Source organism: Camelina sativa, chromosome 8, assembly GCF_030686135.1.
Source record: "Camelina sativa cultivar CO46 ecotype springtype chromosome 8, ASM3068613v1".
NCBI lineage: Eukaryota > Viridiplantae > Streptophyta > Magnoliopsida > Brassicales > Brassicaceae > Camelina > Camelina sativa.
This window is the reverse complement of record NC_141887.1, coordinates 11999757-12053661: the sequence shown is the minus strand read 5'-3', so window position 1 is coordinate 12053661 and position 53905 is coordinate 11999757. Positions and strand designations below refer to the sequence as shown.

The 53905-nt window shown below is 38.2% G+C and overlaps 5 protein-coding genes and 3 non-coding genes across 8 annotated transcripts; 4 read left to right on the top strand and 4 right to left on the bottom strand.

Moving 5' to 3' along the window:
- Nucleotides 1-3715: 3715 nt before the first annotated feature.
- LOC104707106 (acetyl transferase 1) lies at nucleotides 3716-5967 on the bottom strand. Its single transcript, XM_010423386.3, has 2 exons — nucleotides 5238-5967; nucleotides 3716-4693 (listed from the first exon to the last, which is right to left on the bottom strand). Exons 1-2 carry the CDS (start codon nucleotides 5661-5663, stop codon nucleotides 3824-3826), a joined length of 1296 nt encoding a protein of 431 aa, XP_010421688.1. The 5' UTR covers nucleotides 5664-5967; the 3' UTR covers nucleotides 3716-3823.
- Nucleotides 5968-13399: 7432 nt separating this feature from the next.
- Nucleotides 13400-13852, bottom strand: LOC147939981 (uncharacterized). The gene has a single exon (XM_087461101.1). It carries the CDS (start codon nucleotides 13850-13852, stop codon nucleotides 13400-13402), a length of 453 nt encoding a protein of 150 aa, XP_087317227.1.
- A 1244-nt stretch (nucleotides 13853-15096) lies between these two features.
- Nucleotides 15097-16287, bottom strand: LOC147939980 (uncharacterized). Its single transcript, XM_087461100.1, has one exon. The coding sequence runs from the start codon at nucleotides 16285-16287 to the stop codon at nucleotides 15097-15099; it is 1191 nt and encodes a 396-aa protein (XP_087317226.1).
- A 1082-nt stretch (nucleotides 16288-17369) lies between these two features.
- LOC147939979 (small nucleolar RNA R71) lies at nucleotides 17370-17476 on the top strand. Its single transcript, XR_015564951.1, has one exon. It is a non-coding gene; the product is annotated as a small nucleolar RNA R71 (small nucleolar RNA).
- Nucleotides 17477-23538: 6062 nt separating this feature from the next.
- LOC147939978 (small nucleolar RNA R71) lies at nucleotides 23539-23645 on the top strand. Its single transcript, XR_015564898.1, has one exon. It is a non-coding gene; the product is annotated as a small nucleolar RNA R71 (small nucleolar RNA).
- Nucleotides 23646-30389: 6744 nt separating this feature from the next.
- On the bottom strand, nucleotides 30390-30496 carry LOC147939977 (small nucleolar RNA R71). Its single transcript, XR_015564807.1, has one exon. It is a non-coding gene; the product is annotated as a small nucleolar RNA R71 (small nucleolar RNA).
- Nucleotides 30497-33657: 3161 nt separating this feature from the next.
- Nucleotides 33658-35470, top strand: LOC147939976 (uncharacterized). Its single transcript, XM_087461099.1, has 3 exons — nucleotides 33658-34096; nucleotides 34217-34393; nucleotides 34824-35470. The coding sequence occupies exons 1-3, from the start codon at nucleotides 33658-33660 to the stop codon at nucleotides 35468-35470; spliced, it is 1263 nt and encodes a 420-aa protein (XP_087317225.1).
- A 14644-nt stretch (nucleotides 35471-50114) lies between these two features.
- On the top strand, nucleotides 50115-52785 carry LOC104771280 (trihelix transcription factor GTL2). Its single transcript, XM_010495787.3, has 2 exons — nucleotides 50115-50737; nucleotides 51212-52785. The coding sequence occupies exons 1-2, from the start codon at nucleotides 50361-50363 to the stop codon at nucleotides 52653-52655; spliced, it is 1821 nt and encodes a 606-aa protein (XP_010494089.2). The 5' UTR covers nucleotides 50115-50360; the 3' UTR covers nucleotides 52656-52785.
- Nucleotides 52786-53905: the final 1120 nt, after the last annotated feature.

Sequence of the window (53905 nt, the reverse complement as noted above, 5' to 3'; positions counted from 1 at the left end):
TTATTCTCAATCTTAGATTGGTTTTACAATTGTCTAGTGTTCCTTCTTTATTTGAGAGTAAGCCACCCAAAAACACATTTACAAACCCACTTTAAAAATCCTTTCTTCCTAAACCAATTGAGCTTAATTTGTTTTCCATTTGTAAGATCACACCAAACACTTTAATGAATGTGAAAGAGATGTTCAATGGGATTGCAAGTCTTCACCAATAGATAGAAAGTGAACTAGAGTGGTGCATTGTGTTAAGCAATAGAAAAAATATTTGTAAGCACTTTGATTGATCTTAGCACCATTGCATTACATTTAAGGACTGTGGTTTGAATCCTTTGTTGATACTTTTTGGTTTTGAATATTTTTTTTCAAACCTCTCTCTCTCACTTTTTGTTTGGTTCTTGCTTGAGGACTAGCAAGAGATAAGTTTGGGGGAGTTGATATCTTGTGTTTTTGTTGGGTTTTAAGCCTTGTTTTTGCATAGTTTTGTTGCATAATCTTGTCATTCTAAGTTGTTTTAGGAGCATATGCATCTAGTGTGTTATCTCTCAGGATCTTGGAGTAATCCCATCACATTTGGAACATTCGGACTTGTTTTGGTGCAAAGAAGCAAAGAAGAGTGAAGTGGAGAAATGGCACAAGATCAGGGAGCATCATCGGCCTAGCCCATCGGTCAAAGCCTCCCCGTTTAACCCCATCAGCCACCTCCCATCGGCCAAACCCTGCCCGATGCCACTCCTCGACGTCAAGATCAGGAGCCACACGCGACCACCTCTAGCGGCCAAACCTTGCCCGCTTGAAGCCATCGGCCACCTCCTGCGGCCAAACCTTGCCCGCGTGAAGCCATCGACCACCCTCAATCTGTCAAAGCCTGGCCGATTGAACCCACTTAGGCGACGATCAGGAGCCACACGCGGCAAATCCAATCGGCCAAGTGGTGGCCGATGGAGCCACGCGACCTCACCAATCGACCAAGACCACCCCGTAGCCCCCTAAGTCCACACTTGTTTTAGTTTTGACCCGGGTTCGGCCCGATTTGTTTTGGGTTGACCCGGGTTCCCTTCTATTTTCCTATAAATACTCTAACCCTATTAAGGGGAGAATTGTCTTTGGTTTACCTTTTGTTTAGCAGCTTTTTAGGGTTCTTAAACTTGTTTACTCTTGGTTTGTTGAATGATTGAGTAATTTTAAGTTCTTAATAGCAATTTCTTCTTCAAATCTCTTAATCTATAATCTCTTATTATGATTTCACAAAGATCAAACTCTTTCCTTTGTGTGATCATGATGATGAGTGAGTAGATCATTAGAACTTTGGGCTAGGTATATTAGGGAGATAGATGATTGATCTTTGATGTCTAAGGCTTTATTTATGTGTTTCCTATCTTGATGAGTGTCAATAATAGTAGATAGTCTTGATCAAGCTTGAATCTAGACAATATGATTTCCATGCCCATAAGGTGTTTGATGAAATTCCTGAACCAAATTATTCAAGAGCTTTGCATTCCTAGCCAATGGAAATTGATGATTAGGGTGCTTAGTGGTATTTAGACTTGTTTATAATGAATGCTTACCTTGTGATTGCCTTTGGAAATTGTTGATTATCACTTGATTAGCATAGGATCTTTATCATGAAAATGGATTGATTTGCATAAGTGTTCTTAGTCATAGGATTGTTATTGATTGTTGCTTAGACATCTAGGATTGGTTAGCTATCTCCCAAGTAAATTACCTTGCCCAAGGTTCTGAAACATGTTATTTATGGTTGTTGGTGATGATGAATGAATGAAGATAGAGATGATGAATGAACAGGTGGATGCAAGGTGTTTCAATTACCCTTATGTTGTTGTAGCATAAAGGATGTCAATCCATAATGAGTGTGATGCAAGCAATCAGGATATGAATATTTATCTAAGTCAAGCCAAATATAATGAATGTTTTAAACTAACAACCTTATGATAATGATAAAATGCAGAATGTAAAGCTACTAATACAAGATACTAAATGCAATATAAACAGTGAAAACAAAGCAGTAATGATACTAAACAAGAACAAGAACTAAACTAATGCAAGACAAGTAATGAAACAAGATCAAACAGAGACGAAATGAATGCAACAGGAAATGAAACAGGTAGTGAAACAAGTAGATGCAGAACATAAAAAAGAACACTGGATTATGCTCGAGCAAGCACTCGATCGGATGCTCGATTGAGTGGGAGGTCGAGTGACTTAGTACGAAGAACAGAGACAGAACAACAATTAGAACAGAGCAAAACGAAAGTAAATCAAACAGAAAGCGAATAGCAATACTCAAACAAGGAAATTAATAAACAATGAAAGGTCCTAAGGATAGATTCATGGGCTGGGCTAAAGCTATGATTATCTAAACTGATCAACAAACCTCAATCAACAATGAGCTATCTCTAGACAATGATCTTCTAATACTTGTTAATTCATTCTCATGCCAATAACAATCAAGCTGTGATACTCTTAGACCTAGTTCTCACTAGTTATTACATATAAAAGAAGGCATTAAACAACCAGATCATCAATGTCAAAAATCACTTTAAACATCTAATCTCTTAGCATGCTTCACGATAATCTCTAGCATTAGCCTTATCTAACAACTTAGACATTGGTGTGATGCTAAGAAGCTTAAGATCTATCCTTACCCTCTCAGTATAAGAATATCATAGAGCATATCTAATCTAGAAGAGATGTATAACAATAAAGCTTGATCAATCTAAACACCCAAAACCTTTACCCAGCCTAATCCATCCTTAAGATCTCTACACACTACTCACAATCACTAAACATGATGAACAAAATCATAAACCCAGAAATCAATGAAACTTGCATGATTAGACAAATAAGACAAAGATCTAAAATATTGAAGAAGAAATCAAACTCAAATTCTCAATACTTAGAAAGTTATGGAACCAACAAGTATCAAAGATTTCTTGAGATAATACAAAAGTGGCTAATGATCTAAGAAAAAGAAAGACAAAAAGTAGATAATTACCAAAAGGGTAAATACTAGGTCTAGATATTATTTCTCTAAAAGTGCTCTCTCTACGGCCATGAGGTACAAGAGGTTTATATAGGAGAGAGGGGAAGCCCTAAAATGGCTAGAAGACAAAATAGGCAGGCGGCTCGGTCAATTCGAGAAGGTGTTCGGTCGATTGCTTGGTCGAGTGACCTCTTCTTCTGCTTCTTCCAGTCGGTCGAGTCCTTCTCCGCACACGGTCGAGTGTCTGGTCGAGTGTGGTGGTCGAGTGGACATCCGGATCTTGATTCTTCTTCTCTAGCTCCCTTGTCTTCTTCACTTGATAGCTCCAATCCTCCTCAGCATCCTTCCATGCTCCTTTGGATCCAAAACCACCTGCTTAGGCTAAAAACTATGCAAATGCAATGCAATTCTACTCTAATGCATAAACAATCCTAAAGCTACTCAATAATGTCCAAACTAGATAGTAAATCATGCAAAAGATGTGAATATACCAAGGTAAAACAAGGTGAAATATATGAACATTAGGTTCACTTGTTTAATCTCCATTTAAAGTTTGTTTCTAGTTATGTCATGTTTCTTTGAGTTTGCATTGTTTGAATTGTCTTGTTTTCTTTCTTTAAATCAGTTTGTTAGTTAAGATTGTTACAAAAGAACCTACATCTGTTTAAGTTTAGATTAAGCATCTTTGTGCATTCTTAGTGAATTGATTAATGCAAATTGTGAATTGATAATTTAATTGAAGTAAAAGTACTACATCACATTTGATAAGAACAATATTCTGATATACGTAATATATTTCCTTTTTTCAAAGAGCCTTCTTATAAATTACTTCACACCACTTAGAATAATCTTGGGCTCAAATCGAAGGATTTCTTGATCCACAAGTAACTTCGACATCTCCTCCTCCGGTAAAGTAACCGATACCACCCTCCCAAACCCTTTCTCCGGGGACGGCATCACCATAATCACCCCTTCTCCACCAACGTTTCCGATCCGGTAACTCACATGCACAGGCCTAACACCGTCCTCAAACACAGCGTCGTACATCATCGGGTCTCCTTCAACGATCATATGCTCCATATTCACAATCGTTAAATCTCCACCGTATACAAGCCCTTGTTCCCCAACCCGGTTAAGATCGGACCGGATTTTCTCCACGGTTAGGTTCGTCACGTGGTCGTTTATCAAACGTGCAACATGTCCAATCCCTTGATCAGCAACGTTAGTCATCTCTAGAGACGAAAAGTTTAACGCGTTTCCGAAGAAACCATAAGGAAGTGGATTAGGCAAAAGCCTCCTGAAGTCCACACACAGACACACTCGATCATGGCTCTTGCGCTTGACTAGAGCGACACGTGTCCAGAAAAGAGCGGCAAACACATCGAACGGTGAGGCTTTGGGGAATATACCCTCTTCTTCGATATATTTCTTGAAGGCGGAGCTAGAGAAACGAAACGTTGCGGTGGCTGTTTTTGTTGAAATGGGCTTAGAAATGGGGGCACTGTTGGGTTTAACGGCGTCAGTATCATCAGTTAAGATGGAGGGTAGTGGTGAGAAGGATGGAGGATGGACGATACATCGACGGCGTTGGGCTTCTGTCCATGATTTTAGCAGAACAGTAAGTGTTGTTGCGTCTGCTTGCCTGTGTGGGCAGCTTAGGCCTATTGCTACTCCTCCCCCTTCAAATTCGTTTATCTGCCAAAATCGTTACAAAAAAATATCAAGGCTTGGAAATCAATACTATTCGGTTGTTGGTTCGATATACCTAAACAGAGATTCCGAAGCTATTGTTCAAAAATAAGCCGTAACTTTATATATATATATACATTTCTTTGATTGTACATAAATCTCTGTTGCAAAACCAGACCATACTTACAACATCTTATCATTTTGTCAGCACAAATAACTTTTAAGATTTAAACTTACCAAATTCATGATATACAGTACAATTTACCAACAAAAACTTTGGCTCCCAAGATCCAAAAATTACTTTGAATTTAGTCAATTTACCTAAAATACTTTAAAACTGAAATTTGACCTAAAACCCAAAACAAATTTATAGTTTTATAATAATTACTATTAATTTATCACCCTAAACCAAAATGAAACCAGACAGAACCTAGATTATGTTTGGTGAAAACTGACAGAACTTTCTCAATCCAATTTTTAGAAGCTCCAAACCGAAACAAACTGATGAACTAAGAAAAACAAACTTATACTATATTATGTGTAAAGGAACCTGTAGACGAAACGGTGCCCAAGTACTCGGATCTTCTGGCATATCTTCCCAAGCCGTTAAATCACTTTCATCATGTCCATCGGCTGATCTTAGCCATTCATCAATACCAACACAGACTTTGGCTTTCAAGGTTCGAAGTCCGGCGTCGTTACGCTTCACCTCCAAGATCCCGTCCGGGGTTTTAGCGACCCGACCAACAACGGGCGGGTACATAGAGAGGAGCTCAGACAACGAGATCCGGACGGAGTCGAGGTCAAAGGACCCGAATGGACTACGAGGGTAGTAAACGATGACGTGGAGAGTGTGTCGACTCATGGCGTTGTCTAAAGTGGTAAACGGGTGTACCCGAGCAGATCTAGATGGCTTGCTGGATACCGCAGTTAGCATTGACTTGACTTCGACCCGGTTCTCTCGGACGATACCCATTTTTATTTAGAAAAAGTTAGACAAAACTAAAAGAGACTGAGTAATTGGTCTGAGTGTGTCTATGAGAAATTTAGAAACACATCTTATATATAAAGAAAACAAAAGATGAACATTTCAGTTTACTAGAAAATAAAAATCTGTACGTGATAAAGGGAAGAGAATAATGTGTAAAGTTTGTTGAGGTGCATTGATCATTGATGGAGAGGATGATAATGCTGGTGCCTGCTAGTAGTTGTACTTGTACCTTGTTATCCAATAAAAACTCGCCTCACCATTAATGTATATACAAAAAGTCAAAAACTATGAAAAATGAAAAAGTCACCGATCGACTTAATGGGTTCTCATAACGCAGTGGGCCTCACAAATATAGGTGGTGGAACATAGGACCGGTTCTATTCATGACGACTGACGAGGACGTGTTAATGGGTTCTCATAACGCAGTGGGCCTCACAAATATAGTCATCTCCAGCGCTAGAAATGGGGAGCGTTACTCAAAAACACAAAAATAATAATATTTTAATTGTATAGTTATATTTTTTATTTTTTATTAGAGATGGACCAATCACAGAAGCTAATGTATTTGCAACAGGGAGAGAAACGATTCTCCCGAAGGACTTTGAGCACCACTGTATTTTCTCTCTCTTAGCTTTTTAATATTTTTATTTTGTTTATTTAGAGTAACTGTGGTTAAGTAACCTCCACGTGCCCCATGATATTATGACTTTGAAAAGTTATTACTTGAAATCCAATGCTTGTCCTGGGCAATCCTATAGCTCCTTTCCTCGGGATAAAGAAAACTTGAAATTATACTTGACATTTGTATATGTCATTCTAAAGCATCTCCAACCCTAACACAATTTTAATGTTGAAATAATATTATATTTGGTGTAGTTTTAAATTTTAACTCTAGAACATTTTTCTTCTCCAACTACAACACCAATTATTAGACTGAAAATAATATTTTTTAGTATTATAGTATTCCCTCCGAAATATAAAATATTTTAATTAAAAACACGCAGATTAAAAAATATTTACTTTTAACAAGTTCAATCACTCAAAAAAAATACTGCATAATAGAAAATATTAAATTAATCTAAAAGTTGCATAAAAACTTTAAAAAATCCTATATTAGGAAACAAAATATCTTCTCTAAAACATCTTATATTATGAAACAGAGGAAGTATTAAACTAAAAAAATTCATTATTATTTAATAGTTTTTAATTTATTAGTTGATATTGTTAAGTCATATTTCTAATGGTTTTTAAAGTCTATTTATATTTGAATCTTGAGTTTTTTCATTGAGAATTTGTGTTTTTGATACTTTTAAGTATTTGGAGATTGATGAACACGATTGATGAAAAGATAGTATTTTGGAGAAAAACGGTGTTTTGCTGTAACTGGTCGGTACCATGATGCCATATTCTGATTGGTATGTGTGGCTGTGGGATCCCATACTCGATGTTGTGATTGGTTGAGAAAGGAATAGATATTTAGAAGTAACAAACAATTGAAATACTATAAATCAAGGACAACCTAGAAAAATATCATGAATTTTCTAAAGAAATTATGTTGTATTAAGCTTTTCCGAGTGTGATCGAATATCGTTTTTTGGAATACAATGCGTAGTATTTATACTATAACAAGCAATTAATTTAGACATTAAATATAATTAGATCTCCATAAATGCGCTTGTATTGATTCAACAATTACTTTGTAATGCTCGGATTTAAATCGACTTGATTTCCTCCGGATCATCTCCTTCAAGACCCATTTCCGAGCACTCTATCTCTTCTTCATCGGTTTCTCCCAGCTCCCTAAGAGTTTGATAATTTCCTGAGCACCTCGGTCCTTATAAGCTCAGCCATCCCCTTTTCAAGTTGTCTTCTTGACACCTCAGGTGACACTTTTTACTCTCCTTCTGGTAAAAGGCTTTGATAAAGGATCCGAGCCTGCTAGCCGAGGATCCGGGTCCAACCTTTGCCCCCATATCTTCGCAAGCTGTCTAGCTCGGAAAACTTAAATCATTAAATGCGGACGCACACTTTTAATTCATATTCCTTAAATTATTTAAGTCATATCATCACATCTCTTCAACTTCAAGGCTTATAACCCTTTTACACTTCTAAAATGTGTCAGCATTTATTTATGATTAGATTGAGTAAGTTCAAAATTGCTAGATTATATCTTTGATAGACTAAAAGTTTGTGTTATATGGTTGTTTTGATCGCATCTTATCTTTGGGTGAAAAAGAGTTCTTCTTTCAGTGGAAAGGATGTCTTCCTTAAAACAGTAGCAATGGCTCGAGTATATGCCATGACTTAATTTAAACTGCTAAAAACCACTTGTTCAAAAGTAATAAATTTCGTGTTTAATTTTTGGCGGAACTCTTTTGAACACTAAAAGAAGAATTATTGGTTAAGTTGGAATAAATACGTTTAACAAATGATAAAGGACGATTAAGTTTGAAAAAGGGGTTTAACCAGGATTTATATATAAAACAAGCATGAAGAATTATTCACTCTCGCCTGCAACGCCCCCAATTTTTTAGTTTTATTTACAAACCTTGAAAAAAAAAGAGAAGTCGCAATTTGTTTCCTTAAGTCATCTTTTTCAGTGTCTATATTAGTTGTTGTACTAGTTCATCTTGCATTTAAAAAAAATATTAATACTATTTCGTTTTCAGATTTTGTTTCATTGCTTTTATTGGCTAATACTGCTTGTCAATCATAATAATTCAAAAAACAAAAACAAAAAAAAAGTTTCTTTTTATTTCTTTGGGATTTCCTTTTGATTTTTTGTGGTACGTTGATCCTTTGTTGTTTGTGTCGAAGCACAAATCCGTTCTAGACACTCACTATGGGAGAAAACACAGAAATACCCCAAGACGCCATGATGCAAATGATGAGAACCCTCTCAGAGCAGTTGAGAGGGCTTGGTGATAGGATAGGCCATTTGGAGCAACCTCAGCCGAGGGTTGATGTTAGTCCAGTCCTGGAACGAAGGAATGTCCGCAACGAGGAGGAAGAATCCCTTGACATGGATGACGATGATGATCCACCACCAGGTCCATTAAGGTGTCAACATCAGCGGAGAGAAGATCCTTTGATGCGGAGCCGCGCTCAAGAGATAGAACCAAGAGAACAAAACTGAGATGTCAAACTGTTACCTCCTACTTTTGCAGGAAAGTCTAATCCGGAGGTTTACATGGACTGGGAGAGACGTATGGAATACATATTCCAATGTTATGGCTATAGAGAAGCTCAGAAAGTAGCCCTAGCATCGACGCTGCTCACTGACAATGCCTTGTCTTGGTGGGATAGGACAGTGGTCGATAAATAGGAACAGTGATTTGCTACCATCAACAGTTAGGGAGATATGAAGTACCTCTTGAGGTTGAGGTATTTCCGTGATCATTATCAATGAGACTTACAAAAACGTTTTAGAAAATTATCTCAGGGAACAAGGATTGGGGATGAGTATTTTGAGGAGTTTGAGAAGCTCATGAACTCCTTGGAGCTGGAAGAGTTGAGCAAGTCCTTAATGGCTCAATTCGTTGATGGCTTGAAAGAGCGTATAGCCCAAAAAGTGGAGACATCTAACTACATCAGTCTACATGAACTACTTCACAAGGCTGTACAAGTGGAGCATCAAATCTAGCGTAAGATGTCTATAAGAAACTGTACTATAAACAACACGCCTTGGAATGCAAGCAATAGCCGGAGCATGGACAAAGGCAAAGCCGTAGACAATAACTCTAGATTTAAGAACAAGTCTAATGAGACACCTAAAACCTCTAAATCCGAACTAGGTAGGTTCCCTAACACTAGTCAATCTCTACCTGTGACATTACTTGTTTTAAATGTCAAGGCAGGGAAAGAGAATCTCTGAACCAAAGGGTGATGATTTTCATACCTAGTGGAGACTATGAGTCTCAAGACGAGCAAGATGAGTACCATACCGATCCAGAGAATGACGTGGAGTATCCTGACATAGGAGAACTCCTTTTGATCTGATGTATGATGAGTGTACTTATCAACCCCATGGAGAAAGTTCAAGGAAAAATATGCACAATTAAGAACAAGGTATGTAATTTGATTATTGATGGAGGTCCTTGTACTAATGTTGCTAGCAAGTATATGGTGGACTGGTTAGGTCTTCAGAAACAAAGCACCTGAGGCCATACAAACATAGGTGGCTTAACGATGACACCAAGATGAAAACTTCTGAACAAGTTATTGTATCATTCAGCATCGAGAAATACCAGGATCAAGTCATTTGTGATGTAGTTCCAATGAGAGCCAGACATCTTCTTCTTGGAAGACAATTGCAGTTTGATCGAGCTAGAACTCACAACGGTCGAACAAACCATTACACTTTCACGCCTAATGAGCGTAAGTTCAACCTTGCCCCTCTAAGTCCCTCCAAATTTGATGAGTTGCAAAAAAACATGAACAAAGAGGTCGAGGTAAGGACTTCTAACCTTTATTTGAGATCCAATGAAATTTGTAATACCATGAGTACCCAGGGCATCGTGCTACTAATGTTGTTCAAAGAATGTTTAAGAACAGGTTCAAGTGAGCTTGAGCTACCCGCTGAAGTACAAGCTGTACTAGATCAATACAAAGACATGTTTCCAGAGGAAATACCCCTAGGATTACCCCTATTCGTGGCATTGAACATCAGATCAATCTTGTACCAGGTTCTGCTATACTAATAAACCAGCTTACATAATAAATTCAGAGGAGACTAAGGAGTTAGAGAAGCAAGTGCGTGATCTCATGGATAAAGGGTACATCAGAAAGAGACTCAACTCGTGCGCTGTACCAGTTCTCTTAGTACCAAAGAAGGATGGTACATGGAGGATTTGTGTGGACTGCCGAGCAATCAACAACATCACCATCAAGTATCGACATCCTATTCCGTGACTAGATGACATGTTAGACGAGTTAAGTGGTGCAATTGTCTTCTCCTAAATTTACTTGAGGAGCGGCTATCACCATGTTTGAATGAGGGAAGGAGACGAGTGGAAAACCGTGTTTTAAACCAATCAAGGTCTTTATAAGTGGCTTGTCATGCCATTCGGGTTAACAAACAACCCAAGCACCTTCATGCGACTAATGAACCAGGTTCTAAGGTCATTCATTGGTAAATTTTTTTTATTTTATTTTGATGACAAACTTATTTACAGTAAGTGCTATTCTGATCACATTAAACATCTAGGGTTAATTTTGAAAACGCTTCGGAAGGAATGCCTTTATGCTAACCTAAAGAAGTGCTCCTTTTTTACTGATAAGTATGTGTTATTAGGTTTTGTAGTGTGTAAACAGGACCCACAGGTGGATGAGGAGAAGATTAAGGCAATAAGAGAATGCCCTACTCCAACTTCGATTGGACACGTTCGCAGCTTTCATGGTCTCCCAAGCTTCTATAGGAGGTTTGTCAGGGATTTTAGTACAGTGGCTGCACCAATAACTGTCGTGATCAAGAAAAACTTGCCTTTCTCATGGGGATAAGCTCAAGAACAGTCCTTCAACACATTGAAAGAGAGGCTCACACAAGCACCATTCTTAGCCCTCCCAGATTTTATGTTCGAAGTAGAGTGTGATGCATCAGGCTTGGGAATTGGAGCTGTACTAATCAGAGAAAAAGACCCATGGCTTTCTTCAGTGAGAAGTTGAGTGGAGCTACATTGAACTATCTAACCTACGACAAGGAGTTTTATGCCTTAGTTTGAGCACTGGAAACGTGGCAACACTACTTGTTATCCAAGGAATTCAACATTTACACCGATCATGAAACCCTCAAGCATCTCAAGGGCCAGACTTCACTTAAGAGGAGACATGCAAAGTGGTTGGAGTTCATTAAGACGTTCCCATACGTGATAAAGTATAAGAAAGGAAAAGAAAACGTGATTGCTGATGCTTTGTCAAGGAGAGATGCTCTTATAGCTACTATGGAGGTTAAAGTAATGGGTTTTGAGCATATCAAGGAGTTGTTCAAAGATGATCCAGAATTAGGATAGTGCTATAAGAAGTATGGAAAAGTAGCATACCAAGCATTCTACATGTAAGATGAGTTTCTATTTATAGACAAGCGGTTGTGTATTCTTCAAGGTTCCATGTGAGTATTGATACTCCCCGAAGCACATGGTGGAGGTTTGATGGGTCACTTTGGTGTTGACAAAATATTGGCCATGGTAATGGAACACTTCTTTTAGCCCCATCTCAAGAAAGATGTTGAGAAATTTTGTGCTTGATGCATTGTTTATCACAAAGCGAAATCCATGTTGCATCGTCATGGTCTTTACTTACCATTAACTATTCCTAATTCCCCTTGGGTAGATATTTCTATGGACATTTTCTTAGGATTTTCAAAGGTTAAACACAAGTATTCAATCTTTGTTGTTGTGGATCAGTTTTCCAAGATGTCACACTTCATCCTGTGTGACAAGACCAATGATGCGACTCAAACCACAAAATTTGTTCTTCAAGGATGTGGTGCGCCTCCATGGAATTCCAAGGACAATAGTCTCCGATGGTGACACCAAGTTCTTGAGTCACTTTTGAACATACTTTAGAGAAAGTTAGGTACAAAGCTTCTATTCTCTACGACTTGTCATCCCCAAACGGATGGACAAACTGAAGTGGTAAACCGAACTCTCTCTACTTTACTTAGTGCCACTCTTGGTAAAACCATGGAAACATGGGTTAATTGCATTCCTTTCATCGAGTTTGCTTATAATCGCGTTGTTCACTCGGCTTCAAAACTATCTCTTTTTCTCCATTAGATTTAGCACCTTTGGCTCAGATAGAACAGGTTTGCCAAGGTGGACTAAGATGAGGAGAAATCATCAAGAAGTTGCATGACAAGGCCAAAGAAAATTTAGAAAAAAAGAATGCTGACAACAAACGCAAGGCTAATCGAGGGAGAAACGAGATTTTTTTCAAACCAGGAGATTAGGACTGGTTGCATATGAGGCCTAAGATATTTCCAACACAAAGAGCCTCTAAGTTATCACCAAGAGGCGACGGTCGATTTTAAGTCCTTGAAATGATCAATGACAACGCATACCGTTTAGAGCTACCAAAGGAGGTAAAATTTCTCACACTTTTAATGTAGCTGACTTGTCTGCTTATGATCCAGGAGATTCAGTTTTGAGGACAAAACCTTCTGAAGAGGGAGGGAATGATGCGGACATCGATCCTACCATCCAAACCGTTGAACAAGATCCTATACCACATCATGTACCAGAAGTACGAGAAGGTCTTATGACACAATCAAAGGCTAAACAACTCAGAAAGAGGTTTAACCTAGCTGTTCAAGACATCGTAAGCTCCCTAGAGCTGAAGGACGTCAACTGGTATGTACCACCATTATGCCGCCACAACGGATATGATCACATTGCCGAGGAAGAGCTTGCTGAAACCTTCACCAAAATGAGCCTTGATCATACCAGCTCCCCAGGTATGAAACCTCTTTTAGCAGGTCAAGGAACCCCAAGACGCCAAGAGAAGACAATGGACCTGCAAGAGATGTGTGATATAAGCTTCACCTCTGAGAGCGATCAAGATAGTGAAGATCAAGACCAAGACATAATGAACATGGACGAACACCAAAAGATTGATAACAGAACTTTCACCCTGGGTATCAATTCTCTATGCAATTGCAGTACAAAGGATTATCAATCTAAATGGTTGGTAAGCTAGCAGATAAAATGCAATCAGAGATAAGTAAATCAAGCCAAGTGATAATCAACCTCTAAAATAGGAGTTTGTGGCATTTCATTCCTCCTGCTGATGTTTCCTCTTCTTTGACATGAATCACACTTAGAGATAATCTCTTGAGTGTCCTTGAACATAGTAGGCCACCACAAACCAGCTTGAAGAATCTTTGTGACTGTCTTGAATGTAGCAAAATGACCACCATATGCTGCTTCATGACAAAGTTCTACTAACCCTTCTATCTCTTCTTTAGTAACACATCTTCTATAAATCTTGTCCTTACAAAGAGTGTAGAGGTAAGGTGCATCCCAATAGTAGTTGTTGATGTCCTTGAAGAAATTTTTCCTAGCATAGCCAACTAAATTTGGTGGCTCAAGACCACAAGCAAGATAGTTAATATAATCAGCATACCAAGGACCATTCTCTTCCAACCTCATGACTTCTCCAAGCTTTTTTTCAAGTCTCATGGCTCTTGTCAAGGAGTTGAATTGCCATTATCTACTCTTCAGGAAGTGCATCACTGATTGGAATCTCATTGTCAATCCTTAACCTTGATAGATGATCAACTACTCCATTCTCAATACCCTTCTTGTCTTGAAGTAGCAATATCCATCTCAACAGTTTTGGTTTAGCATCTTTCTTTGCTAAAAGATGTCTCAATGCTGCATGATCTGTATGAACAATAGCTTTTGAACCCACCAAGTATGACCTGAACTTTTCAAATGCAAAGACAATATGTAGGAGCTCTTTCTCTGTTGTGGCATACTTGAGCTTCATCCAGGGTCCTACTTGCATAGTATATAACATGAAGCCTCTTATCTTTTCTTTGACCAAGCACTGCTCCAACTGCATAGTCACTAGCATCACACATGATTTCAAATGGTAAATTCCAATCTGGAGCTTGAACTATTGGAGCACTAACCAACTCTTCCTTTATCATTTTGAAAGCTTAAAAACACTCCTCATCAAACTCAAACTCAACTTCTTTACACAAAAATCTTGTAAGAGGTCTAGCAATCTTTGAGAAGTCTTTAATGAACCTTCTATAGAATCCAGCATGGCCCAAAAAGCTTCTTATCCCCTTGACTGAATTTGGTGGTGCTAGATTGGTCATCACATCAATCTTAGCTCTATCAACTTCAATGTCTTTTTCTGAAATCTTATGCCCTAACACAATTTCTTCTTTCACCATGAAGTGACACTTCTCCCAATTTAAAACCAAATTTGTTTCCTCACATCTCTTTAAAACCCTGCATAAATTAGAAAGACAACCAGAAAAAGAATCTGCATAGACAGAGAAGTAATCCATGAAAACCTCCACAACATCCTCAATTAGGTCAGAAAAAATTGACATCATGCATCTTTGGAAAGTAGCTGGAGCATTACATAATCCAAATGGCATCCTTATATAAGCAAAAGTACCATAGGGACATATGAAAGTTGTCATTTCCTGATCATTGGGATGTATGGGGATTTGAAAGAAAGCAGAATAACCATCAAGAAAGCAATAATGAGTGTGACTAGCAAGCCTCTCTAACATTTGATCAATAAATAGTAAAGGGAAGTGATCTTTTCTAGATGCAACATTAAGTCTCCTATAATCAATACACATGCGATGTCCAGTTATAGTTCTAGTTGGAATTAACTCATCTTTATCATTCTTAACAACAATAACTCCTCCTTTCTTTGGCACCACATGTACAGGTGAAACTCATGTACTATCTGATATAGGATATATGATACCAGCATCAAGGAGCTTAAGAATCTCTTTCCTCACCACATCTCTTAAGTTAGGGTTTAACCTTCTTTGTGGTTCAATGGAAGTCATTGATTCATCATCTAAATGAATTCTATGCATGCAAATAGTTTCAGAAATTCCTTTAATATCATCAAGTGAATAACCAATAGCTCTCCTATACTTTTTTAATTCACTTAGAAGAGTAACAGTTTCTTGTTCACTAAGTTCTTCATTGATAATGACAGGATAAGTAGAGTTTGTACCAAGAAAAGCATACCGTAGCCCCCTAGGGAGTGGTTTAAGTTCAATCTTGGGTGCTTTAAGCTCACTCCAATCTTCATTTGAGTCTACTTCAACTGAACACACCAATTGCTCTATTAACTCAAGGAAGCTTCCATCATCACTAGAAGGCTTGTGAGAGTTCAAAATCTTTTCATACCCTTCACTATCTTCCTTTAGTAAACCAAACTCTCCTTGTTTAACTGTCAAAGTGCTTTGGAGCTCATCTTCTACTGCTAATTCCTCCAAAAGCTCATCAGATAAAGCATCCATTCTCTCAATGTAGAAAACTTGACCATCAATTGTAGGTTTCCTCATCACTTTGTTAATGTCAAAATTCAAGGCTTCCTTTCCCAAATTCAATTGAATCTTCCCACTCTTCACATCAATCATTGTTCCTGCAGTTCTTAAAAATGGTCTCCCCAAGATGAGTGGATCCTTTGGTTCTTCATCCATTTCAAGCACAACAAAATCGGTTGGGATCTCAAAATGGCCAATCATCACTGGTAAGTCTTCAAGCACTCCTACTGGTGTTCTAACTGACATATCTACAAGAACAAGGGTGATCATACAGTTCTTGAAGTGAGTGAAGCCTAGTCTTTTGGAAACTAAGAGAGGCATCAAGCTCACACTAGACCCCAGATCACACAAACAGTGGCTAAAAGAGAAAGGTCCCAATGTGCAAGGGAGAGTGTAGCTACCAGGATCTTCAAGCTTCTTTGCTACTACCTTGTTTTGAATGATAGCACTACACTCATGAGTTAAGATAACCATTCCTTGTAGAGCTTTCTTCTTTTCCATAACTGCATCCTTGAGGAACTTGTTGTATGATGGGTTCACCAAGAATGCATCAATGATAGGCATTGCAATAGCAACATCCTTCATTTATGAATCAAACATAGCTCTATACTTTCCCTTCATCCTTCTTGAAAACTTCATCAATGGACTTATCTTGCTTTGGTTCCTCAACCACTTTACTATTCCCTTTGTCAACCACAACCTCTTCAGCTTCTTTGTCTTTACCCAAATCTTTCAATATCAATTCATCCTCATCTTCAATCTCAACCACTACCTCCCCTCCTTTAGGCTCAATGTCCCTATTGAGCTCAGTAGTAGGTAGCTGCTTACCACTTCTCAGCATTATGGCATTGATGAACTCCTTTGTGTTTGGTTCAGGTTTTCCTGGTAATGAACCCATTTGTCTTGTTGAAGAGGAAGAAGCTTGTCCCTGGACCTGTGTTTGCAACCTCTCAATCTTAGCATTTAACTCACCATAGACATTCTAAACCTTGTTGTGAATGGCTTTCATTTGTGTGGCAAGTTCAATGGCACCTCTTCCTTGTCCCTCTAGAAGTTTTCTAAGTAGAGCATTTTTGTCATCTACTTGACCTTGAGAGTGGGGTGCATTCATTTGTTGCTGAAGGTGGGAATAGGTTTGAGGCTTGACTTGGTATTTCCCTTGAGGTTTTGGCTGATAATTGGGTTGGGAAGGAAAACCAGGTGGATTTTGTGTTGGATAAGTCTGATCTTGTGGGTTCTCCACATTGGTGCTGCGGTAAGAGAGGTTAGGGTGGTTGCGGTAATTAGGATTGAACTTGTTATACCCTTGGCCACCTACATAGTTGACTTCCTCTTGACCCTCAACACAAGCTTCCATACCTTCTTGATAAAGTTCACAGACATTGACAAAGTGAACTTGCTTTTGATTTGCCATAATCATCTTATCCATCTTGTCATTCAAAGCTTTAATCTCTTTGCGGTGCTGCTCATTCATATCAGTATAGTTCCTTGGAGTTCTATCATAATCCTCTCCATAGTTACCATCACTTTGAGCAAGATTCTCAACCAACAACATTCCTTGTTCTGCATTTTGGCCCAAGAAGTTTCCATTGCTTGTTCTATCAAGAAGTATTCTATACTAAGGCAAGACTCCTCTATAGAGTGTACTCAACTATGACTCATTGGAGAAACCATGATGTGGACATTGAGAGATATACTCCTTGAATCTTTCCCATGCTTCACAAAAACTCTCATTTCCCTTTTGAGCAAAGATTGATATCTCATTCCTAAGTCTTGTTGCTCTTGTAGTAGAGAAGAATTTGGATAGGAAAGCCATCTTACATTGATCCCAGGAGGTAACGGTGTTGTGAGGCAGATTCTTTTCCCAAATGTGAGCCTTGTCACCAAGAGAGAATGGGAAGAGGCGTAGCTTGAAGGCATCTTCAGAGATAACATTTATCTTAACAGTCCCACAAAACCTATCAAATTGATCCAAGTGATAAAGGGGGTCTTCCATTGCCAAACCATGAAATTTTGATCCATGCACCATGTTGATAAGGCTGGCTTTGATCTCAAAGTGATTGTTCTCAATTGGTGGAGCTCTAATACCAGTGCGGTGTCCATTGACATTAGGTGCATCATAAGCTCCAATGAGAGGGGCTTGTCTTGGTACATGGTGGGGAGCTCTATCATCATTGGGCTGGTCATTTCCATTATGACCAGCAGGAGGTGGAGGGTTGTGTTCCATAGCTTGTCTGGCTAACCGGCGATTCTCTCGCTCAAAACGGTAGATGTCGTCAACACGCTCAATCAAGTCTGCTTGGCCTTGACTTCTCAAGTTCATACACCCTGCAAAAAAGAATTCAAAACACCAAAGCAAAACAAGCAAGTAACAATGTAAACTAAATTAATAGGCTCAAGCAAAGTTGAAATCCTAATGGTCAAATTGAATGCAAATGGGCAACGACGCCAAATTGATGTAGTACTTTGACTTCAATTAAATTATCAATCTACAATTTGCAATAATCAACTCACTAAGAATGCATAAAGATGCTTAATCTAAACTTAAACAGATGTAGGTTCTTTTGTAACAATCTTAACTAACAAACTGATTAAAAGAAAGAATACAAGACAATTCAAACAAGACACAACTAGAAACAGACTTTAAATCAAGATTAAACAAGTGGACCTTGGGAAAGGTAATTGACTTGGGAGATAGCTAACCAATCATAGATGTATAAGCAACAATCAAGAACAATCCTATGGCTAAGAACACTTATGCAAATCAATCCATTTCCATGATAAAGATCCTATGCTAATCAAGTGGTAATCAACAATTTCCAAAGGCAATCACAAGGTAAGAATGCATTATACAAAAGTCTAAATACCACTAAGCACCCTAATCATCAATTTCCATTGGCTAGGAATGCAAAGCTCTTGAATAATTTGGTTCAGGAATTTCATCAAACACCTTCTTGGCATGGAAATCCTATTGTCTAGATTAAAGCTTGATCAAGGTTATCTAGCATTATTAACACTAATCAAGATAGGAAACACATAAATAAGCCTTAGATAGATCAATCATCTATCTCCCTAATCTACCTAGCCCAAAGTTCTAATTATCTATTCACTCATCATCATGATCACACAAAGGAAAGAGTTTGTCTTTGTGAAATCATAATAAGAGATTATAGATTAAGAGATTTGAAGAAGAAATTGCTATTAAAAACTTAAAAGTACTTGATATGCTCAAATATACCCTAGAGCTACTCTCTCAAATTAAGAGATCAATTGTAGTACTTAAGGGCGAATTCCACAAGGACTCTAGATCACACAATAGATTTAATAATCTTTTAATTATGCTAAACAGAAATATTAATTTAAAAGCAATACAAAAACAGAATTCAAAAGTGTTGTAAATTCAGGAATTAAAAACGCTAGGCCTAGGAAATTTCTCAGGAATTTATGAAATATTAAATCAATCAATAAATTAGGATTCAAGCAATTAATATCATATCTAGAACTCTAAACTCTTTGTAAAATAAATCAGTTCTCACTGCAAATATTATCTAAGTTTAAAACCAGAAAATCCAAATCTCTTTGCAAAATTCTAGGTAATAAATCAGCTTTAAAAACAAGTTTAGATTGTTCACAAAATCACTAAATCAAATCTCTTTGCAGAAAGTAATTTTGCTCATCAAAAGGTTTTATCAGCAAAATCAATTATATTCTCATATCAGTTTATTTTCCTAGGTATTAATTCTAGGTGATCAATCAAGAATTAATATGAAGAACAACCTAAGATGAAGATCTAGAAAGATAAAGAATCCTAAAAATAACATATCTAATAACTCATAAAAACCCTATGAAAAACCCTGAACCTAACAAGAGATCTACTCAGACATAATTGCAAGAACACAAATCATGAATAAAATAGATAACAATAAGAGATTAAAAGAAGTAGAAAAGGAGTTCTGAATCTTCTCTAGAAGGAGTCTTGATTCTTCTCTCCAAAAACTCTCTAAATCTCTCAGGGATTTCTCTCTCGAAAGGTTGCAGGAAAAATAAAGCTTGAAAATAACTTATGTCTAAACAATGACCCAAAAATCCTATTTATATTCCTAAAAACGTATAGGGACTAATGATGCAAATATGGGCAACTTTGGGGCAACTTTGTAAAGCTTCAAAACTTGTGAGAAAACTTCTGATTCTTCTGCTGGATGATGCATCGATCGACACCATCACTTGCATCGACCGATGCAAGTCTCTGAACTTGTCTCCCAACTTCAGAGCTTAGCCTCAATGCTTGAATGTGCTCCAAATCCTCCTATTTAGCTCCATTATGCTCCCATCCATGCTAAATCCTATAAAAACTCAAAAGACTCTAAAAATACCAAAAAGACTCTATAGATAAGACTTATATCATGGCTAAAAACACCTAAAAACCATGATATATCAACTCCTCCAGACTTAGCCTTTGCTTACCCTCAAGCAAAACATAAACTTAGACCTGTGAAAGAGGTTTGAAAATGCAGGAACTCATTTTCTTTTTAAAGTAATGTCATGATCATCCAAACCATAATCCATATGCTTAGCAGATAATCCAAATCGAACCACCATGTACTTCTCCGTTGACTTTCATAGCATCCCAAATTCAAACAAAATTCCACTACTTCCTCCATTAAGCCTTCATTGGTGGGCCTCATCAATTTGATCAATGTCAGGAACCTTCTAGACTCATTCCCGTACAATACCATAACAAGGAAGACATATCTTTTACCACATGTGGTACTCGTTCTCTTCCCTAAACTTATTCTATTTTATCTTCCTTAGAGCTTTGCTTTGTTTTTTTTTTACTATTCTTTTTTTTCTCAAAGTTGTAGGCGAATAATGGGGTCATCGGTAATTTACCTACCCCTCGCTTCCAAGCTTTGTGTGATCATTTGACTCAAGAGTAGAATAATTAGGTCACAGGTAATTTACCTACCTCTCTAAACTGATCAAAATCATTTCATCTTTTATTCTCTCTTTTTTTTTTAAACAAAGCTCTCACGAAAAATCTTTTAAACTTAAATAAGGGAGAGGAGTACCAATTTTTTAAAAAATCTTACTTGTCAGGTATGAACAAGGAGTCAAACTCTATGAACATCAATCTCCTTGATGAGGTAAAAAGAAAAGTGCAGAAATTACCTCAGGCGTTTGTGGATTCTGTTGGAAATTCGGATGTCACTGGTTCACTGGTCAGCCTTTGGATTTTTCATTAGTCGGATTATGGATTCAATCTGCAGCATTAATCAACCAAGGCAGTACACTAAAAAGAAAAATCATAGTTCCCAACAAAAATTTTGACTCAATAAAACAATTTTTTTTTTTTTTTTTCAAAAACAAAAATGTAGTTAGTAACTGCCTCCCCCAGACTTAAACAACATTGTCCCCAGTGTTATCAAGTAAGATATTGGCGAAGAAAAATAAACAAAAACGAATAAGTATTGAAATTGTGAACAAAGTCGTGTTACCAAACTGGACGTTCTGTGTCGACCGATGCTGATGGTGTGTCGGTCGATGCACTCTGCAGATGCAGAGAGTTCAAACATTACTCCTGAGTTAGCTGCGATTAATTTGTGTTTCTCTCATTCCTTGGATGTTAGCACTGCTAAGAATCACTCAAACACAAGATTAAACGTAACATGATAGATAGAAGTTCATAATTCAATACAAATTCAAACTGACTCAAAGCAAAAGTAATAATGACTCAAAGTGGAAAAGAAAAACCTATGAGTGGGTTGCCTCCCACTAAGCGCTTGTTTTCAGTCATTAGCTTGACTGTGTCGGATCTCAGGCATACCTTTGAAATTCTTATTGATGATAGGAGAAGATTTAGGTGATGCATACCTTGGACTTACCTGTGGCTTCTGGACTGTGGAATGATGAGATTTCAGCTTAACAACTGGTCTAGGACTTTCAGCTAAGGAATCAACTAGAGTATCTTCGGTTTTTGACAAGTCCGGACGTTCTCTTGAAGGTGTGTCGATCGATGCAACAGCTGCATCGATCGATTTTGTGTCTGCAACTCGTGTCTCTTCGACGATTCTGTAACTTTCCTCAGCCATTTTCTCAACAGTCTCCATCTCTTTGACATACCCAGCAATAATGTCTTCATGAAGCTCTATGATTGGATCAAAAACAACCTCCACAGAAAATGTCTGACTATCAATAGTAGGAATCCTTCTCAGCTTGTCCATCTCAAAGTTCATGACCAAACTATCCACATTCAGAGATATGTGTCCCTTCTTCACATCTATGATGGCACCATCTGTAGCCAAGAAAGAGCGTCCTAAGATGAGAGGATCACTAGGCTCTTTGTCATACTTCAACACCACAAAGTCAGTGGGAATCATGCAATCTCCAATCTTGATTGGAATATCCTCTAAGACACCTTCAGGAATCCTTCTGGAACGATCAGCTAAGATAAGAGATATCATAGTTGGCTTGAAATCTGTCATCCCAAGTCTCACAACAACAGAATGTGGCATCAGGTTAATACTAGAACCGAGATCACAAAGTGAATGAGCAAACCGTTCTGCAGAGATAGAGCAATCAAGTACGAAACTTCTAGGATCTGGTAACTTCTCAGCAGTCCTGCACTGAATTACTGCAACACTTCCTTAGAAACAACCACTTCTTGTTTCATCTCCTTCTTCCTCTTTGGAGTCTGATTCAACAGAATTGAGCTGACATCCTTGGTTAGCAAAGCTCCTTCCTCAGGACTCAAACCATTGGTGACCATTCTCTTCACATACCAGGAGAAAACTTGACAACATCAATCAAAGGCATCTCTATCATCACCTTATCCATCATAGCTTTGCATCTAGCTTCTTCAATCTCCTGCTTAGACCTCCTAGGCTTAGGAAAAGGGACCTTAGACTTGTAAGCTTTTTCAGAATCGATTGGTGGAACTGGAACAGAAACCGAAGCTGTTTGCAGGAGGTGTTGATCGATGCTGATGTTGTGTCGATCGACGCTGGATGGTGGTTGCATCGATCGATGCTGCTGTGTATCGGTCGATGCAACATCAGCTACCGGATAGTTGTCTTCTTCCTTCACTGAAATTGCATTACAAACATGTTTGGGGTTCGACTCAGTTCTTCCAGGGAGAAAACCTTCTTGCCTTTTAACAGACCCAACAGTCTGAATAACTTAATTCTCTAGCTTCTTGACATGAATGTTTAATGCATCGATCTTCCCGTTCAGCTCATTGTAGAAATTGTCAACCTTCCCATTGAATGTTACTGTCAACTGCTCTTGACCTTGAAGAATCTGCTCAAACATAGCCTCCATTCTACTCTCAGAAGTCTGTGGGGGTGGAGACTTATTAGAAGAATTACCATAGGTCATTGTAAAGTTTTTGTTCTGCTGTTGCTTCTGGTAATCCGGCTTAGGAGTATAGCCTGAAGAGTTCCCACTGTAAGGTTTGTTGCTCTGCTGATTTCTAAACTTCAGACCCTGATATCGAGCTCCATACACATAGTTGACATCTTCTTCTGTAGTCTCTGGCTGTGGCTCAAAAATCTCAACATTTTCAGCAAAATGGACAGACTTCTTTCCCACAAGAAGATTGTGAACTGAATCTAGCTAGCATTAACTGAAGCTAGCTGATTTGAATCATGGCCTTCATGTGCCCTTTTCCGCTCTAGGTCTGCATTCTTGGTATTGTTGCTTGATGCTAGCCTCTCTATCAACTTTTCAGCCTCATCTGGGTACCTTGTCTTGAAGTTCCCATCACTAGCAGCATCCAAAGCCATCTGATACCTCCAATCAATCTCGTTGAAGAAAATATTTATCAGTTGCACCTCTGAGAACCCATGATGCGGACAATCTCTCTGGTATGCTTTGAACCTTACCCAAGCAGCTTTGTACGATTCAGCTGGTCCTTGTCTAAAGGTGGAGAGCTTAATCCTCAGCTCATCAGACATCGCATCATCATAGAAGTAGTTCAAGAATGCCACCTTGATGTCATGCCAGGTTGTCAAAGATCCCGGTTTGAGTTGCCTTAGCCAATGAGAAGCTTCCCCAACAAGAGAGTAGGGGAAAAGTTTGCAATAGAGATAGTCCTCTGTGACTCCATTAGCCTTGATGCTTGTAACTATATCCACGAAGTGCTCAATGTGGTCTAGAGGTTTCTCATGAGGCAAATTCTGGAATGGTCTTTGCAAGAGCAAAGTAGGCAGGCTTCAGCTCAAAATCATTCCTTGGGAATGGAGGAGGGACAATTGCGGAATGGTTCTCATAGAATAAGTCTGGCCTGTTGAAGTCCGCAAGAGTCTTGACAAGCTCTCCATTGTTGTCCCGTCTAGGCTGAAGGTTCTGCTGGTTGTTACCATCCAAATCCGCACCATTCGCACCGTTTCTGGCATTGCATCGATCGACGCCAAGGTTGCGTCGGTCGATGCCTTCCTGGTTGTGTCGATCGATGCCATCGTTGCTTCGCTCGATGCCATGTGCATCATCCTCAACCAAGACGAATTCTTCCTGAATAACTCGTCCTTCAACATCAAGTCTCCAGCCTCATCAGGTCTCAATATGAGTGTTTTGACCATCTTCGCTGACTTGGCTGCTTTTGTGTTATCACGCTCTAGTTGTCCTAACTCTTGGTTTGTAAGCTTAACAACCGGACCAGTAGGATTTTTCCTGGTGCTAGGCTTAGGCATGTCCTGAAACACACAAGAGAAAAGAAACAAAAGCGTGTGAGTTAAATAGAAAAATAAAAATCTAGACAAAATCAAAGACTTTAATCTAATGGTGAATCAAAAGAGTCCCCGGCAACGGCGCCAAAATTTGATATGCTAAAATTTACCCTAGAGCTACTCTCTCAAATTAAGAGATCAATTGTAGTACTTAGGGGTCGAATTCCACAAGGACTCTAGATCACACAATAGATTTAATAATCTTTTAATTATGCTAAACAGAAATATTAATTTAAAAGCAATGCAAAAACAGAATTCAAAAGTGTTGTAAATTCAGGAATTAAAAACGCTAAGCCTAGGGAATTTCTCAGGAATTTATGAAATATTAAATCAATCAATAAATTAGGATTCAAGCATTTAAGATTAGATCTAGAACTCTAAACTCTTTGTAAAATAAATCAGTTCTCACTGCAAATATTATCTAAGTTTAAAACCAGAAAATCCAAATCTCTTTGCAAAATTCTAGGTAATAAATCAGCTTTAAAAACAAGTTTAGATTGTTCACAAAATCACTAAATCAAATCTCTTTGCAGAAAGTAATTTTGCTCATCAAAAGGTTTTATCAGCAAAATCAATTATATTCTCATATCAATTTATTTTCCTAGATATTAATTCTAGGTGATCAATCAAGAATTAATATGAAGAACAACCTAAGATGAAGATCTAGAAAGATAAAGAATCTTAAAAATAACAGATCTAATAACTCATAAAAACCCTACGAAAAACCCTGAACCTAACAAGAGATCTACTCAGACATAATTGCAAGAACACAAATCATGAATAAAATAGATAACATTAAGAGATTAAAAGAAGTAGAAAAGGAGTTTTGACTCTTCTCTGGAAGAAGTCTTGATTCTTCTCTCCAAAAACTCTCTAAATCTCTCAGGGATTTCTCTCTCAAAAGGTTGCAAGAAAAATAAAGCTTGAAAATAACTTAGGTCTAAACAATGACCCAAAAATCATATTTATATTCCTAAAAACGTCCAGGGACTAATGATGCAAATATGGAAAACTTTGGGGCAACTTTATAAAGCTTCAAAACTTGTGGGAAAACTTCCGATTCTTCTGCTGGATGATGCATCGATCGACACCATCACTTGCATCGACCGATGCAAGTCTCTAAACTTGTCTCCCAACTTCACAGCTTAGCCTCAATGTTTGAATGTGCTCCAAATCCTCCTATTTTAGTTCCATTATGCTCTCATCCATGCTAAATCCTATAAAGACTCAAAAGACTCTAAAATACCAAAAAGACTCTATAGATAAGACTTATATCATGGCTAAAAACACCTAAAAACCATGATATATCAGTACTCAATCATTCAACAAACCAAGAGTAGATAAGCTTAAGAACCCTAAATGTCTGCTAAACAAAAGATAAAACAAAGAGATAAGTCTCCCCTTAATAGGGTTAGAGTATTTATAGTAAAATAGAAGAGAAACAAGGTCAACCCAAAACAAACTGGGTCAAACCCGGTTCAGAACTAAAACAAGTGTGGTGTCCGGCGGCTACGGGGTCGGTTTGGCCATTGGTGAAGTCGCGTGGCTCCATCGGCCATGACTTGGCCGCTTGAGCTGGCCGCTGATACCTCATGATCTTCATCTGACTGAGCTCCATCGGCCATCTCTTGACCGATGGGGCTGTACCACTTGCTTCACTCAGCCACCATTTAACCGATCGCCATGGCCGCATGTGGTCCCTGACCTTGACGTCCAGGAGTGGCATCAGTTATCACCTGGTCGATTGGGAGTGACCGATTGGGACAACCGGGGAGCTCTTGACCGATTGGGATGGCCGTGTATGCTTCCTGATCCTTTGTCACTTCTTCAGCTTCACTTTCCGGTCCAGTGATCTGAGGATAGGCCACATTGAGTATTAGGTAGATTAGATTAAGCAATTTGTTCTATAAATCGTAACATTTGTCACTAAATTTGTACATTTGTCACTAAATTAGTTTGGCCATTAAAGACTGGAATGGTTAAGTGATTTGACCCAACCCGCCGGTTCAACCACTGATTAGCGGATTTTTAGTGGGTTTTCTCGGTTTGATCCGGGTTTTAATCTATCTGGTTTTTAAAGGTAAACTGGACCTGAATATCAACTAGTTCGCGGGTTAAACCGGTCCAACCGGCTGGTCCGGTCTGGGTTTCAAAACATTGGTTGAGGGTAATCCCGAGATTTGGAGCTCAGGCTAGGAAGCGAGTGACCAATCCTTCTCGAGTTCAATTGAGAACCACATCCTATTATGTGGCGTGTAGAGAAAATGGACACCGAGTCTCCTGTTGCTGGAAGGCAAACCTGTGCACTCCATGACCGGGAGATGTTGTGGTATGTTGGGAGTGTCATGCATTTGAGCACCAAGGACACAATTGCCCGAACCGGATTGTGAGTCCGGATGAGAGTGAACCAAGCAACGGTGAAGCTCTAGTGCATGCGGCCTCAACCTCTTTGATCCCACCCGCTGAACCAAGTACCAACCAGCCACCTGAACAGTGTGAGTGTAACTGTAGGATGTGTAAGTTCCTAAGAGAACCCTAGGCACCTGTTAGCCGTGTTTGTATGGTTATGTGTAAACCTTTTGGGGGAAAGGTTGGAACTTAATTTTTTTTGGTATGTAATATTTCTATCTAGGTCTTGAGGGGAGTGGTACTAAGTCTTTAGCCTTGTTGTGGTTGTGTGTTGTGTGATTGCTTGTTAACCCTTTGTGTGAATGATTGCTTTTTTTTTGTGGGGATTGCTTGCATGATGGTGTAGATTGCATATAGGTTGCACAACTAACCATATGTTTGAGCTTGTGTTGAATTGGCATGATTGATTGAGGATTCACCTAAACGCCGTTAGAGTGCGATCTGACAAACTAGAAATAGCACGAGAGTGATCGAGGAGGACACTCGAATCGACTGGGACAAGATAAGGGAGAATGGTGATAAAAAAAAAAAAAAGGGAAGGTCGAAATAATTGAACCGGGGGGACAATCAGATTGGAAAGAGAGAATGCTACTGTAATGACCTGTATCAAGAAGTAAGTACCGGACCAAGAAAACGTGTCCGAAGGACGTGGACATACCTCAGAAAGATAGAGAAAAGAAAATCTCAAGGAACGACCCAAGTGACTTGTGAAAGAAGTTACCAAGTCGCGGGATGGTCCAAGACCGAAGACTGGATGAGAGCCGTCAGGACATCGGGACTGGACAAGGAATGATCGAGAACGTTGGTGAAGAGATCAAAGAAAGGGTAAAGAAAATAATGGCCATGGAGGAAATGGTGAAAAAGACGTAAAACAGTCCATAAAAATATAACGGCCATGTACCAGCTGACCGGCCAATGTACCGCGGGACCGTGGAAGGGACGGACACGGTACATGTCAAGTACGTGTGGGACGTACAAGCTGAATGGAGAAAAGCGGAAGGGACCCAAACGAGGACACCGTACGTGAGGTACGAGTGGGTCGAAAACGGGACAAGGAACAATGCACAAGCGGACAAGTACGGGATGTACTTGGGATGCAAGAGAGACGCGGGAAAGGAGAAGGAAATGGAAGAGTCTCTGCATGGGAGCTCAACGCCATGTGTCACAATCTCAGCCCTCCTCCGCCAGCGAGTGAGAAGCACGCGCGCGGAGATCTCTTCTCCCGCTGCCACTTGTCGCCTGCATGCAAGAAAGAAGACATTTGTGCAGTAGATGGACTCGAGAAATGAAGAAGCCACTCGACCATAGCACTCTACCGTGCATGGTCGAGCACTTCAAGCCACCTTTGTATTTTGTATGTTAGCTAATTTAGGGATTCCCTCTTATCCTATAAATATCTCTTGTATCCCATGGCTGCCCAGAAGTGAGAATAGGTCAGAAAAAATATTTGTAGCCACCAAAAACCTAGTTTTTACCCCTTTTGGGTTTTTAGCATTTGTTTACATCATTTGCCACTTTTGTTCTTGCTTTTTCCCAGATTTTCATACTTTGTAAGCTTCATAACTTTCTGAGTATTGAGAATCTGAGTTTGCTTATCTGTATTAAGTTAAAGATCTCTTTTTTATCTTTCTCATCATGTTAGTTTCATTAATTTATGGGTTTGAGTTTTTCATCATCATAATCTGTTCATCTGAGTAGTGAGCTAGGGTTCTAGAGATGGATTAGGTTGGTTTAGGGTTATGGGTGTTTAGATTGGCCAAGCTTGTTTGTTCATAGATCTCTTCCAGATTAGGTGTTCTCTAAGTTGTTCTTATATCTGAGAGGGTAACAACAGATCTTAAGCTTCCTTGCATCATACCAATGTTTAGGTTGTTAGATAAAGCTAATGCTAGAGATTACTATGCCTAGTCTAAGAGATTAGTTTTCTAGGGTGGTTTTTGACAAATAATGATCTGGATCTTTAATGCCTGTTTCTTCATCTCTTAGCTAATGAGAATTAGGTCTAAGAGTGTCTAAACTTGATTATTTTTGTCATGAGAGTGGATTAGTAAGTCATTAAGATCATTGTCTAGGGATAGCTCATGTTGATTGAGGTTTGTTGATCAGTTTAGATAGTCATAGCCTAAGTCCAGCCCATGAATCCATCTCTAGGAGCCTACTTTGTTTATTGATTGTCTGTTATTGCATCTAGTCTTGTTTCATTGCATTTTAATCTGTTTAATGTTTTCAAAATAGCTTCTGTTCTTTGTATTTCACCACTCGACCACACAAACGGTCGAGTGCTTGATCGAGCACCATCTAGGTTGCTTAGTTTACATTTTGTTTCATTCTTGTTTCACTTAGCTTACTTTCTGTTTATGTTCTGCATCTTTATAGCCTTGTTTCATTGCTTATATCTAGTTATTGCCACTGTTTAATTTAGTTTCAGCATTGTTTATCTTTGTTTATCTTGCACTTAGTTTCTGTTCTAAGTACTTTACATTCTGCATTTCATAATTGTCATTAGGTTGTTAGTTCAAAACCCATATCATATCTGGCTTAACTTGAACTAGAGTTCACATCTTAAGTGCTTGCATAATCACCCTTTATGGATTGACATCCTTTATGCTACAACTACATAAGGGTATTGAAATACCTTGCATCCCATTTGATAATCTTAGCCTAAGTCTGTTTGTTTGTCATCATCCAGTCATTCATAGGTTCACACTTACACACAGTATAAATCATGTTTCAATTGGCGTCGTTGCCATTAGGGTGTTGATTTGTTTCATTTAAGATTTCAAAAGGTTCAAGATTAAGTTATGTTACTAACTGCTCACCACTGTCTAGTTTCTTGTTTTGGTTGGTTGTTTTGAGTTTCAGGTATTTACTCGAACCAGCACTCGATCGTGTGCCCTTCAAGCAAGTGATCGAGCACCAACCCAGAAAGAAACAAGCCAGTTTCCTCGTTTCAGTCAGAGGACCAGCTGCTCGAGCCAGTGTTCGACCGTGTGTTAGGTCGAGTGTGTGATCGAGTCGGTTGATGCAAACAAGATCCAAAGGAAACCAAAACCTGCAGAAGTATATTGATTATATAAACCGCTTACCAAAAGACCTAAGGCAGCAGAAAACAAGAATCCTCCAAGAATAGGAAGATCAGTTGCTGATGGATCCACCAAACATCCAGATTCAAAGACCAAGGAATATTGGAGTTGGGGATGCTCCAAATACACACAACCAGAGAGCAGGCCAAATAAAAAGTGGACTCCTCCCTATGTTGTAGCCAACAACAATTTCGAAATCAAAAGTGGACTCATCACTATGATCCAGGCAAATAAATTCCATGGTTTGCCAATGGAGGATCCTTTAGATCATTTGGATGAATTTGACATACTTTGTGGTCTAACCAAGATCAATGGTGTTAGTGAAGATGGCTTCAAGCTAAGGTTGTTTCTATTCTCACTTGGAGACAAGGCTCAACTATGGGAGAAGACACTATCAACTGGTGCTATTACTACATGGGATAGTTGTAAGAAGGCTTTCTTAGCCAAATTCTTCTCAAATGCCAGAACAACAAGATTGAGGAATGAGATCTCAGGTTTTGCACAGAAGAACAATGAGACCTTTTGTGAGGCTTGGGAGAGGTTCAAGGGCTATCAAACTCAATGTCCACACCATGGGTTCAGCAATGAGTCACTACTTAGCACTCTCTACAGAGGAGTATTGCCCAAGATCAGAATGTTGTTAGATACAACTTCCAATGGAAACTTCCTCAACAAACATGTAGATGAGGGCTGGGAACTAGTGGAGAACTTGGCTCAGTCTGATAGGAACTATACTGAAGACTATGATAGGACTGTGAGGTTTGTTGATTCTGGTCAAGATGAGAAGTATAAGATGGATTTAAAGGTTGTTCATGAGAAGTTGGATAGGATACTGCTAAGCCAAGAAAAGAATATACATTTTCTTGGTGAAGAAGACACTCCAGTTCAAGATGGAGAGAATGAAATTAATGAGCTTTGTTATGTACAGAACCAAGGTTGTTTCAAAGGCTACAATCAGTTTAAGCCAAACAACCTATCCTACAGAAGCACCAATGTAGCCAACCCTCAAGATCAGGTCTACCCTCCTCAACCACCACAGTAGCACCACAATTATATCCCAAAGCAGCAACAACAAGGTTTCCAAGGCCAATGTGTCCCCCACGAGGTTTTCAGACCAACCAAGCCCAGGAACCTGACTTAAGAACTTTAATGCAACAGCTGCTGCTAAGGAAAGCAAGTGGTCAGATGGAGACAGCAAAAAAATTTGCTGATATCAACCAGAGGCTGGATTCTACTTATAATGATATGAAGATCAAGTTTGACACTCTACACTCCAAGATCATGAATATAGAGAGCAAAGTAAAAGGCAAAGCTATTGTCCAAACTACTGAGTTTGCTAGTGATATCACTCTTCTCAGTGGGAGAGCTTTACCAGAGAGAGTAGGTGCTTTGCCAGTCACTGAGGGCAGTGAAGATCAAGATGGGGAGGATTTTCAGCAAGAAGAGGCTCAGAATAAGGATCAGATAGAACACGGCCATCCACTCGAACAGGCACACAATTGAGAGCCTGATCGAGCAGACGATAGAACACCTCCCAGGAGAAGATCAAGCCAGTTGCAACCAAAGAAAAAGAAGTTTGGTTCATTCCCCCTCCTTACAAGCCTCTATTACCCTTCCCAGGAAGATTTAAGAAATATATGATTGAGAAGTACAAGGCATTGTTTGACAATCAAGTTAGAGAGATTGAGCTTAAGATACTTTTGCTTTGATTCCTCCCTACCAGAAGTTCCTGAAAGATGCTGTAATTGAAAGGATCAAAGAAGTTCAGGGGATGGTAGTTCTCAGCAATGAGTGTAGTGCTATAATTCAGAAGCAAGTGAACCCACAGAAGTTAAGAGATCTTGGTTCCTTTACTCTACCCTGCTCCATTGGACCCTTGCCTTTCAACAGATGCCTATGTGATTTGGGAGCTTCAGTCAGCCTTATGCCTTTATCAGTTGCTAAGCGCTTAGGGTTCACGAGAGACAAGTCATGCAATATGTCTCTGATCTTGGCTGATAGATCAGTAAGATTGCCACATGGTGTCTTGGAGGACTTACCAGTTAGAGTTGGAACAGTGGAAGTCCCAACAGATTTTGTAGTATTGGAAATGGATGAAGAACCAAAAGATCTTTTGATCTGGGGCAGACCTTTTCTAGGTACAGCAGGAGCTATAATAGATGTGAGAAAGGGTAAAATTGATCTCAACTTGGGAGAAGACTTCAAAATGACATTTGACATTGTGGAGGCTATGAAGAAACCAACAATTGGGGGACAAGTCTTCTGGGTTGAAGAAATGGACAAACTAGTAGGAGAGTTGATGGAAGAGCTATCAAAACAAGATCACCTTAAGACTACTTTAACCAAAGGTGGAGAAGAAGGGTTCCTCCATGAAGAGACCAAGGTTTATGAGGAGATATTGGATTCCCATAGAGGGTGTGACATTCCAGAGGCATTTGAGAGATTAACAATATCAAGAGAAGAAGTCTGGGATTGCAGAAGCAGAGTGCTCGAATGAGCACTCGACCGAGCACCTATACCACCAGACCGTTTGCCCCTCTCAAACACTCACAGATGACTGGTCTGAGCTGAAAGCACCAAAGGTAGAGCTAAAACCTCTCCCATCTGGGCTAAGGTACGTGTTTCTGGGAATTAACTCTACTTATCCAGTAAGAGTGAATGCTAATTTGAGTTATGAAGAGCTTGACTTGCTAGTTATTGAACTTAGGAAGTTCAGAAAGGCTATTGGCTATTCTTTAGATGATATAAAGGAATTTCACCTAGTCTTTGCATGCATAGGATTCACCTTGAAAATGAATCTTACTCCAGCATAGAACCTCAGAGAAGGCTTAACCTTAACCTTAAAGAGGTGGTAAAGAAAGAGAGTCTTAAGTTACTTAGTGCTGGAGTGATCTACCCTATTTCTGATAGTACTTGGGTCTCACCAGTACATTGTGTACCTAAGAAGGGTAGAATTTACTGTAGTTAAGAATGATCAAGATGAATTAATCCCCACTAGAACCATAGCATGGCATAGGATGTGCATTGATTATAGAAAGCTTAATTCTGCATCTAGAAAATATCACTTTCCTTTTCCATTTATTGATCAGATGTTAGAAAGGCTAGCTAATCATACTCATTACTGTTTCTTGGATGGATACTCTGGATTTTTTCAAATTCCAATCCATCCTAATGATCAAGAAAAGATAACATTCACATGTCCATATGGTACCTTTGCTTATCGAAGAATGCCATTTGGACTATGTAATGCACCAGCTACATTTTAAAGATGTATGATGTCTATCTTCTCTGATCTTATATTGAGGATGTTGTTGAAGTTTTTATGGATGACTTCTCCGTATATGGAGACTCTTTTTCATCTTGTCTTACTAATCTATGAAGAGACAAATCTGGTTTTGAACTGAGAGAAGTGTCATTTCATGGTTCAAGAAGGGATAGTCCTTTGTCACAAGATTTCAGAGAAGGATATTGAGGTTGACAAGGCAAAAATTGAAGTCATGGTCCAACTTCAGCCACCAAAGACAGTTAAAGATATAAGAAGCTTTCTAGTCCATGTTGGGTTCTATAGGAGGTTCATCAAGGATTTTTCAAAGATTGCTAGGCCATTGACAAGATTGTTATGCAAGGAGGCTGAGTTCAACTTTGATGAAGAGTGTTTGAAAGCTTTCAAAGAAATCAAGGCTGTTTCGATATCAACACCAATAGTCCAAGCTCCAAACTGGGATCTTCCATTTGAGATCATGTGTGATGCCTCTGATTTTGCTGTAGGAGCAGTTCTGGGACAGAAAAAAGACAAGAAGCTGCATGTTATATATTATGCAAGTAGAACCTTGGATGAGACTCAAGGAAGGTATTCAACCACAAAAAATGAGCTTTTGGCAGTAGTGTTTGCATTTGAGAAGTTCAAAAGCTACCTAGTGGGTTCCAAGGTAATTGTATACACTGATCATGCTGCTTTGAGGCACATCTACTCAAAGAAAGACACCAAGCCTATGTTGTTAAGGTGGATTCTGCTTCTACAAGAATTTGACATGGAGATAGTGGATAAGAAGGGTATAGAGAATGGAGTAGCTGATCATTTATCCAGAATGAGGATAAAAGAGGCAATACCAATTAATGATTCAATGCCAGAAGAGAAGCTAATGCAGCTGGAGGCCACTCGATCTACCACTCGAGCAGGCACTCGATCGAGTGTGTTTGGGCACTCGATCGAGCAGGACCAGATGGAGGAGTGGATGGCAGTTGACAGTGAAGATTTTCCATGGTATGCTGATATATTGAATTACAAGGTCTGTGAAGAATTTCCAGAAGGCATGGATCCATATAAAAACAAGAAACTGCTCAAGGATGTCAACAGTTACTATTGGGATGAGCCTTATCTATACAAGAAAGGATCAGATGGTTTGTTTAGGAGATGTATAGCAGAAAGTGAAGTAGAAGGAGTTCTAGGGCACTGTCATGGTTCAGCTTACGGAGGTCATTTTGCAACCTTCAAAACTGCCTAGAAAGTTCTACAAGCTGGATTATGGTGGTCAACTCTGTTCAAAGACACTCACAAGTTCATTACAAGTTGTGATGGTTGCCAAAGGATGGGAAACATTACAAGAAGGAATGAAATGCCCCAAAACCCAATTCTGGAGATTAAGATATTTGATATGTGGGGAATAGATTCCATGGGTCCTTTTAACCCCCCCCCCCCTCTTCAAATGGCAATGTTTACATATTGGTAGCTGTGGACTATGTCTCCAAATGGGTGGAGGCTATTGCAAGCCCCACAAATGATCACAAGGTGGTTCTCAAGCTTTTCAAGACCATAATCTTTCCAAAATATGGAGTTCCAAGGGCTGTGATCAGTGATGGAGGGACACATTTCATCAACAAGGTCTTTGAGGGAATGTTAAAGAAGTATGGAAGGTGTCTACTGCCTATCATCCTCAAACAAGTGGGCAAGTAGAAGTTTCAAACAAGCAGATCAAAGCCATTTTATCAAGGATACTGGGGGCAACAAGAAAAGATTGGTCTAGCAAGCTTGATGAAACACTTTGGGCTTATAGAACAGATTTCAAGACTCCAATAGGAAGAACCCCATTTCAACTTGTTTACGGGAAATCGTGCCATCTCCTTGTTGAGGTTGAGTATAAAGCTCTATGGACAATCAAACTCTTGAATCTGGGCTTAGAAACAACCCAAGCCAAGAGAAGTCTTGATCAGCATGAACTTGAAGAGATCATATTAGAAGCTTATGAGAGCTCCAAGATCTATAAAGAGAGGACAAAGGCCTTCCATGACAAGAAGATCCTAGTTAAAGACCTTAAGGCTGGATATCAAGCTTTACTCTTCAATTCAAAGCTTAAGTTGTTCCCAGGAAAGTTAAAGAGCAGATGGGGAGGCCCTTTTGAAGTGAAAGAGGTTTTACCATTTGGAGCAGTGACACTTCTCAACAAGGATGGTAGTGAATTCATAGTCAGTGGGCAGAGAGTCAAGAAGTACTGGGCAGAAGAAGAGAAACATGAAAAGTTTACAATGTTTCTCAATGATTCTCCTCAAGCTTGAGAGGTTCAAAAGAGTCAAGCTAGGTGACTTTAAACAAGCTCACTAGGGAGGAAGTCCCTAAGGTATCCTTGTAAATATTAGTCTAAATTCTTGGTATTTTGGTATTATTTTAGTGTTTTTGTGGCCAGGGAAAGAGGATAAATTAATCATAGGAAAAGAGGAAAGTCCGGATGCATGCTCGACCAGGCCTCTCGAACAGGCACTCGACCGAGCGCCAGTCCGGGTGCATAGTCGAGCTACCTCCCTCTCCACCAGAAGTTCAAATGGACCCTCAAAACATTGGATACTCTTATGACAACATGAATGATGTTGTAGATGACTTCTTCCATAACCCATGAGGTACCAACACCACCTATCTCATTGTTTATACCATTTCATTTCATGTTTTGTTTGTTTTGGTTCTTAAATTCTCTTTTAAATTTTTATTATACAAGGGACTATGTAATTTAAGTTTGGGGGAGGGTTTACGACAGCAGTTGACATTGTTTTCTATTTTCTTATTTCAAATTTTTAGCATTATTATGTTAGTACTTGCATTTCATTTAACGCATAGAAAAACCCTAAAAAATTGAAATTTTTTTCACAAAAATCTTTAAAAAAACAGAGTGTTCATGTAGTTTGCATTGCATATTAGGATTTTGTTATCATGTTTCATAATTTGCGTTAGGGATCTATGATGAGTTTAGCCTTGTTAACTTGTTTAAATTCACTAAACTAGGATCAATACCCAAGTTAATAGTAATTTGATGCTAGTTGAGTGGCTAGAAACATAAGATTGAACCAAGTCTAGAATTCCTATATTGTATTCTGGTTTAAATTGAAGCATGTTGTGATTTGACATCATTTCCTACTTATAAGAACCTAATATTGACTTTTAATTATCAGTTTGTGCATTGCTTTAAACTCATGGATACTATATACATATTTGGATCATCTTTCCCCGTTTCACCACTCTTGTTGATCCAAGTAACTGATTTCATCTTTAAATCAGTTTCCCCTACCCTTAACCAACCCTTCTTTCAAGCCATGTTTATTCTTGAGTGTGTGAAGCCTATTTTGGGATTGAGTTTGGTATAAAATGTTAGGTTTGAGCTGACAAGAATAAAGTCTTGTGTAGTTCTAGTTTGCATTTTTCAAACTAGATAGGACTATGTGGTTTAATTTATGGGTTTTGGACTTGGTTTGTTTAAAAAATAAAAGAAAAGAGGGAAAATAGATAGAAAAGGGTGAAGTCTTTAGGAGAGAAGTATGTTCAAGTAAATTTAAGCTCTAGTGAAAGAATGGAGTAGTATGGAGTTTATAAATAAGGTTCTGGTCAAAGAAAAGAAAGAAAGAAAAGAAGAGTCTAGTAAAAAGCATTATGACTTTGGAAACAAGTAAGAAAGAGAACCTTAGTTTTGAGTCAGAAACCTCCGTTCCACTAGAGAAACCAAGTAAGAAACCTCTCCTAAGACTTAAAACAAAAGAGAAAAAAACGGTAAAAGACAAGAGATGAAGTTAAAGAATAGAAGTAGGACCATTTGGGATTAGAATGTTAGGAACAAACACTTTGGATGTCTTTTGTAGACAAGGTTTTGTTCTTGTATGTGTCTAAGTGTTTTTACCTTTAGCCTTCTTCTAAAGCTCAATCCACTTTTTGTGAGAGAAACCTTGCTATTGATAAGCCCCACTCTAAAGAGAGACCATTTTTGTCTCTAAACCTTTATTACCGAGCCAAATGAGTTTAAACATTGCATAATCTGATTCATGTTCTTGTTTAATAAATGTTAATGGAAATGATTGATCTAAATGCATGTGGATGTCTAAGGCTTGAATCAGTTAAGGTTGTGAAAGGCTTGTCTAAAATTTTTAAGTATAGCTCATTCAACTTGCATCATAGTATTAGTAACTTGGACATTGATTCTAGCTAGTCTATTAACAGGTTTTAGGTTCTGAGATCCCACTTTCAAACCTCTCTACCTACTTATGTCTTGTTTATTTGCTTGAGGGCAAGCAAAGACTAAGTTTGGGGAGTTGATATGCATATATTTTACCATGTTTCACCATAGTTTATTTACACCTTTTGCATGGTTTACTAGCTAGTTTTACCTTTATTTTGTAGTTTAAGGTCTCTGTGCATTATAGTAGGATTTGCATTGCATTTGCATTGTTTCTTGTTTAAACAGGTGATTTGGACCCCAAGGGGCATGGAAATGAGCTGAAGAGTAATAGAGTGCAACCAGTGAAGCAGACAAAGGCTGGAATAGAAGAAAACCAAGGTTCAGAGGCCACTCGACCACCACACTCGACCAGACACTTGATGGTGTGCAGTAGATGGACTCATCTTTCTCATCATGTTAGTTTCATTAATTTATGGGTTTGAGTTTTTCATCATCATAATCTGTTCATCTGAGTAGTGAGCTAGGGTTCTAAAGATGGATTAAGCTGGTTTAGGGTTATGGGTATTTAGACTGGTCAAGCTTGTTTGTTCATAGATCTCTTCCAGATTAGGTGTTCTCTAAGTTGTTCTTATATCTGAGAGGGTAAGAACAGATCCTAAGCTTCCTTGCATCATACCAATGTTTAGGTTGTTAGATAAAGCTAATACTGGAGATTACTGTGTCTAGCCTAAGAGATTAGTTTTCTAGGGTGGTTTTTGACAAATAATGATCTGGATCTTTAATGTCTGTTTGTTCATCTCTTAGCTAATGAGAATTAGGTCTAAGAGTGTCTAAACTTGATTACTTTTGTCATGAGAGTGGATTAGTAAGTCATTAAGATCATTGTCTAGAGATAGCTCATGTTGATTGAGGTTTGTTGATCAGTTTAGATAGCCATAGCCTAAGTCGAGCCCATGAATCCATCTCTAGGAGCCTACTTTGTTTATTGATTGTCTGTTATTGCATCTAGTCTTGTTTCATTGCATTTTAATATGTTTAATGTTGTCAAAATAGCTTCTGTTCTTCGTATTTCACCACTCGACCTAGCCACTCGAGCACACACACGGTCGAGTGCTTGATCGAGCACCATCTAGGTTGCTTAGTTTACATTCTGTTTCATTCCTATTTCACTTAGCTTACTTTCTGTTTATGTTCTGCATCTTTATAGCCTTGTTTCATTGCTTATATCTAGTTATTGCCACTGTTTAATTTAGTTTCTGCATTGTTTATCTTTGTTTATCTTGCATTTAGTTTCTGTTCTAAGTACTTTACATTCTACATTTCATAATTGTCATTAGGTTGTTAGTTCAAAACCCATATCATATCTGGCTTAACTTTAACTAGAGTTCACATCTTAAGTGCTTGCATAATCACCCTTTATGGATTAACATCCTTTATGCTACAACTACATAAGAGTATTGAAACACATTGCATCCCATTTAATCATCTTAGCCTAAGTCTGTTTGTTTGTCATCATCCATTCATTCATAGGTTCACACATACACACAATAGAAAGCATGTTTCACGTATCCATTACGAGTGGAACGTACAAACCGAATGGAGAAGAGTTCATTAGTCACGGACAAGGACATTGTACATTGTGCATGTTAATTTATTTTTGCATGCATAATTTTTGAGGAGGTTAAACCCTCGTAGACTTGATGGAAGATCAGTCTACGGGACGTGTTATTTTTGAGGTCATGCGAGAATTTCCGGGATGGAAAGAGGAGCATGTGAGCCGAAATTGTGGAAAATAACCTCAATTGACTTGATGCAAGATCAGTCTATTGGAGGGTAATTTTTTTTAACTCATGCGAGAATTACTAGGAAGGATGAGCCGCATGCATGTGTAAAAATGTGGAGAAAAATGTTTACATGTTGAGATAAATATGGTTAGAATTTTTCATGCATTTTAGTGCATAAAATTTGAGTTAAGGGCCATGCATGCATAAAATAAAATATCCAGAATTATCCTAAGTTATTTCGTGAGAAATTGATTTGGGATTTAAATGGCATGGGTTGGGACATATTTAGAGCTTGCATGCATGAGTAGGAATTCTTAAGTTGCATGATTGCATTCTTGCTTCTTGAGATTTGTGTGATTTTCTTGCTGGATATACTCGCATGTGTTGCTTGTTTATCATGCTTGATTTTTGTGGGTGTGTTGAGGTACTTAATTCTTGGTATCGTTAGACTTAGAGTTAAGTGTTTGTCCTAGCTAGTCCGCGAGTTAAAGATCTCGGTTTGTACCTAGAGGTCGATCTTTGTTCCTGATGTGAGTGAGTATGTCCAGTGAGCTAATCCAGAGGGATCTCACAGAAGGGACAATTCAGTGTCTAGCTAGCTACTAGCCCGATTGCTGCATGACGATGCGGCCATGAATGCCTGGTTATTTGCTTGTTGCTTTGCGGTAGTTGGATGGGGGAGATTGCATATTAGAGGGTTACCCAACTCACTGAGTAATCTTAGATTACTCATTCCTTTCCACAAATGTTTTTGTATTCAGGGAAGATTAAGTGGGTAGAGTTGGGCAGCTAAGAAACCGGATAGGGTGTTTTTGTGCTGTGTTGCAAAATTCTATGTTTTCCTTAACATGCTTTTCTTTGAAATGGATCCAACTGTTTTACTTAGGTATTTTTGTTTGAATTATAAACATTTTATTTAAGTAATAAAATGGATATTTTCATATATTTTCGGACAAGTGGAAACGGTACATGGTCTAGTCCAGGCCAGCACAACGCCGCGTGCGTACCAAGGGTTGAAAATCCTAAGGGACGTACGTAGCGGGTAGGCGGCGGCCAGTGAACTGGCTAAGGAACCTAATTCGTTGGTGGAACCTCGGCTGGATCGCAGGCAGTTGTCCTCTTAGTACCCGGCCAGCCCGCGGTTGGTCTGGCCGTAGGGACGGTTCGGGGGCGTTACAAACGTGGTTCATTCCCCCACCCCTCTTATAGCTGCTCGCTGACAGGTGGGACCATTACCTTGCTCAAGAAAGTGAATCTCATCATTAATACGATCTAATCATGGGATTTCGAAGAGATTTGGGATATATTTAGTTTCCCGATACGAGCGGAGGCATATCAAAAGTCCCCCAAAGTGATAAGCTCAAGAGACTTGGGGGCAATTGTTGGTACCATGGTCGGTGACTCCGCTCAAAGGACCTTTCCGAGGCCGAACAGTCAGGGTCGTGTTGGGCAGATAGATTAGCCCATTAAGATAAAAGGGCCCAACTTAACAAATTGAGCAGGAGGCCAGCCAAACCAAGAGGAGCAAAGGGATTTGTTCGGAGTTCGGGTATGTTAAGATAAGAAGAGCAGAAGATTCCTCAAGCTGTCAACAATAAATCAAACGCGAGATTTACAGAGTGAAATAAGTTTTCTCATCAAAAGCGAATAGCAATATAAATTGTACAAAAAAAAATTGCAAACAGGATCCTTATTTTAGCAATAAGACTTTACCTATTCATTTTCTAAGAGTAATTTAAGTAAATCAAGTTCGCAGTTCGAAACTAGAACGGTGACCGCCACCTTCGTCCATTAAATCACTCTGATTTGAGAAATACGCTTCTTGATCTCACACTTTTGTTTGGTCACAGGAGTGTGAGGAGGGTTTCGCAACCCTGAAGGAGATGCTGACTACTACACCATTGTTGTCATTACTAGAGCAGGGAGAACCCTATGTGGTTTACACTGATGCATCTAGAGTTGGTTTGGGGTGTGTGTTGATGCAGCATGGAAAAACGTGATTGCCTACGCTTCGCGGCAGTTGCGTAAGCATGAGGACAATTATCCTTCTCATGATTAGAGATGGTTGTTGTATTTTTTGCCTTGAAGATTTGGAGATTTTATCTTTATGGTGCAAAAGTGCAGGTGTTTACAGATCATAAGAGCCTGAAATATATATTCACTCTACCTGAACTGAATTTGAGGCAGAGGCGGTGGATGGAGCTGGTGGCAGATTATGATATGGAGATTGCTTATCACACTGGTAAGGCTAACCTGGTTGTAGATGCTCTGAGTCAGAAGCGGGAGGTTTCGGCTCACGAGCAGGACATGGAGACTTTGGTAGGGGAGATTTTGGCTCATGTGAGCATGTTTTCTATTCATCTAGGAGCAACCAAGATGTACTGTGACCTCAACAGGTACTATCATTGGGCCAGGATGAAGAAGGATGTAGCTAGTTAGATCGCGAGGTGCGATGTCTGCTTGCTAATGAAGGCTGAGCATCAGGTTCCAAGCGGCTTGTTGAAGAGTTTTTCCATTCCAGAGTAGAGGTGGGATATGATCACGATGGATTTCGTTGTAGGTTTGCCATTGTCTCATACCTTTAATACAATTTGGGTCATTGTGGATCAGTTGACTAAGTGAGCACATTTTCTGGCCATTAAAAAGACTGATGGACCAGCGGTCTTGGATAAGAAGTATGTGAAAGAGATAGTCAGGTTGCATGGGGTGCCAGCGAATATTGTGTCCGAAGAGGGGATTTTGAGGCAGAGATGGGCACTAAGGTGCATATGAGTATAGCCTACCATCCTCGGACAGATGGGCAGTCGAAGATGAGTATTCAGACGTTGGAGGATTTACTGAGGATGTGTGTGCTTGGTTGGGTGGCCATTGGGCAGATCACCTGACCTTGGTAGAGTTTGCTTACAACAGCTAGCAGGAGAGTATTGGGATGGCTCTTTATGAGGCAATGTATTGGAGGCCAGGTCGTACACCGTTATGCTGGACTCAGGTGGGGGAGAGGAGCATGTATGGGGCGAGTTTATTTCAGAAGACCTCGGAGAAGATACAGGTGCTGAAGCTGAACATGAAGTAAGCTCAGGAATGGTAGAGGAGTTATACCGATAAGAGGAGGATAGATCTTCAGTTTTAGGTGGGAGTCAGAGTGTACCTCAAGATGGCCATGTTGTAGGGTCCGAACAGGTCATTGATAGAGACTAAGATGAGTCTGAGGATATGGTTCCGTTCAGGGTGATTAAGCGGGTGGGACAGGTGGCATATAGGCTGGAGTTGTCTGATGTTAAGCGTGTGTTCCACAAGGTCTTCATTGTGTCTATGTTGAGGAAATGTCTCTGCGAGGATCATCAGTTGTTGGCTAAGATTCCTGAGGATCTTCAGCCAAACATGACTTTGGAGGCGAGACCGGTGAGGGTTCTCGAGAGAAGAGTCAAGAAACTTCGGAAGAAGAAGATTCATTTGATGAGATTCCTAGGAAACTGTGATGGTGTTGAGGAGCATACTTGGAAGCCAGAGGCGAGGATGAAGGCAAGGTTTAAGAAGTGGTTTGAGAAGCAGGCCGCAACTTGAGCTTGTCTAGCGTGGTCCCAGCTGTAGTCCGCGGCCAGAGCGGAATGAATTTTCCTAACCCATCACCTTTGATACTTAGTCGCTATGGGGTGGTTGGTTGTGCGATAAGTAACAAGATGAGGTGGTGTTCGGGATATAAAATTTCGTGAGGTTGTTGCTAAAGAGGGAAGTTTTCTGAAATGGAACTTTTTAAAAGTGGAAAATTCTAAAATTGGAAAGTTTTATGTGAGTTAGAATTTGCCCATTTTTATGGGTGGAGAGCCATGGTGAGGCTTGTCTGGCCTTCGTGGTGGACTGTTGAGTCATTGTGTGCCCATGTGGGGCGGTCTTTCAAGACATTGTGTGGCCTTCATGGTGGACTGTTGAGTCATTGTGTGCCCATGTGGGGCGGTCTTTCGAGAAATTGTGTGGCCTTTGTGGCATGTTGTTTAGCCAATTGTGTGGCCTTTGTGGTGGGCTGTTTAGCCAATTTTGCCTGTTTAGGCGGTCCTTCGGGATGTGTGGCCTGTTTAGGCAATCCTTCGGGATGTGTGGTCTTTGTGACGGTCCTTCTAGATGTGTGGAATGTTTAGGCAATCCTTCAGGATGAGTGGTCTTCGTGACGGTCCTTCGGGATGTATGGTCTTCATGACGGTCCTTCGGGACAAGTGGTCTTTGTGAAGTTCCTGTTTAGGACATTTGTTTGGCCTTTGTGGCAGTTTTGTTTAGGATATTTGTTTGGCCTTGGTGGCGGTCTGTTTAGATATTTGGCCTTGGTGGTGGTCCTGTTTAGGACATCTGTTGGCCTTTGTGGCGGCCCTTGTGGCATTTTGATGATCCTTGTGTGGTCATGAGGTATTCCAATGAGGGAATATGTGGTTGGTAGGATATGTTGTTGTTTTACGCGAGCCATGGGAAGGAAATCCAGTTAGGGATAGGGTTCAGACGTGTTTAGAATTGTTTGCTCTAGAGACAGTTGGTCCTGAACGACTCTTGGGGGACTTTAGTTCTGCTAGTACTACCATATTTTGAGACTTTGTGGCTTGAGAGTATGGTTGGTATATCGACTTCGGATGATGATCCGGGGGCGCGTTGCAGGGTTGCAACCCGAGAAACGAATATTGGACTTCCCTTATATATTATGGCATACTGGCTTAGGCCCGATGAAGAGGCAATATTATGGCATGCAGGTTTCGGCCTGATGAGGAGCCGATAGAAACTCTAGGTTGAGGCCTATGAGTAATGGAATGTCCAAAAGCCGAGAGGTAGATCGGTTGGAGGTAGTGCGGGCCGTGGAGACGGTTGCACAGGAGTCCTTGGCTGATGGTGTTCGAGATTTGAGGATGAATCTATGTTGGTGGGGGAGAATTGTAACATCCACGAACCAAATTATGAGTTTTGGGGATGGGTGTCGATCAACACCAAGGGTGGTGCCGGTCGACACCAACAATTTCTGGTTCATCCCGATTGATTTAATTCGTCGATTTGGTTCGGTTTGATTTAAGTAAAACCCTATAATTGGGTTATTTCAGTAAAAGGTCGACCTAGGTCGGGAGAGGATATGTTGTTTGGCCGTTTTCAGATAGAAACAAAGAGAAAGAGAGCGTTCTTGGGAGATTTTGGGGTTTTGGTGCTTTTCCTTGGAGATCTGTCTGTAGGAATGAAGATCCAGGGCTTGAGACGTGTTAGGAGGGTTGCTTGGGTGTTGGATTTATCAGTTTGGGTTAGAAACTTCCTGCAAGAGGTGAGTGTATGACCATGGCTGATCTAAGCCTGAGATTTCCTTTGTCTTACTTGTTATGTGTTGTTTGTGGTGTTTTCTTGCTTGTTATGGTTGTTATAGGGTTCCTACGAGTTCATCTGGCTTTTGGTCAAGTTTTGGACAGATTAGGGGTGACGAGAAGCGAGATTCGACTCTCGGCTACGATCAGATCACGTCCGGATTCAGTGTCGATCGACACCAGGTGGGTGTCGATTGACACTATGGAGCAGTATCGATCGACACTGTAGGGTAGTGTCAGTCGATACCAACAGCCTGTGTCGATCGACACTTGGCTGGTGTCGGTCAACACCTCGCTTCCAACGAGCAGATGATACTTGTTTCCCTGATTTGTCTGTTTGTTTGTTGAATGTTTGACATTGGAATCTCAGTTGCTTGTGTGTATAGCCCAGTAGACGGGAGGATTGCCTCACTGAGTGTTTATAAAATACTCATGCATCTCAATTTGTGTTTGTGGTGCAGGTAAAGGCAAAGTGTTATCGTAGAATCAAGGCAATGAAGAGGAGGATGTCTAGTGGCTCGATTGGTTGTTGTTTGGCTTCTGTTAGGTTGCTAGAGTTTAGTCATTAGAACATTGCTAGGTTGTTGGTTTGATGTTTTATGTTTATGTTGGTTGGTTTAATACTGCTATTGAATTATTGGTTCATTATTTATCGGTTATTAGATACTGGTATTTATTGGTTATTTCCGCTGTTTGGTTTGGATGTGGTTAGATGGCTAATGGGTATGGGACCACTAATTTAATTATTATTATTATTAAAAAAGGGGTCAGATCGTTTCACATCCACACACCACACTTTGAACAGAGGATCGACTACTCTATTCTAGCTACGAATCTGAAAATAAAATTTCAAGAAACTAGCTAAAATAAATACAACAATTCAAATAGTTAGCGAACAAAATTTGCTAACAAAATTCATCTAGTAAACTTAATTCATCAATTAAACTTAGGATATATATCTCCTCAATTTTTAAGCATGTGTGGTGATTCTAGTGTTAATTCTATGTAATTAAACAAGAATCCAACAAGAATTTCTACCAAATTTTAACATGCAACTCATTTAGCTCATGTGAATCTCGCATGCAACTAACTAGATATTACAAGCAATGGATGTGTAAAAAATCCCTAGAGCTCAAGAAACATCTCACACAATCTACCACAACTCACAGATGATTCTAGCGTTCAGACTCTTCTTCACTAGCTTCTGCGCCAATTCTCGATCTTGAGCGCCAACAAATGTTTGTCTTGTTTTTCTTAAGCGTTCCAGTCTTTAGAGATGTTTTAATTGTGTTTCCTTGGGGAAAAGAACTTGAAAATGAAGTCTAAGCTGTATTTATAGGCATTTGATACATTCCCCGTTTTTGGGACAACTGTTGTGCATGCATTGACACATAGCACCGACGCCAAACGCAGCACTGCAAGTGGCGCGTGAGTTTCTTTTGGGCGTACAATTGGCATATATTGCAACAAATGGCAAGACTGAGAACAAGTGTCTTCCTTCTTCATTTTTGCATGTTTTCTTCATTTGTAAGCCAAGTGGCTTTTTGCGAACTAAGCAAAGAACCTTCTATTCTTCTTCGCATTTCTGTCCTTTTGCGTCCCTTTTTTCGACCATAGTTTTGCATGTGGCGCTGTTCTTCGATCATGACACCGAATCTCGATCGTTCTTCGATCCTTTAGCGCTAATGTGGCTTCCATCCTTCTTATTCGTTCTCTTTTCATGTTTTAGCTCATGTTCCTCGACCATGGGTTGGGACTTATCGACTTTCTTTGAGAATTTCTTGTTCTGGGGTCGCACTTTACAAAGTGCTTCGATATTCTTTAACCAAGGACATTAAAATGCCCATTCGTATGTCGCCATCATCATATATGTCGTTTCAATGGCTTTCGGTATGTATTATTGTTGATGTGATTGCTAGACTTTTGGTAACTCGACAGTGGGTACGCTGATCTCTCGGCACCATCGTTAGCCTCCTGGTATCATTGTCGTTGGAATGTTGGCTATTCGATAATTTTTGTTGGTCCTTCGTCTTATTTTACTTTTGGCTCGATCATTCCTCATCTTTGTATTTTAAGACTTTCTATCGGAGAAAATCTCATGACTATCAGTCTTCTACTCCGCTAGTCTGATTGCTCTCATGTCTCGCATTGGCCTTCAGGTAGTTTTTCGACTTATTGATATTTCTTCGGAAATCTTTCGGTTGTTTTTCTTTATTTTCTTTTCTCCTTTTTTATGAGTTTTTTCCGAGTCTTTTTCTTCAAAAAATTTATTTGGGTTTTTATCCCTTAGTGCGGGTCACTACACCGCCCTTCTTGTGTTTGGAGAAGCCTTCTACATGGTCCTGATTTTCTTGTTAAGGATCTTTGAAAAATGATTGTTAATGGGTAATCATTTAGTTTGGGTTTGATCATTTGGTTTGGGTTGATCATTTGGTTTATGATGAACAAATGAGAACTCCACTGATGAAGAGTGTTTTGTTGCTTTGAATCTGAAAATGGAAGATCTGATTGATTGATTCTCAGATAATAGACCAAAATTTAGATAGACTAGAGGCTTTATTCTATCCAAGAGATGTAAGACTTATCTCAGATTTTCACTTAACAAACTTGTAGTTTTAATGAGTAATTATATTTTTTGTCAAAGGGTTTTCATACTTATTGACTTTTTAGGATCATAGATGAGTACAAACACATTGGACTCAACCCTTACAAAATGATAACATAAATTTAAAACATAAAAAGGCCTAAACCAAAATGGTAAACATGCCCAACAAGGAAGAAGCTCATAAGGCAAACAAGCGGCTTATCGAACCTTAACCCACAAACTACACCAAGATCAAAACTAGGTAATTATGGGAGATGTATTCAACTTAACATTTTAAGTGATTTGTGTAAAATTTACAAATCTTATGTTATTAATTATGGATTTTAAAAATTCTATTAAAATCCACTGTTATTGAACTAATGATTTAAAAAATATTTTAAAATTTATTTTTATTCAAAACAGTTTGTGAATTTGAATTTTAATAAGTTTTAAGGATTCTGGAAAATTTGAGAGGATTTATTTAGTTAAAAATACAGAAATCCAAATCTCATGGTTTTAGGTGGGATTTAAAAGAATTTTACGATAAATCATATCAATTTCCCTAAAATGTATCAAAATTTCAAATTTCCTAAATCACGTAAAAATTCTTATCTTCAGTTATTAAAATATCTTCAGTGACAAACTATGATCGAAAATTTAGTGGCAAGATTCATTGATGATTGACGAGTTACTTTCCTTCTCTGATTTGTTAAACAGTAGGCGTCTCCATTTTGTATGGCTTACTTAAAAAAAGCAGTTAATTCCATTTTTGTGGGCATATGGTGTCGAAATTTCAAGTGACAAGAGACGGCCCAAATTGGACAAGCTAATAGTTTTTTTTTTTTTGGGTTACAACGTCATTTTTCGAAGAGTTAGCCTAGATCAAGATCCTACATCTTGATTAATTCAAGGAAAAGAAACCAAAGGTCGCTTGGCTTCCCTAATGGTTTTAAACAAAACAGATCATCTTGACTTGTAACTAATAAGCAGAAAAAAAAAGAAAAAATCCATATGGTCAGCGAGGAAACATAAGTTTAGAATAACAAAAGATTCACATAAGTCTTTAAAAAAAAAAAAATTTGACATCCTTCACATGTCTTTTATGGACAAGAAGTAGATGTGAAAGTAATTTAAGCCGACACTAGCTAGAAAGAAAAAGAAAGAAGTAGAAAGCAAGAATTGCACGTACCTCGTCCTAATAGTGTTGTGATTACATGATCCAATAGAATCGCTGACGCAATAACGACAAGTCGACAAAAGAAAAAGAGGTGCACCATAAATAAGGTGGACCTGAGAAGCATATGAGTGAAAACCTAAAAGACAAAATCAATGGGGTCATTAAAAATTTACTATATTTTATAAAAAGTTTTTTAAAATGAAAAAAAATATTAAAAAAGAGAGGACCCAGTTCCTGCATGTATTCACGTGCCCTGCCATTCCCGCTTGCCGTTTATTACACTATCATCTGCATCTGCTTCTGCATAGGATTCTAATGTACCTCCAAAATTTCTATATTTTTCTTTTGCCAAATATTTTATATAGTATCATAATAAATACAAGAATAATTTATGTAAAAATAAGACAAAGCACTAATTTATATTATATTCTCCTACTGAAAATGTTGGTCGTCTCAGAAATCAATGAGGTGAAAAAAATAGATCACTCGTCGAACCATATCTATTTATATCAAGTTATACATTTTTTTTTTTGAACCGGCAAATTAATTATATCAAATTATAAATGTGTTACAAGATACATGATACATCAAATACAACCATTGAATTAAAGAAAGGAAATTGCACACAGTTTTGATTAAGAAGTGGAAGTTATGTATTTTAATTATATGAAAATTATTTGATTTAGTAATTTAGTTCATCATTAAAGCATGAAAGGAAACAACAACGAAAAAAAAATTATTTAGAGAGAAAACAAAGTAATTTCATTTAATAAATTAATGGAATTTGTTGAAGGATTTGTAGTAAAAAAAAAAACAAATTATACATTGATTACTATTGACAAAAGAAAATATAGGTAGCGGACGGTAAACTGTAACAATTGTAGTATAAGTATGTTATGAATTTTTTTTTTTTAATTAAGAAACTACATACTAATTGACGTTAAAAAAAAAATCTGATGGTGGTCGACTGACTTCTTTTTTTTTGGTTGTTGTTGGTCGACTTTGTTTTCAGTAGATTCCAAGAATCTCAGTAACTTTTGCTTCATTACTTTATTTTTAGTACAAATTAAAGAATATGCTCATGCCGCATGCCCATTTTTATCCTATGAGTTTAATTTACGACAAAATTATAAAATATGAATCTCAAAACCAGCTTTATAATTTATTTTAGTATTCAACTATACAATACAAGTATTCCTTCAATGCGTAGGTTTCACTAAATTTGTTTGAGCATAAGGGGTGGCAATAACATGGGCTAAATGATTCGATTTATTGTATTTGGACAAAATGTCAGTGATAAATGAGAGAGAGGTGAGGTTTGGCGTTTTTAGTAATATTGTCTTTGTCTTTGCCATTTTGTTAATTGAATCTAAAAATAATTTTTTTTACATTTATAAAATAACTCTCACTATCAGTCAATTATTATGAAACAATAAAAATAAACTTGGACTGTATACGCGTGTTTATCTACAAGGTAGCTTTTTCAGTAAAAAATTGACTTGTAATTTCATTACTGATAAGATTTAATATTATATGGAAAGATAAGAACAAAACATAATGTATATTGCTACTATCTACAAATTTGATTATCAAAAAGTTCCTCTTGATATTTTTAGGAAAATTAGCATCTAATTTATTCATCAATAGGAAAATTGGACCGTAACATTCAAAACATCATACTTGAAAAATCTCAATTCGTTTAGTTGGCAACTACATATATGCCAAATAATTAAAGAATGGTTCGAAGATTCTCTATAAAGTTAATAGAACAGAACCAGAAAAAGTGTTTTCATCATCCTTTATGCTTGTAATTACTATAATGTATTATTGTATTCTGTTTCACTAATTTTTCTTTTACAATCAACAATATAGACTCCAATCAGGGAAAAATTAAATAAAACCCATATTTAAGATATTTCTAATAAACAATAAGTATACATTAATGGCTTAAAACCAACCAAAGATATTTTACTTCTAAAAAAATATCAATTCTAGCCCTCAAAATGAAAAAGAAAATAGCAATATAAAAAGAGAGACCAAAATGAGAGAGAAAAAAAGATTTCGATGTGAATAGCTCTGAAGTGAAACGAAAAAAAAAAAGGAAAAAAAATAAACAAAAACAAGAAGAAGAATAAAAGAAAATGTTTGATGGTGGAGTACCGGAGCAGATCCACCGGTTCATAGCATCTCCACCGCCAGCTTCTCCGCTTCCGCCTCATCAATCGGCCGCGGAAAGATCACTCCCTTTTCCTATTTCATTTGCTTCTTATAACACCAATCATCAAGCTCAGCATATTTTGAGCCTTGATAGCCGTAAGATCATTCACCACCATCATCATCATCATCACCATGACATCAAAGATGGTGGTCCTACTCCTGCTGAGTGGATATGTCACACGGATCATGATGGCGATAATCATCACCATCCTTGGTGTAGTGATGAAGTTCTTGCTCTACTTAGGTTCAGATCTACAGTTGAGAATTGGTTCCCTGAATTCACTTGGGAGCACACCTCAAGGTACATATTACTTCTAATTATATGCATCAATAGTTATCTATATATATTTTTCTGTATATGCATATGGACTGAAGTCTCTTAATTCAGTGTTTATATGTGTTCATGTACATTAGTTTGATAAAACTTAAAAACATTTATAAATGGGAATTCAGGTTACACAAGTTGATTTGATAGAGTAGATCTTGTTTCTTTCGAATAAACATTTTTGGGATATTTAGTTTTGATGTTAACAAATGATTGGCCATTAATACCTATTTTTATTGATACATAATTGGCATCTTTGTGACATTTTAATACATTTTTAAAAATAAGCGAACGATGAAATTTATAGATATATATATATATATATGTGTATATTATTGGTGTATAAGTGTGTGTATATATATATATATATATATATATGTACATGTGCGTGAGTATATATATTCACATAATAAATGATACTATGTCGTTTATGAAATTATGATGTTGTAGAAAGTTGGCAGAAGTTGGGTTTAAGAGGAGTCCACAAGAATGCAAAGAGAAATTTGAAGACGAAGAGAGGAGATATTTCAATGGTAACAACAACAACAACAACACTAATGATCATCAACACATCAGCAATTACAACAACAAGGGAAATAATTATAGGATATTTAGTGAGGTTGAAGAGTTTTATCAACATGGTCATGATGATGAGCATGTCTCATCAGAAGTTGGGGATAACCAAAACAAGAGGAATAATTCCCTAGAAAGAAAAGGAAACGTGGAGGAAACGGTACAAGACTTAATGGAGGAGGAAAAATTAAGAGATCAGGATCAGGGTCAAGTAGAAGAAGCATCAATGGGGAATAAGATAAACTCCATTGATGTAGGCAAAGTCGGAAACGTAGAAGATGATGCGAAGTCATCATCATCATCAAGCTTAATGATGATCATGAGGGAGAAGAAGAAGAGGAAGAGAAAGAAAGAGAAGGAGAGGTTTGGTGTGTTGAAAGGGTTTTGTGAGGGCCTTGTGAGGAACATGATAGCACAACAAGAGGAGATGCATAAGAAGCTTCTAGAAGATATGGTGAAGACGGAAGAAGAAAAGATAGCAAGAGAGGAAGATTGGAAGAAACAAGAGATGGAGAGGCTCAACAAAGAGGTAGAGATTAGAAAACAAGAACAAGCCATGGCTAGTGATAGAAACACCAACATCATCAAGTTCATATCCAAGTTCACAGACCAAGATCTTGATGTCGAAATTCCAACAAGCGCTTTTCATGACCCGTCTTCTTTAGCTCTACCACAAACCCAAGGAAGAAAAAAGTTTCAAACCTCATCATCACTATTACATCAAACCCTAACTCCACATAACCCTTTAACCAATGACAACTCACTTGAACCCACTTCAACTAAAACCCTAAAAACCAAAACCCAAAACCCAAAACCTCCAAAAAGTGATGATAAAAGTGATATCGGCAAGAGATGGCCGAAGGATGAAGTGTTGGCCCTTATCAACATCAGACGCAGTATCAGTAGCATGAACGATGATGATCATAAAGATGGGAACTCATTATCATCATCCTCAAAAGCTGTTCCATTATGGGAAAGAATATCCAAGAAAATGTTGGAGGTTGGGTACAAGAGAAGTGCCAAGAGATGCAAAGAGAAATGGGAAAACATCAACAAGTATTTTAGGAAGACAAAAGATGTTAACAAGAAGAGACCACTTGACTCGAGGACTTGTCCTTATTTTCACCAACTCACAGCTATGTACAGCCAACCCTCCACCGGGACCACCATCACAGCCACCGCCACGTCAGCCGGAGATCTACAAACCCGACCCGAGGTTGGGTCCGAAGATCCTGATATTCCTGCACCCATGCATGTAGATGCAGATGGTGCCGGCGATAAAAGCAATGTTCCGTTTTCAGGTTTCGATCTTGAGTTCTAATAAATAAATAAATAAATTATAGATATATATATATATATATAATATCATCTGTTTATTCTCTTTTTCTGATTTTCTTTTTGTTGCTAAAACCTCATTTTTGTTGAAAAAATAATATATATGAATAGTGTCATTTAGTGTTTTACGGATTAAAGGGAAACGTATGTTGGGGATTTGGACCGTACACGTGCACCGACAAACAGCAAAATTCAGTTGAACTTGAATAAACCACTTTTTAAATTTTAAATCTAATTCGGATTTGACAAAAAAAAAAAAAAAAAATTAATCTAATTCTAGCTTCTATTTTATATGAATTTCACATACATATATATATATATATATATGAAATCAAATCTTTCAATAGCACAAAAAAAAGGAAGAGAAAGGTATATTTTTTATTTGAAGTAGGCAATACGAAATTCAGAAAATAAAAAAAAAACTGTCTTCATTTTAATCGATTGAAGAATGAAAAAAAAATTACACGTTTTTCATTCTGTACAATATTAGACAAAATGATAAAAAATGCTATCTGATTTACATGTTATGTTTTTGTATGCTTTTCATATATAATTTTTCCTGTTAGAAATATTCTATTATTTTTAGAGGTTAAAGAAAAAATATTATTATTTCATCAAGAAAAAAGCAATATATATATATATATACACATATATTTATTGTTTTGTTAGCTGACGTATATAAATACTCCATTCATTTTATATTAACTAGGACTCAGACCCCCCGTGATGTCACAGGGGTAGTATTTTATAAAAAAAATAATTTAAATTTAAAATGTAAAATTATACATTATGAAATTATTTGAATGTAATAGAATAGTTTAAATACATAAACTGTTAAAAAAAACACAATCATCAAAATGAAAACTTATAACAAAAAATATTATGTAGAATAGACGCAACTTTGCAAAACATATTGCTTAAAGTATTATAAATATAAGATATTTTTATGAAGAATTATGGTAAAGAGTTACAATTAAAAAAAAATCATTATGACAAAGTGATCCTTACTGAAAATATTGAACTAATGGTTATAATGAGTAATGTAATTTTCTATTAAATAACTATAATTAAAAATATATTTCATAATGAGTGAAACAGTATCAACGATAAATTAAAATTAAAATACACAACTCTTAAGAACAAAATAAAATAAATTTTAAATATTAAAATAGTTTTTAACAAAAAATTACGATAAATAGACGCAGCTGTAAATTTTAAATTAAATTTTATTAAATT

Coding starts and splice junctions, on each gene's coding strand:
- LOC104771280 (XM_010495787.3), top strand. CDS start 50,361: ATGTTTGATGGTGGAGTACCGGAGCAGATCCACCGGTTCATAGCATCT. Junction 50,738..51,211: donor ACTTGGGAGCACACCTCAAG/GTACATATTACT, acceptor ATGATGTTGTAG/AAAGTTGGCAGAAGTTGGGT.
- LOC147939976 (XM_087461099.1), top strand. CDS start 33,658: ATGTGTGATGCCTCTGATTTTGCTGTAGGAGCAGTTCTGGGACAGAAA. Junction 34,097..34,216: donor TCGATCTACCACTCGAGCAG/GCACTCGATCGA, acceptor AGGTCTGTGAAG/AATTTCCAGAAGGCATGGAT. Junction 34,394..34,823: donor TCATGGTTCAGCTTACGGAG/GTCATTTTGCAA, acceptor ATGTTAAAGAAG/TATGGAAGGTGTCTACTGCC.
- LOC104707106 (XM_010423386.3), bottom strand. CDS start 5,663: ATGGGTATCGTCCGAGAGAACCGGGTCGAAGTCAAGTCAATGCTAACT. Junction 4,694..5,237: donor GGGCACCGTTTCGTCTACAG/GTTCCTTTACAC, acceptor CGATTTTGGCAG/ATAAACGAATTTGAAGGGGG.
- LOC147939981 (XM_087461101.1), bottom strand. CDS start 13,852: ATGAGACTTGAAAAAAAGCTTGGAGAAGTCATGAGGTTGGAAGAGAAT.
- LOC147939980 (XM_087461100.1), bottom strand. CDS start 16,287: ATGAAGGATGTTGCTATTGCAATGCCTATCATTGATGCATTCTTGGTG.